The sequence below is a fragment of the Ovis aries genome, chromosome 15 (assembly GCF_016772045.2).
Source record: "Ovis aries strain OAR_USU_Benz2616 breed Rambouillet chromosome 15, ARS-UI_Ramb_v3.0, whole genome shotgun sequence".
Lineage (NCBI taxonomy): Eukaryota > Metazoa > Chordata > Mammalia > Artiodactyla > Bovidae > Ovis > Ovis aries.
This window is the reverse complement of record NC_056068.1, coordinates 59,849,111-59,921,199: the sequence shown is the minus strand read 5'-3', so window position 1 is coordinate 59,921,199 and position 72,089 is coordinate 59,849,111. Positions and strand designations below refer to the sequence as shown.

Here is a 72,089-nt window from a genome sequence, read left to right as displayed (position 1 = left end):
ACAGACCTTGGCATTAATACACTTTAACGGAACCTGGGCTCTGCGTCCCTCAAATCAATCCCGAAGTTTTTCTCTAACTCTTTCTGGTCAAAGGACATGAACAGCATTATAACTGAGGGAGACCCTTTTTAATCTTTCCTTTTTTTTTTTTTTTAAAATTCATGGAATGAACAGGCTGAAGAACTTCCTTTGATTCCAGTGAACCAGAGAGAGGAATAATTTTGTGACCTGTAAAATACATGGGAACTCTGTAGTCTGAACTGACTGCAGAATTTGGTGCTGGCTGTTTAGAATTCAGTTATGAATGCTGGGAAAGAATTTGGCTTTCCATGCACCTGGCTGGGTCCTGCCCTCACTGGATTCTCTGAGGCAGAAGACTCATCACTTATTTATCATTCATTTGTTAGATTTATTAAAAGTAAATAGGATCCCTGACAGCTGCTGGGCTCACATAACCTGGAACTAGGGCCTTGAGAATACATGCTGCTCTCATAAACATCTCATAGAATCTGATCTCACCCAAAGGCGAAGCAGCATGGAATAATGGAATCTGCCAGGAGGGAGGGCATTCCTGAAGTTCCCAGGATGGCAAATGTCCCATCTCCAATTCTCTAAGATTCATTACTAGATTCTTCCTCTGGCCATGGGAGGCAATGGTGACGGTCGAAGGCAAAGATGCTTCAAACACAGATGCGAGATTATTAGGTATCTTATTCATCTCTGAATCTGACTATGCCTGGTGTCCCGAGTGGCAAACCCCATTTAATTCATGACTTACCTCTTTCTAACTGTGTGGCATTAAGTGGACCAAGCTCTTTGATCTGTCTGTGTCCTGTCTGGAGGGTGTGGGGGGCCTTGGGGGGGAAGAATACTAGAAAAAATCTTTCGCAGAGTTGTTGCAAGATTAAATGAGATATCATGTGTAAAATCTTTAGCTCATTGAGGACACAGAGTAAATGTCAATGAATGGTAGTTCTAATTATCATCTTCTTTGAATCTTTTGCACTTAGACATTGGGTGTTTGGTAAATGGTAAGTTCAGTGAATGGGTTCATTCTCTGATTCAACTATTTCTGTGTCTCCTACGAGCCAGGTATTGTTCTGCAGTGACAGACAGGCACATCCTGTGACTTTATGGAGTTTACCATTTGCAGTACTCTTGCCTGGAAAGTCCCATGGATGGAGGAGCCTGGTGGGCTGCAGTCCTTGGGGTCGTGAAGAGTCGGACACGACTGAGTGACTTCACTTTCACTTTTCACTTTCATGCATTGGAGAAGGAAATGGCAACCCACTCCAGCGTTCTTGCCTGGAGAATCCCAGGGACAGGGGAGCCTGGTGGGTGCCATCTATGGGGTCGCACAGAGTCGGACACGACTGAAATGACTTAGCAGCAGCAGCAGCAGCAATAGAGGCAATAAATAAGTACATGAGTGAATGACTAAATTACCTAAAATGTAATTTCAGATACTGCCAGGTGGAGCTAGTGGTAAAGAACCTAACCGTCAATGCAGGAGACATAAGAAATGCAGGTTCGATTCCTGGATTGGGAAGATCCGCTGGAGGAGGGCATGCAACCCGCTCCAGTATTCTTGCCTGGGGAATCCCATGGACAGAGGAGACTGGAGGGCTGGAGTCCATGGGGTTGCAAAGAGTAAGGCACGACTGAAGCAACTCAGTATGCATGCATGAAAGAAATTAAGCAAGATAGGAGATAGGACTTCTCTGGCGGTCCAGTGGTTAAGGCTTTGCCTTCCAATGTCAGGAGGGCAGTTTTTCAATTCCTTATCAGGAGCTGAGATCCCACATGCCATGGACAAAAAACCAAAATATAAAACAGAAGCAATATTGTAGCAAATTCAATAAGACTTAAAAATGGTCCCCGTTGAAAATATCTTAAAAAAAAAGAAAAAGAAAAGGGAATACAAAATGACTTTGTATATGGGAATAAGAGTGTGTGTAAAAGAGAGAGAAAGAGAGACGGACAGAGCAGTGAGGTGATGTTGAGGAGACAAGTGACAGAATAAATGGACAGAGATTTCTTCAGATTTCTTCTAATGCACCTTGCTCAGCTTGTTTTAACTCCTCTGACCATGTTGTAGCTCAGTAACTCCTTTCTTGAGAAGTCTAACTTTTTGTGCTAGAGTTTCTTACTGTATAGTGAGGTAACTCCTAATATCTAACTAAATAAACCAAATAATAAATAATAACTCCATGCACTGGTCATAGCAAACACCCTCTTCCAACAACACAAGAGAAGACTCTACACATGGACATCACCAGATGGTCAACACCGAAATCAGATTGAGTATATTCTTTGCAGCCAAAGATGGAGAAGCTCTATACAGTCAACAAAAACAAGACCAGGAGCTGACTGTGGCTCAGATCATGAACTCCTTATTGCCAAATTCAGACTTAAATTGAGGAAAGTAGGGAAAACCGCTAGACCATTCAGGTATGACCTAAATCAAATCCCTTATGATTATACAGTGGAAGTGAGAAATAGATTTAAGGGTCTAGATCTGATAGATAAGAGTGCCTGATGAACTATGGACTGAGGTTCGTGACATTGCACAGGAGACAGGGATCAAGACCATCCCCATGGAAAAGAAAGGCAAAAAAGCAAAATGGCTGTCTGGGGAGGCCTTACAAATAGCTGTGAAAAGAAGAGAGGCGAAAAGCCAAGGAGAAAAGGAAAGATATAAGCATCTGAATGCAGAGTTCCAAAGAATAGCAAGAAGAGATAAGAAAGCCTTCCTCAGCAATCAATGCAAAGAAATAGAGGAAAACAACAGAATGGGAAAGACTAGAGATCTGTTCAAGAAAATTAGAGATACCAAGGGAACATTTCATGCAAAGATGGGCTCAATAAAGGACAGAAATGGTCTGGACCTAACAGAAGCAAAAGATATTAAGAAGAGGTGGCAAGAATACATGGGAGAACTGTACAAAAAAGATCTTCATGACCCAGATAATCATGATGATGGGATCACTAATCTAGAGCCAGACATCTTGGAATGTGAAGTCAAGTGGGCCTTATGAACAAAGCTAGTGGAGGTGATGGAATTCCAGTTGAGCTGTTTCAAATCCTGAAAGATGATGCTGTGAAAGTGCTGCACTCAATATGCCAGCAACTTTGGAAAACTCAGCAGTGGCCACAGGACTGGAAAAGGTCAGTTTTCATTCCAATCCTAAAGAAAGGCAATGCCAAAGAATGCTCAAACTACCGCACAATTCCACTCATCTCACATGCTAGTAAAGTAATGCTCAAAATTCTCCAAGCCAGACTTCAGCAATACGTGAACCGTGAACTCCCTGATGTTCAAGCTGGTTTTAGAAAAGGCAGAGGAATCAGAGATCAAATTGCCAACATCCGCTGGATCATGGAAAAGCAAGAGAGTTCCAGAAAAACATCTACTTCTGCTTTATTGACTATGCCAAAGCCTTTCACTGTGTGGATCACAATAAACTGTGGAACATTCTGAAAAAGATGGGAATACCAGACCACCTACCCTGCCTCTTGAGAAATCTGTATGCAGGTCAGAAAGCAACAGTATGACTCAGAAAGATGTTATGGGGAGGGAGGAAGGAGGGGGGTTCATGTTTGGGAAAGCATGTAAGAATTAAAGATTTTAAATTTTAAAAAATAAAAAACTAAAAAAAAATAAAAAATTAAAAAAAAAAAAGAACTGGACATGGAACAACAGACTGGTTCCAAATAGGAAAAGGAGTATGTCAAGGCTGTATATTGTCACCCTGCTTATTTAATTTATATGCAGAGTACATCATGAGAAACGCTGGACTGGAAGAAACACAAGCTGGAATCAAGATTGCCAGGAGAAATATCAATCACCTCAGATATGCAGATGACACCACCGTTATGGCAGAAAGTGAAGAGGAACTAAAAAGCCTCTTGATGAAAGTGAAAGAGGAGAGTGAAAAAATTGGCTTAAAGCTCAACATTCAGAAAACGAAGATCATGGCATCTGGTCCCATCACTTCATGGGAAATAGATGGGGAAACAGTAGAAAGAGTGTCAGACTTTATTTTTCTGGGCTCCAAAATCACTGCAGATGGTGACTGCAGCCATGAAATTAAAAGACGCTTACTCCTTGGAAGAAAAGTTATGACCAACCTAGATAGCATATTGAAAAGCAGAGACATTACTTTGCTGACTAAGGTCCATCTAGCCAAGGCTATGGTTTTTCCTGTGGTCATGTACAAATGTGAGAGTTGGACTGTGAAGAAGGCTGAGTGCCAAAGAATTGACGCATTTGAACTGTGGTGTTGGAGAAGACTCTTGAGAGTCCCTTGGACTACAAGGAGATCCAACCAGTCCATTCTGAAGGAGATCAACCCTGGGATTTCTTTGGAAGGAATGATGCTAAAGCTGAAACTCCAGTACTTTGGCCGCCTCATGCGAAGAGTTGACTCATTGGAAAAGACTCTGATGCTGGGAGAGATTTGGGGTAGGAGGAGAAGGGGACGACCCAGGATGAGATGGCTGGATGGCATCATGGACTCAATGGACGTGAGCCTGAGTGAGCTCCGGGAGATGGTGATGGACAGGGAGGCCTGGCGTGCTGCAATTCATGGGGTCGCAAAGAGTCGGACACGACTGAGCGACTGAACTGAACTGAACTGAACTGACCTCCATATGCCAAGCATCCTTTTTTCCTCAAGTACTGCCCACCCCAAACCAGGACTTCACCTCAAAAATGAACAGTATGATTTGAAAATTTTCCTACAACATTTTCACTTGAGGGAATCAGGAAAATGCCTCTCTTTTCGTCTCTGACTTCTGTACCTCCAGCTTGCCTTCTGGATGAGGATAGCTACGTATTCAAGATGTCTGGAAGCTGAAGGGAGCCTTTGCTTTCTATTTGGCTCTCTGAAGTGTTACACAACTAGCCTGCCATACTGAATTATTTTCAGCGGTAGAAATTCTTCAGTGTCCCATCTCAGGCCAGGCTTTAATTTGAAAGTAATAACATTTGGGCAAAGCTCAGATGCACTAAGTTGCTGCCGAGGGCTTGGTGGGTTTTGAGGTAATTGGTTTTACTCAGTTGCTGATGCTTCACTTGGACAAATGAGAAATCAAACTCCAGCTCAGTTTGCAGAAAAGCCCACGTCAGCAGTTTAGTCTACTACTATTTCAGAGCTTGTTATGTTATTGGCAATAAAATGAAACTAATATACTGTTAATTAATATTGCATCCTACAGCTAATTTATCACATTATTAATCAGAGTGATAAAGCCAAGGAAAATGTGGTTCACCTTTAGTGTCTTTTCATCTCTTTTACACAAATACATGTTTTGGTCAACACTGCCAAGTATTTGGTTGTTCCTGGATGCGTGTATTCTATTTTCAAACAGTAACTTGCCCCTCAGGAATATTTTATTTAGCAAGACAGGACTTAAAGTGAAAGGGTAACCATTTCTGATCGTAACCTTGGCTTTGTGCTTCTAGTAATTATCCTTTAATTGCATTACCCTATTTGAAATAGAGTTGTAATTGGAAAAAAACAATTTGACATTCCCTGATGCTTACTCTGACATGCACTATTTGCTTTTTATTCAAATGTAAATTTTCTCCATAATACTATCAAAGAAAGAAAAAAAATTAAGCAAAATTGAAATGTCAGTAGCAATTTCTGACATGCAGGCAGTGTCATTTACTGGCGCTTGTCTGGAAGGCAAGACTTTTGGTTCAGATGCAAAAAAAAATTAGCAAGCTCTGAGGAGAGGGAGAGATGGATGGCAGCAACACCATCCCTCTGGGATTCGTGTCCACTTTGCACAAAGGCTTCATAATACCCAACAAATTACAAGCTATAATTTTGGGATAAATAGTGTTTTTTTTTTTTTTTGCTGCTTTATAATGAAAAAATTTCTTTTCTTAAAAATGGAAAGATAATAAACTTAACTTTAGGCTTACTTTATCTTGGGCATCTGGGAGGTGTAATTTTAATTTGTCGTATGTAATATCTATTGGGCAGATAAAGTGTGGGCCGGATCTCTTGATTTATTTCTAATGAGTAGAATATGGCATTACAATGTGCTGAGGCTTCTGCTTTGGGCTTCTCTGTCTTGCTGTCTCCTGAGCTCACTGTGAGGGAAGCCAGCTGCCATGTTGCGACCTGCCCTCTGGAGAGGTCATGTGGTGACTCAAGAGGGTCTCTGACCAACAGCCAGCTAGGAACTGAGGTACTCACCCAATAGCCCATGAAGAATCAAATCCTGTCAAAGGTTTGGAAGTGAATCATCCCTCAGCTGAACTTTCAGATGAGCCTGTGGCCCCAGTTGGCATTTGATTGTACTCTCAGGAGAGACTTTAAGCCAGCTAGGTGGCAACTGGATTCCCGCAGAAGCTGTGAGGTAATAAATGTTTGTTTTTTTAAGCTGCTTTTGACTCATTGGAAAAGACTCTGATGCTGGGAGGGATTGGGAGCAGGAGGAGAAGGGGACGACTGAGGATGAGATGGCTGGATGGCATCACGGACTTGATGGACGTGAGTCTGAGTGAACTCCGGGAGATGGTGATGGACAGGGAGGCCTGGCGTGCTGCGATTCATGGGGTCGCAAAGAGTCGGACACGACTGAGCGACTGAACTGAACTGACTGAAGTTTCAGGATAATTTGTTATGTAGCTATATATAACCAATGCAGGGCAGGCGAAAATGGTTATTAGCAAATAATTATGGATATGTTTGGCACACTTGATTTTTTTTAATCGTTAAAATATCTGTTAGCTGGAAATAAAATAATGGATACAGGAATAGTCAGAAAAGTTCTAAGTACTGTACATATATGAAATGATTAGTATTAAAAGCTTCTGTAGCTTGGACAAAAACTCTCAGTCCAATATCTCAGTGAAGGATTCATGGTGTACTGGATTGAACCTGGATTCCAATCCAGACTTTCTCACTCACTGGCTATAGACTTTGAGAAAGCCACTTAAGCTCCATCAGCTTTTGATAAATCCATAGGACTGAGAGGAAGGGAAATAGGACAATAAGTGATCAATGAGAGCAGCCTAAGATTGTGGATATAGTATTGGGACTTTTTGGTCAAAAGTGACAGAAATCCAACTTGAAATAGATTTTGGCAATAAGGAGTTCAGGATCGGAGCCACAGTCAGCTCCCGGTCTTGTTTTCGCTGACAGTATAGAGCTTCTTCTTCTTTGCTGCAAAGAATATAATCAATATGATTTCAGTATTGACCATCTGGTGATGTCCATGTGTAGAGTCTTCTCTTGTGTTGTTGGAAGAGGGGTATTTGTTATGACCAGTGCGTTCTTTTGGCAAAACTCTGTTAACCTTTGACCTGCTTCATTTTGTACTCCAAGGCCAAATTTGCCTGTTACTCCAGGTATCTCTTGACTTCCTCCTTTTGTATTTCAGTCCTCTATAATAAAAAGGGCATCCTTTTGGAGTGTTAGTTCTAGAAGGTCTTATAGGTCTTCATAGAACCGTTCAACTTCAGCTTCTTCGCATTACTGGTTGGGGCATAGACTTGGATTACTGTGATATTGAATGGTTTGCCTTGGAAATGAACAGAGATCATTCTGTCATTTTTGAGATTTCATCCAAGTACTGCATTTTGGACTCTTTTGTTGACCATGATGGCTATTCCATTTCTTCTAAAGGATTCCTGCCCACAGTAGTAGATATAATGGTCATCTGAGTTAAATTCACCCATTCCAGTCCATTTTAGTTCGCTGATTCCTAGAATGTCGACGTTCACTCTTACCATTTCCTGTTTGACCACTTCCAATTTGCCTTGATTCATGGACCTAACATTTCAGGTTCCTATGTAATAGTGCTGTTTACAGCATCGGTCTTTACTGCCATCACATCCACAACTGGGTGTTGTTTTTGCTTTGGCTCCACCTCTTCATTCTTTCTGGGGTTATTTCTCCACTGATCTCCAGTAACATATTGGGCACCTACCAACCTGGGAAGTTCCTGTTTCAGTATCCTATCATTTTGCCTTTTCATACTGTTCATAGGGTTCTCAAGGCAAGAATACTGAAGTGGTTTGCCATTCCCTTCTCTAGTGGACCATGTTTTGTCAGAACTCTCCACCATGACCCTTCCATCTTGGGTGCCCCTACATGGCATGGCTCATAGTTTCATTGAGTTAGACAAGGAGGTGGTCCATGTGATCAGTTTGGTTAGTTTCTGTGATTGTGGTTTTCATCCTGTCTGCCACAAGAGGCATATGGAAGCTTCCTGATGGGAGAGACTGACTGAGGGGGAAACTGGGCCTTGTTCTGATAAGCGGGGCAGTGCTCAGTAAATCTTTAATCCAGTTTTCTGTTGATGGATAGGGCTGTGTTCCCTCCCTCTTGTTTGACCTGAGGCCAAACTATGGTGGAGATAATGAAGATAATGGCCACATCCTTCAAAAGGTCCCATGCAGGTACTGCTGCACTCAGGGCCCCCAACCCTGCAACAGGCCACTGTTGACCCACACCTCCACCAGAGACTCCTGGACACTCACGGACAACAGCTGAAGATATTAAGAAGAGGCGGCAAGAATACACAGAATTGTACAAAAAAGATCTTCATGACCCAGATAACCACAATGGTGTGATCACTCACCTAGAGTCAGACATCCTGGAATGTGAAGTCAAGTGGGCCTTAGGGTGCATCACTTCGAACAAAGCTAGTGGAGGTGATGGAATTCCAATGGAGCTATTTCAAGTCCTGAAAGATGATGCTGTGAAAGTGCTGCACTCAATATGCCAGCAAATTTGGAAAACTCAGCAGTGGCCACAGGACTAGAAAAGGTCAGTTTTCATTCCAATCCTAAAGAAAGGTAATACCAAAGAATGTTCAAACTAACACACAATTGCACTCATCTTACACGCTAGCAAAGTAATACTAAAAATTCTCCAAGTCAGGCTTCAACAGTACGTGAACTGTGAACTTCCAGATGTTCAAGCTGGATTTAGAGGAACCAGAGATCAAATTGCCAGCATCTGTTAGATTATCAAAAAAGCAAGAGAGTTCCAGAAAAACATCAACTTCTGCTTTATTGACTATGCCAATGCCTTTGACTGTGTGGATCACAATAAACTGTGGAACATTCTGAAAGAGATGGGAATACCAGACCACCTGACCTGCCTCCTGAGAAACCTGTATGTAGGTCAAGAAGCAACAGTTAGAACTGAACATGGAACAGACTGGTTCCAAATCAGGAAGGGAATATGTCAAGGCTGTATATTGTCACCCTGCTTATTTAACTTATATGCAGAGTACATCATGCAAAATGCCAGGCTGGATGAAGCACAAGCTGGAATCAAGATTGCTGGGAGAAATATCAATAACCTCAGATATGCAGATGACACCACCCTTATGGCAGAAAGTGAAGAAGAACTAAAGAACCTCTTGATGAAAGTGAAAGAGGAGAGTGAAAAAGTTGGCTTAAAACTCAACATTCAGAAAACTAAGGTGATGGCATCTGGTCCCATCACTTCATGGGAAATAGATGGGGAAACAGTGGAAACAGTGGCTGACTTTATTTTCTTGGGCTCCAAAATCACTGCAGATGGTGATTGCAGCCATGAAATTAAAAGATGCTTGCTCCTTGGAAGAAAAGCTATGACCAACCTAGACAGCATATTACAAAGTACAGACATTACTTTGCTGACAAATGTCCATCTAGTCAAAGCTATGGTTTTTCCAGTAGTCATGTAAGGATGTGAGAGTTGGACTATAAAGAGAGCTGAGCGCCAGAGAATTGATGCTTTCGAACTGTGATGTTGGAGAAGACTCTTGAGAGTCCCTTGGACTGCAAGGAGATCCAACCAGTCCATCCTAAAGGAAATCAGTCCTGAATATTGATTGGAAGGACTGATGCTAAAGCTGAAACTCCAATACTTTGGCCACCTGATGCGAAGAACTGACTCATTTGAAAAGACCCTGATGCTGGGAAAGATTGAAGGCAGGAGGAGAACAGGATGACAGAGGATGAGATGGTCCGATGGCATCACCGACTTGATGGACATGTTTGAGTAAGCTCCAGGAGTTGGTTATGGACAGGGAAGCCTGGCATGCTGCAGTCTATGGAGTAGCAAAGAGTCAAACACGACTGAATGACTGAACTGAACTGAACTGAGGATCAACTTTAGGCTTAGAAGATTGATCTTTGGTTTGGTTTGGCTTTTACTAGGTTTCCAACAGAATGTGATTGTAATTTTGCTTCACCAAAGAGTCTACTTTTAAGGGTATTTGTGTATCAGGGTAAGCGGGAAAAAAAATCAGCTGACTCCTCTGAGTCCCGCCTAACAGTTTGCAAGTCTTCATCTTCTGTTCTAAGTGTCTAGAAGAGGGTTTTGTTGTTTGTTTTTGTTTTTATTATTATTATTATTTTTATTTAGAAACACTGAACAAGTTTTTGCTCAAATGGGTGTGGACTCTCAGTAAATATTTGTCTTAATTGTATCAAAAATAAAACACTTAAAAACCACCATTTGAACATCGAGTTCTCTCTCCATATGGGTCTGCCACCATGAGTACCTCCACCTGCCTGCGCCCCAGCCTGCAGCGCTGGAGGGGGTCTGGGGGGCCCACCTGACCTCAGCCGCTGAGTCCTGGCAGGGCCACCCCTGGGCAGGGCCCCCCACGTGATGGCCTCCCAGCAGGAGCAGGCAACACAGTAATCCACCTTAAGGACCCTTGTTCTGAGACGGCTCCATGATACTCGATACTCAGCAGCAGGCAGCAAACTCCACAAACAAGGGCTCCTGAGTCCAGGCTCTCATAAGCTTGGCCTTGTCGTCTGCCTGATCGAGGTCGACCATCAGCTGTCTGAGGTACGGGTTGAGCAGTAAGCTCCTCAGTGCTAAATTCTTTAAATCCTGCAAAGACACTCGGTCCTCTTCCTCATCACTATTGAGAAAATCAGCCAGAGTCGTCATCATCATCTTCGTTTTCCACAGGCTTTTTAGTTTTTGCAGTAAGAGCTGATCTTATTTTTTTCTTGACAGGACCAGTTGCAGGCTTGCGCTGCTCTTTGTGCTTCCGGAAGCAGGGCAAGGAGCAGTAGGGCACGTGGCAGGCAGGGCAGTGGTATTTGGGTTTTTCCAAAAAGACAACCCAGAAGGCGGTACCGCAGCTGAGCAACGCCTTGGTCTTTCCTGGGACGCGCCCCCCGCCTGTGCACCAGCCCCGGGCCCCCGAGCCCCACATGCACCTGTTTTTTTTTTTTTTTTAAATTTCAGGTGGTGTCTCACATATCTCTGTAGTCTGAATTTTGCAGCTATGACCTTAATGATGTTACAGGAGGTCAAACCTTTGCATGACCCTGAGAGCAGTCATCTCCTTAAATTGTTTCTTTTGGCACCTGACTTGCCTCACCCTAGTAGTGGCCCTGTGTCATTTCCTTTGGTCCCATCAACTGAATCAATAGCACCACAGTCTTCCTTGCAGGCAGAACAGAGAGCTGCGTCATCTGAGAGTTCTAAGAATCCCATGAGGTTCCCTTGGACTACACTCTCTTCCTCAGTGGCCTGTATCAATATTCCAAAGTCTAAGCATTGGATCACTTTCTAAGGCAGGAAGTTATTTGGAAAAGTGTACAGGATTTGGAAGAAAAAAAATACAAGTTGAAATTCAGGTTCTGGCAGAAAATAACTGAGGGAACTAGGGAAAGTCAATTAATTGATCCGGCCTAAATTTTCTGTAAAATGAGGAAGACAAGTGTGCCCTGACTTTCTGCATATGTTATGGGGTTCAAGTAAAATACTGATGGAAAAATTATTTTGAAACCTGAAAAGCAGTATGTTAGTGCTGACTGGTTATTAAGGGTTAATACACAGTTCTCTCTTCAGCAATAATGATGTTATCTGTTCAACCCTTAGGCCATTGAGAAGAAGGGAAATAGAGTAAGCTCACATTGATGAGCACCAGTGTGAGAGCACGGGTTTATGTATCTGGACTCTTTGATCAAAAGTGAAAGAAATCTAATTCAAAATAGTTTAGGAAAAAGACGAAGGAACTTTCTGAAAGGCATCACATTTAACTTAGAGTAGAATAAGGGTGGAGTTCATCCTCCGGGAAAGTTGGAAAAGGGATTCAAGTTCAACCAGGACCTCATTTTCTCCCAGGGAGCATTCTTCTCTCCCCTATAGACTGTCTCCTCCATATCCTGGGATCCTGGCTGCCTGATGCTCCCAGGATTCAAATCCCATCGCTCCCACCAGAAGAGGCTGATCCTCTCCTTAGTTTTGGATTCTATATATTCCAGGGAAGGTTGCTGATTGTCTTGGCGGATGTCAGAGGCCCACCCCTGGGCCAACTGAGGCCAGGGAGGCAGAATCCCCAGGGGACACATCCCAATGACCTTGCCCTGGGGTGTGGAAACACCTGGAAGTGGCCTTCCAAACGCCCTCTGTGATTAGGCCCTGACCGAGTGGCTGGGCTGCTGCGCACACCAGTTTAGGGTGTGCAGTGTGCTGTGGCCAGTAGCCCCAATGCCTGGGGGGAAAACTAAATCCAGGCCACTGCACGGGAGCACATCAGTTCTGAAGGAAACGCGGTCCTAATGAGAGGGAGTGGGAGAGGTTTCCATTGGGAGACAGGCTCTGTCCATGCCAGAGAAGCCTTCCAGTCAGAGCCTCTGAGGGCACGGCCCTGCACTGGGAAGGGTGACCATTCCATCCTCTTGCAGGCAGGAACCCCTCCTCCTTTCATGTTGATGGAATGGAACGGGAAACTCAGCTCATATGAACAGGAAAAATGCAAAAGCCACAAACGAGGAGTTCTCTCTTTAGACTATGAAGAATTAATGGTCCTTCCCAATATTGTCAGGGGCATATTTCAAACTGGACTGTAAATGCAGACTCCAGTCGCTGTCATGACCTATTGGCCGGATGTTTAGCTGGCACTAAAGCCACTCCATCCCTCCTGTCGAATGCTGTTGGGTTAACCTTTCTCAAACCCACATGCTCTAAACCCCTCTTCACTGCCTGCCACTCCTCATCTGGGCACCCAAGACCTCCCATCCTGTGGCCCCAGCCCCTTTCCAGGTTCATCTCCTGTTTCCCCTCTAGACTAGAAACACAGACCTTTGTTGCTCCCAAATATGTCCAACCAAGTCTCACCTCCAAGCCTGACCATGGGCTATTTCCGCTGCCTGGAATGCGTTGCCTTTTCCAGCCTTCCCGATTTGTCCTTTATGAAGCCTTTCCCCACAACCCCAAGTAGATATGAACTCATGGTTTATATTCCCTTACAGAACTCACCACACTCCATCTCAAGTAATATTTGCACTTGTTATGTTGCATTTTTTTTCAGGTGAAAAGATCCTTGAAAGGAGGTGAAAAAAAATGATAAATACATAAATTTCTTACTATGTGCAGGTACTGCTATGCATTTAGTGTTATTTAATCCTCAAAACAACTCTTTTAACAGAGAGGTTTAGCAACTTGCCCAAGGTCACACAGCCAAACAAGGATTCAAACCCATGTCGTGTGCCTGCCTGAGTACACGCTCCTGATAACTATGACACCCCTGCTTGTGGCAGCAGAGACACGTTTACTCTGAAGCCAACAAATTCCTTTCCAAGGGAATGTATTCAATTTATAATTTAGTGATTTTTTTTCCTTAAAGAGACCCTCAAGATTGTACTAACTTCAAGTTCTATAAAACTAGGTAGAAATACAATGTCTTGTTCGTTTGAAATTCTCTTAAATCTTGCTTAGTAATGATTGTCACACCATCATAGTGATGATGGTTCCAAGCCTTACACGGAGCATTTACAAGGCATTTTCAGCCATCTCACTGGATCCTTACAAAAACCTAAAAATTAGGTGCGGCCGTTGAAACTTTGTAAACAGATGACAAAACTGACCTCGGAGACACTAAGTAATTTTGTCTAAAGCCACCCAGCTATAAATGATGGAGCCAGAGCTGAAGCTCAAGGCTTCTGATCCCATCTGTCAAGATCCCTTCATTTAGGTCTTTGCTGCCTGTGGGTTCTGAGAGCCTTTCAATCACTTAGCAGATGGTGGTCCTCCCACCCCCCCCCGCCTCACGCACACCCATTTGAAGAGCACTCCATCACATCCAACAATTATCTAAATTGAAGTTGTCCATCCTGCCTTTTAAATTCTTCTCCAGATAATGAACCTTTTCAACCAATAGGGCGCTTGATGTTAATCACACAGAGAAATGCAAACTTGATCTATTCGCCTTCAAATAGGTAGAGCCTAAAAGGTACAGGAATTGCATTTACGTTCCAAGCCCTAATCTTGATAATTTCTTTAGGGAAACTTCTTCAACTGCCTGTCTTCAAGAGACTTTTAAAGCTCTCAAGCAATTGCTAAGTGATCCTAGAAATACATTTGCCTGTAGCTAGAGATTTTTGATAAGTAGCCTATAATTTATCACTGTATTACAGAAAGCCTGGAGAAAGCCTTCTATATTATGCTGAAGCCTTCAGCTTTCACAGCTGATATGTAAGCATATTCCCAAACTAGAGGTGCCCTGGATCATTTTTTAATGGCTAAACACGGACCCTAGAAATATCATCACTGTATGTTCAGTTGTTCCCAAGGACGTGACAGCTCTGAACATCACACATACCTGTATGCATGCTAAGTCGCTTCAGTTGTGTCTCTTTGCGACCCCATGGACTATATAGCCCGCCACATTCCTCTGTCCATGGGGATTCTTCAGGCAAGAGTACTGGAGTAGGCTGCCACGCCCTCCTCCAGGGGATCTTCCCCACCCAGGGACTGAATCCATGTCTCTTATGTCTCCTGTGTTGGCAGGAGGGTTCTTTACTGCTAGCACCACCTGGGAAGCTCTATCATACAGGGAAATGTTTTCACCTGCAGGCCCATGTCTTCTCCAGACTTAAGCAGTCGTGGAAAAGAGGTAAACAGAGGCAGAAGCCAAGAACTCAGTCTCTGGATTTAGGCCAGCCTGGGTGTGACCCGTCTCTCCCAGCTCCACTTCTTACCAGCTGGGTGGCCTATGTACATTGCTTATTTTGCTCATTGATTCAACAACTACTTGCTGAGCACTTAATAAATGACAGTGAGTGCTGTAGGTATTGAGACAATGGAATGAACGAAACTATCTCAGGGAGCTGGAGTTTCCATTTGCAAAACAGAAATAACTGGAGCACCTAGCTCACAAGGCTGGTTAGGGATGATAAGTCAGCCTGGGGCTGGCTCAGACTTACTCTATTTAAAAAACAATAAAACAGTCTTTAACCTTGATTCTAGACTTTTAAAACATTCAGGATTGTTTGTTTATATTTTGAGCCACTCCAAACCCTGCTTTTCATAAAATTTTCGAGGGATTTCCCTTAATGGGGAATGTAGGAGAAAGAGTTTCTAGAGCCTTGAGGCAGGAATTCCCTGGTGGTCCAGTGGTTAGAATTTCATGCTTTCATTGCCCAGGATCTGAGTTTAATTCCTGGTCAGGGAACTAATATTGGTGAAGAAAATAGTCAATTAAATCTCCATCTATACAAGGCAAATATTCATATATTATTTATCCCAAGATTTTTAATCATTTGCTTCTTTTTCCTTTCTCCCTGAATTAGGATTGGACTTGAATCACTATTAACTAAGTATTTTTTGGCAATGAGTCAGATGATTCAGGAGACGTATTTGGTGTATACTAATATGCCTTTGCAGCTTCCCTGGTGGATAAGACAGTGAGGAATCTTCCTGCAATGAGGGAGACCTGGGTTCGATCCCAGGGTTGGGAAGATCTCCTGGAGAAGGGAATGGCAACCCACTCCAGTATTCTTGCCTGGAGAATCCCATGGACAGAGGAGCCTGGTGGACTACAGTCCATGGGGTCGCACAGAGTTGGACAGGACTGAGCAACTAACACACACACACAGGGAACTAAGATCCCACAAGTCATGGAGTGTGGCCAAAAAGATGAGCTTTGGGCCATATGGGCGGGAACTATGAGGCAACAGGAGGGTTAAGCACACTTGGTAAACCCAGCCATGGTCAGAACTTGTTCAGGTGGCCTTTGCATAGATATTCTTGGGCTATGCTTAGTCATTCAGTTGCGTCTGACTCTGGAACCTCATAGTCTGTAGCCTGTCAGGCTCCTCTGTCCATGGGGATTCTCCAGGCAAGAATACTCGAGTGGGTTGCCAGGCCCTCCTCCAGGGGATCTTCCCAACCTGGGGATCGAACCCAGGTCGATCCCACGTTGCAGGCGGATTCTTTACTGTCTGAGCTACCAGGAAGGCCTATGCATGGTTTTTGCATAGATATTCTTAGGGGCTCTTCATTTCTAGTTTCATTCAGAAGGGTTTCTGCGGATGCTATTTTTATGTCTGGAGTTTCTGTCTGCCTCAAACACAGTTTAAAAGTTTCAATGAAGCATTTACCTAAATCCCTGATGTTGTGGCTCACATTCATTTCCTTTTCTCTGGCAAGGGTTGAGTCGGATGGCCCAACCAAGAGATCCTCACTCCTGCCTGCGCCTGGCACCTGTGCTCTTCCTTGGGCCTCTCCGTGAAGAACCAGAACCCGAAGACCACGTGCTGGCCCATCCCTCCCTAGTGCATAGACACAGGCGCAGAAGCTCTGTGTCCCTGACAGCCAAGTGGGCGTCTTTTCCTCCCACTCACAAAGAATCACATTTTTCTTCCTTTGTCTTTTTATCAGTGGGAACCCATTTCTCGGTATTGTCTGGGGTCCATTTTCTTGCTCCAAATTTTTGACATGGGGTGAAACACGAAGCAAAATCAAATCTTATGAGATTGTCAATATCAACTATTATTTCCTAAAGGAAGGAAGGAAGGAGAGAAAGAAAGAAGGAAGGAAGGAAAAGGGGAAGCAAGGAAAGAAAGAAAGGAGAAAGAAAGCTTTAAAAAGTCAGGGCTAGAATTAGGTAACTACTCGTCTATTCTGCCACCTAATAATAATTTTTATAGTTGATGGACTGCTTCCTCTTCATCAAGCACTGGGCTAAGCAAAGTTTTACACACATTATCTCATTCAATCATCATAGTAACTGCAAGAAGGCTCACCCAACCCCCACCCCATTCAATTATTTCCATTCTAAGGATGCAAAGACCAAGGGTCAGAGTTCTCAAGAGACTTGCCCAAAGTCCTTTTCCTCCCACCCAAAAGCCATGAGCTAGATAGTGTATCTTTTATGTGACACGGGTGGGTTAAAAATCATTAGCCTCAATGAGTTCGACCATCTTTTTGTCATCATTGTAAGAGTAATAGTATCCAATATAGGAAATCTGAGAATTGTACAACATATGATAAAAAAAAAATTTTTTTTTGGAGTCTCTTTAATTCTGTTTTTCTGCTCTATTCTGCTTTTTAACAAATTTGGAATTGTCCTTCTTATCTTGTTTTGTACCCTGCCTAAAAAAGTAATTAACACAGTGTCATGAGTATTGCCCCAAATCATTAAAAATTCTCCAAAAAAACTTACTTGGTTGCATTATATTGACATAAATATTATATCACTAGTTGTTCAACTGTTTTCTCCTTATTAGAAAATCAGTTCACAAATTTTGTTGCCGTGTGACAAAGATCTTTGTTCACCATTTCTATTTTTAGGCCCCAGTAGCAGCCATGTTTGTCATTTCAGGTGACTTCCCTTTGACAAGAGTCATCATTTACATTTTCTAGTTGTTTAGTCACGATGCCCTCCATAGGCCGATCTATCAGATAGTGGTACCCACTGGGAGCTGACACAGCTCTGCCTGGGGTGTGACTGCACTTCAGTCGTGCCCTATGGACCATAGCTGGCCAGGCTCCTCAGTCCATGGGGATTCTTCAGGCAAGAATACTGGAGTGGGTGGCCAAGCCCTCCTCTAGATCTTCCCTGCCCAAGGCTCGAAACTGCGTCTCTTTCGTCTCTTGCATTGGCAGGTGGATTCTTCACCACTAGAGACTCCTGGAAAGCCCCTTGGGGTGTGAGGGCCCACACCAGAGGCCAACAGCAGGCAGCGTGGCTGGACCTGCAGCTACTGCCTGCTTGGTGCTGCTCTGGGCTCAGCCTGGGCCAGATTTCTAGGGGAAGCCGGGAGAAGCAGAGTGGACAGAGCAGGGAGACTGTGGGTGCTTCCCGCCCCTCTGAGAGCTCACTGCTGCCCCCACGGAGTCAGCTCACCTTGGCACCCATGGCTATCCTCCTCCTCCCTGAGCGGGGGTGGGGAGGGGGCGGTCCTGGTTCTGGACATGCACTTCCTGCAGTCCCCAGGCCTTTGCCTTCCTTCTTCTGCAGCAGACTTCTTACCTACCAAAGAGAAAACAGAGGACAGTGAGGAATAGACTTCCTTTTATTCCTGTTTCCCTTCCTTCATTCCCCAAACCTATCCTTACATGGTCAAACTCCCTTTCCTCACTCAGAGAAGAAAGGAGGGGGCTGACTTCTTTCACTGAAAGCAGGAAGAAGAAAAGAAAGGGGAGGAGGTAGAAACACAGCTATTAGACCACGTTACTAGCTTTATCTCTGGCTTCATGCTTTTTTTAAAGTCTAACTTTTTTTATATTTCAAAACATTTTACTCGACAAGATTTATTGATTGTGTAGGATGTGCCAAGCACTGTACTTAATGCAATGGAGAATGGAAATGACCAAGTCTCATCTTAAAAAAAAAAGTCATAAAACTTTGCTCAGATTGGCTGCTTATTCAAAAATTTAGATTATTGCCTATATTAATTTTCCTAGATACTAGAAATGTCAAGTCACTTACTAATAGAGTTCTAAAAGTCTTAGAAAAAGTCTCTAGCCATTTTTATTTAATTTTTTGCCCCTTTGTGCCAGAGTTTTCTGTTTCTGATTGCCAAATTTAACAAATAAAAACACAGAACACCCCATTAAATTTGAATTTCAGATAACCAATATCTTCTAGCACATTTTATGCAGTAGCTCGAGGTAGCTCCCAAATATTGCATGAAGCATACTTATACTAAAAAGTGATTTGTTGCTTATCCAAAATTCAAATTACTGGGGCTTCCTGTATTCTATCAGGCACCTCTATTTCTATTGAACAAGACACTGTCATTTATTGTGTATCTGTATTAACTAGGCACATTTCATCCTCACAACATCTCTGTCATGTGCTTACCACTGTTCACATTTCACAGGCAAGGAAATTGAGGCCTCTAGGAACAAGTAACTTGTCTGAAGTTACAACACCAGAAAGTGTTAATAGTAAAGTCAGCGTTCAAACAGGTTTGTCTGACACCACAGCTCACGTTCTTTTCCCTGGATTGTTGTTGTTCAGTCTCGAAGCCGTGTCAGACTCTTTGCAACCCCAGGGACTGCAGCATGCCAGGCTTCCCTGTCCTCTATCATCTCCTGGAGTCTGCTCAACTTCATGTCCATTGAGTCCGTGAAGCTATTTAACCATCTCATTCTCTGCTGTCCCCTTCTCCTTTTGGATTTCTTTCTCTGGATTATCTATAATTTAAATATGGACTGGGCCTGGAATGTTCCATTACAATCTGTATTTCAAAAGAATGTTCAATTTCCAGTTGAAAGAACAATTTATATAAAAATGAGGTGGAAAATTTTCTCTTCTCCACATAATATGTTATATATGAAGAAACATTTTTGCCATAAATCAGAAGAAACATTTTTGCCCTAAACCACTTAAGCAAATGGTACCTCAAGGCTACCTTAAGAAATTGTTTTTAAATGTAGACCTTATCCAAAGCAAGTGAACTCTTCACTGTAAGTTTGTAGTAAAACATCGCCCTCTTCTGGACATTCAGACACCACGCAACAGAGACGGATAGAAAGGACTTTTAAAAGTTGAAGCAGACGGTTCAATTATGTATCCAACTACACAATGAAAAGCTGTCGTTATCACTTATCAGGTGTATATCTTACTCTTCAAAGAGACTCCTCAGAACTGAAGCAGAAAGACATTTTGGAACTGGCCAGGTAATAGTTTTCTACCCATCTTTATGAAGGTGGCTGAGTGCTCGGCATGCTGCTGCTGCTGCTAAGTCACTTCAGTCGAGTCCGACTCCGTGAGACCCCATAGACCGCAGCCCACGAGGCTCCTCCGTCCCTGGGATCTTCCAGGCAAGAGTACTGGAGTGGGTTGCTATTGCCTTCTCCGAGTGCTCGGCATTGAAATAGGTAAAATCTTTCATTTCAGGACACATCATAAACACCCTGTAAAAACACCTAAATATAATAATAATCATGATAATACTTAAACTGTAGAAGCAAAAGTTCCAATACATCCTGAACAGTCAGAATTTCACAAGCATAAAATGAATGGAAAAAAATACAGTGAATATAGGTTGGCATTTGCACTTTGGTGTCAAATAGACGGCATTAGGTTCCCTCTCTTCCGTTTATAAGCTATGTGACTTTAGACAACTTATTTTAAGCCTCAGTTTCTTCATCTGTTAAATCATAATTATAAGAGAAGCAACTTAAGTGAAATAAATCAGACAGAGAAAAATAAATTGAGTGAGGTCACTCAGTCGTGTCTGACTCTTTGCGACGCCATGGACTGTAGCCTACCAAGCCCCTCTGTCCATGGGATTTCCCAGGCAATAGTACTGGAGTGGATTGCCATTTCCTTCTCCAAAATACTGCACAGTATCACTTAAATGTGGAATTTTAAAAAATCAAACAGATGTGGAAAAGTGGTTGTCAGGGGCTAGTGCGGAGGACGACGGGGGGAAATGAGGAGAGGTGGATGAAAAGGTACAGACTTTCAGCTATAAGATGAATAAGTTCTGAGGATCTAACGTAAAACATGGTGACCATTGTTAATGACACTATATTGTATAGTTGGGAAAAAAAAACACAAAACAGCAGCTAAGTAGGCCAGGTGGAAAGATGAAATAATACCTAACAGAGATAGCTTACTGCTAAGAATCAGACTCTTATATATGAACTGATATTTTATGATTACTGCCCCTGTTATTAATTGTATAGAATCAGCTGTTTTAAGTTTTGAAGGAGAAAAAGCCAACAATATCAAAGAATAAAATCAGGTTTGGTTTTTTGTGTATCTTTATTTTTAACTACCAAAGCTTTGGCTAATAGCAATGAATTAATACACCAGATATTTCTCTAAATTACCCAAATTTTAGAGCTGTATACTTTTTCAAAGATATTCAGACAAAGATGTTTTAGAACAGAAGCCTCAGAAATATGTGAACCTCTGAAATTCATTGCAAAGACAATCTATACTTTGTTTTTACCTAATTTCAAAACCAAAAAATATGTTAAAAAATACATCAATACAGTAGAATATGAAAGAGGAAGGCATCTAAATATTGCTATCATAAGTGATTAAGAATATTCAATTATCTAAAATACTATCAAATATCAGAAAGTCATTATACATTTAATTTTTTGGCACTATTATCATTGGAAGTGCCATACAGATGACGCTAAACTATACCAAGTTCCCTTTTGTCTGGTGGAACCTCTGCCTCACATTCTGTCTTCCTTCAACCAGAGAGAATTAAATGGCCTATAAGGGCACAAGAGAGGAAGAACTGAGCTGTTAACACTTAAATCTAACTTTGCTAGCAGTGTATTATAAATCACAGATTTGAGGCAATGATATACCTTTAATTGCCTGGCAAGTTAATTAATTCAGACCCAGCTATTAAAATTTTCTATCATTTAACTTAGAATCGCATTCCAACTATGAAGCATGGTATTCCAGAGAGAATGCTTCCATGTAATTTTCAAACACTTAAGAGCCTTAAAAGCAGGTAATACCAACTAAAATACCAGTTATCTTAACTATGTCTCTTATTTTTACTATAGAATTTCAGACCCTACTGGCAAATTACCATAGTTTATGCTACATTTGTCTTTTAAAGGTGGCTGAGTCCGTGAGGACTATAAAGTGAGGAGATTCTGCAAGGATTCAGAAGAGGAATAGAGATGTGGCTGTAGGTCACAGCTGCTTGCTCTCCTTTTTAAATATATATTATATATATTTTCCAAGGGCCTGAGTTTTAAATAGGCTGTTTTACCCTTGAGCTCTGATGGTCTTTATCCTCAGATGAAAAGAGCTAACTCTCCATCTGGTCACCATCTTGCATTCATTAAATGTTCAGTCATGGGCAAAAAGACAAAATGGTTGCCTCGTGAAACTGAAAAGTCCTGGGTTGACTTCAGACATAGCTGGACCCAAGGGCTCCAATCCTGTGTGTCCTGGTCTTTGGCTTCTGTTTTTACCCTTGTTGGTTGCATTCTAAAGGCAGATTCTAGTTAGGTGGTGTCCAGATTAACTACCAGTACATCCAGTCTTAAATCCACAAGCTGAGCAACCCTCATCAAAAAACCCTCTTTTCCTTTAATCCTAGCAAAGTTGATGTTTATTGGCTTTGACTGGCCTTGGTAATCATGTAAGTGTGCACACTCAGTTGTGTCTGACTCTTTTGCGACCCCATAGACTGTAGCGCACCAGGCTCCTCTGTCATTGAAATTTTCCAGGCAAGAATACTGGAGTGGGTTGCCATTTCCTACTCCAGGAGGTCTTCCTTCCAGAGATAGAACCTGAGTCTCTTGCTTCTCCTGCATTGGCAAGTGGATTCTTTACCAACTGCGCCACCTGGGAAGCCCTTGCTAATCCTGTATCCACACTTACAACATTCATTAAGGCTACAGAGGGCAGGAGGAGAAGGGGGTGACAGAGGATGAGATGGTTGGATGGTATCACTGACTCAACGGACATGAGTTTGAGCAAACTCCGGAGACAGTGAGAAACAGGGAAGCCTGTTGCACTGCAGTCCATGGGGTTGCAAAGAGTCAGACGTGACTTAGTGACTGGGCAACAAAGGCTACAGAGACACTGCTCTCTCAAAGGCTGGAGGTGGTGATGCACCCACTCCTGGAATCAAAAAGCAAGGTCTATTCCACCTGAATTCCATGGGCTGAGAGTATAAGGGTAATGGCTCAAAGGCAAATTTCAGTCTAACACTGAAAGGGAGAACTGATACTGGGATTCAAAGCATGTGAGCTTTAACTGGAGCAGTAGAAACAAAATAAAAATGAAGAAAAAAGCCAAAGCAGATTGAAGAATATTCCAAGGAGGAACCAAATGGATTTAATAATATGAACAGGAGAATGGAGTAGAAATTGACTGAGCTTTATAGTCACTGAATCTTCTAAAGCCAGATATAGAGAGAGAAAAGAAAAAAAAAAAAGATTAGTGAAAGTTTTATGTGCTTTAATTTAGAGCTAGGATCTTTCTGGGAACCAATTTAGAATGGGGACAAATTAGGCTGTTATATTAACCAGGGTTCTCCAGAGATCTGGAAACAAGAGAATGTGTATAAACATAAGGTGGGGGGTTAGTCACTAAGTCATGTCCAACTTCTGTGATCCTGTGGACTATAGCCCACCAAGCTCCTCTGTCCATGGGATTTTCCCAGCAAGAATACTAGAGTGGGTTGCCATTTCCTTCTCCAGGGGATCTTCCCAACCCAGGGATCAAACCCAGGTTTCCTGTATCACAGGCAGTTTCTTTACCAACTGAGCCACCAGGGGAAAGAGACATTTTAAGGAACTGGCTCACATGATTATGGGGGCTGGTAAGTCCAAAATCTGCAGGCAGTCTGGGGATCTAGGGGAGATCTGATGTTGTAGTTCAGGTCTGAAGGCAGTGGAGGCAGAATTCCTTCTCCCTTGAGGTACACTGATATTTTTTAAGGCCTTCAACTGATTACATGAGACCCATTCACATTATAGAAGGCGCGAGCCAAGCTGCTTCAGTTGTGTACCACTCTTTACAACCCCATGGACCCTGCCAGGCTCCTCTGTCCATGGAATTCTCCAGGCAAGAATACTGGAGTGGGTTGCCATGCCCTTCTCCAGGAGATCTTCCCAACCCAGGGATCGAACCCGCGTCTTTTATGTCATTGGCAGGTGGGTTCTTTACCAGCATTGCCACCTGGGAAGCCTCAGTTCAAAGTCTATTGATATATATATATTTAAATTGGGGTGTCATTGCTTTACGATGTTGTGTTGGTTTCTGCTGTACAATGACATGAATCAGCTATATGGTTTTGACCAACCTAGACAGCATATTGAAAAGCAGAGACATTACTTTGTCAACAAATGTACATCTAGTCAAGGCTATGGTTTTTCCAGTGGCCATGTATGGATGTGAGAATTGGACTATAAAGAAGGCTCAGCACAGAAGAATTGATGCTTTTGAACTGTGGGGTTGGGGAAGACTCTTTAGAGTCCCTTGGACTGCAAGGAGATCCAACCAGTCCATCCTAAAGGAGATCAGTCCTGAATATTCATTGGAAGGACTGATGCTGAAGCTGAAACTCCAATACTTTGGCCACCTGATGCAAAGAGCTGACTCATTTGAAAAGACCCTGATGCTGGGAAAGACTGAGGGCAGGAGGAGAAGGGGACGACAGAGGATGAGACGGTTGGATGGCATCACCAACTCAATGGACATGGGTTTGGGTGGACTCCAGGAGTTGGTGATGGACAGGGAGGCCTGGCATGCTGCGGTTCATGGGTTGCAAATAGTCGGACACGACTGTGATTGAAGTGACTGATACATATATCCCCTCCCACTTGGACCTCCTTCCCACCATGGCAGTGCATGTAGGTTAATCCCAATCTCCCAATTCATCCCATCCCTGCCCCTCTGTGTCTACATGTCTGTTCTATATGTCTGTCTCTCTATTCCTGTCCTGCAAATAAATCTGTACCATTTTTCTGGATAAAGTTTAATCACATCTAAGAAATACTTTCACAGCAGCATCTAGAGTATAATCTTTGACCAAAAACTGGATGCTATCACCTAGCCAAGTTGACCATATCAGCCCACTTAAATTCTGAGTGATTCTCACACTGAGCCAGAAGGCTTGGCCCCCCAGTGCTCAGGCCAAACCTCAGACCAGTTAAATCAAGCACTACCTGTAAATGAGGCTCAGGTCAAAATATTTTTTGATAGAGCAGTTGTTCTTTGAGCATGGTTTCCGGACCAGTGACTTCAACCTCACCTGCAAACTCTCTACTCCAGATCAAGTCAATCACAGACCATGGATTTATCCCTGGCCCTGCAGTCCATGGTTTTAACAAACCCTCCAAGCGATCCTGATGCATGCTCAAATTTGAGCACCACTGGTCTGGAGTTCTCCAGCAATACAGGCCAAGAGGTAGCTCCTCATTAAGGATCTTAATAATGGTGTTTGTTGCAAGGATACATATGAGAATAAGAAGGTCTTGACCCTATGTGGCCAAGCTGCACTGAGATGGGGTATTTTTAAGTTACAATAGATGGACTTATCTGACAGCAGCTCTGGTGACTGAATGAGGCTTAAGCAGTTGTTGAAAGTGTAGTGTGTACATATAGAACCTTCCTCTTCTATTATAGTGCCTCAGCTATTCTGTCATTTCATCTCTCCTGATACAAACTGAATTTTTCTTCTTTATTTTCTGTTTAAACTCCTGAGAGAAACTGATTGGCTGAGTTAATCATTTTCACCATTTGGGCAGTGTACAAGCTCTGCTGTCCGGTATGAAGACTGGCTTCCCTTGGGTCAGGACCAGAGGAAACAGAATGCAGTATGTTAAACGGCCTCTTCTAAGGCCACTTCCCTTAAAAGGCCTGAGCCCACTAACAGGGGTTGTGGTACGTCACAGTGGAAGGCTTGGTGTTAAGGATGTTTAATCGTCTCTGACTGCTAAATCGATGTGTAATTCTTTGACACAAAAAGACATCAAAGAGAAATTAAATATTTGTTCAACTATACATTTTGAGAATGAGTTGGAAACGTTAACTAAAAACCTTTGGAAATGTTTCCCTTTCAATATTTCCTATAAGAGTCTTCTTGTGGCCTAATTTAGGAACGCCATGAGCCATAATATTTTGGGAAAAAAAATGAATCTTATTTGCATGCACCAGATTGTGGGGCCTGTATCTTATGTAGAAATTCTCTTTGCATAGTCGCATTCCTTAAGCCAGAAATGACTAGAAGCTTGCTGGTATTTTTAAAAAACCTCATGTAATGAAAAGAAAGCTCATGTGATAGTTTTCTCCAAATCATTTCAGATTGGTTCTCTAGGCCAATCTTTTTCTTTTTAGTGCAATTTTGAATTGTGGGCAATAGGAAAAAGATATTATAGCAACAAATAATTGTGATTGAATTACTATGAATTATACCAATTCAAATTTCCCTTGCATGGTTTGGGGTGACTTTTTGTTTTGGCTGCACTGCTTGGCATGAGATCTTAATTCTTCGAGCAGGGATCAATCCCATGCTCCTTGTAGTGGAAGTGTGGAGCCCTAACCCATGGAATGCCAGGAAGTCCTCGTGGTGACTTTTCTTCTTAAGGGGGTGATTTTTTAATTGAACTATGGTTGACTTACAATATGGTATTCATTTCAGGTATACATGTATATTCTTTCAGATTCTTTTCCATCATAGGCTGTTATAAGATATTGAATACTGTTCCCTGTGTTATTAACTGCCTATTTTTTTATATAGTGTTGTGTATCTGTTAATCCCATACTCCTAATTTATCCTAATTTGTCCCCCTCCCCCTCTTAGGTAACAGTAAACTTGTTTTCTGTCTGTAGACACTCTTAATAAACTGATCTCATTTCACAACACTAGCTGAGCTGGAAAAATAAGTCCAATCCAAATCAAAAAGCTAAATAAACTTTGAGAAAGGTATGAGATTGTTACTTAAAAATCTTAAGGATATCATAATTCACTGAACATCCCTGAATCATTTTATCTCTCTTAATGCCAAATTAAATTTGTACTTGACACAGAACCTCGTAGAAACCACTTACATGGTACCAGTATTACCACTATTGGTAACTTTATCTTATGCCACCAAATAACAAAATTTTTTTCAAAATAATATTATTTTTGGCTATGCTGGATCTTCGTTGCTGTGTGTGGGCTTCCTCTAGTTCTGGACGGTACATGGGCTTCTCATTGTGGTGGCTTCTCTTGTTGTGGGTTTCCCTGGTGGCTCAGATGGTAAAGAATCTGCCTGTGTGGATCACAATAAACTGTGGAAAATTCTGAAAAAGATGGGAATACAGACCACCTGACCTGCCTCTTGAGAAATCTGTATGCAGGTCAGGAAGCAACAGTTAGAACTGGACATGGAACAACAGACTGGTTCCAAATAGGAAAAGGAGTACGACAAGGCTGTATACTGTCACCCTGCTTATTTAACTTCTATGCAGAGTACATCATGAGAAATGCTGGACTGGAAGAAACACAGCTGGAATCAAGATTGCCGGGAGAAATATCAGTCACCTCAGATATGCAGATGACACCACCCTTATGGCAGAAAGTAAAGAGGAACTAAAGAGCCTCTTGATGAAAGTGAAAAAGTTGGAGAGTGAAAAAGTTGGCTTAAAGCTCCACATTCAGAAAATGAAGATCATGGCATCTGGTCCCATCACTTCATGAGAAAGATTGGGAAACAGTGTCAGACTTTATTTTGGGGGGCTCCAAAATCACTGCAGATGGTGATTGCAGCCATGAAATTAAAAGACACTTACTCCTTGGAAGAAAAGTTATGACAAACCTAGATAGCATATTCAAAAGCAGAGACATTACTTTGCCGACTAAGGTACGTCTAGCCAAGGCTATGGTTTTCCTGTGGTCATGTATGGATGTGAGAGTTGGACTGTGAAGAAGGCTGAGTGCTGAAGAATTGACGCTTTTGAGCTGTGGTGTTGGAGAAGACTCTTGAGAGTCCCTTGGACTGCAAGGAGATCCAACCAGTCCATTCTGAAGGAGATCAACCCTGGGATTTCTTTGGAAGGAATGAAGCTGAAGCTGAAACTCTGGTACTTTGGCCACCTCATGCGAAGAGTTGACTCATTGGAAAAGACTTTGATGCTGGGAGGGATTGGGGGCAGGAGGAGAAGGGGACGACCGAGGATGAGATGGCTGGATGGCATCACTGACTCAATGGACGTGAGTCTGAGTGAACTCCGGGAGATGGTGATTGACAGGGAGGCCTGGCGTGCTGCGGTTCATGGGGTCGCAAAGAGTTGGACACGACTGAGCGACTGAACTGAACTGAACTGAACTGAAATGCAGGAGACCTGGGTTCGATCCCTGGGTTGGGAAGATCCCCTAGAGAAGGAAATGGCAACCCACTCCAGTATTCTTGCCTGGAGAATTCCACGGAGAGAGAAGCCTGGTGGGCTACAGTCCATGATGTTGCTGAGACGAACATGATTGGATGACCAACACTTCACACTTCACTTCTCTTGTTATGGAGCTCAGGTTCCAGTGGGTGGGCTCTGTAGCTGTGGCTCACAGGCTCCAGAGCACCGGCTTAGTAGTTGTGGCACAGAGGATTAGTGGCACATAGGATCCTCCTGGACCAGGGATTGAACCAGTGTCCCCTGCATTGCAAGAAGGATTCTTAACCACTGGACCACCAGGGAAGCCCACAGATTTAATTTTTTAAATAACTGTGATATTACATGAGGCCCAAATCATAAATGTGTGCTATCAGAATTTAGGATAATTAAAACCAACATTTAATTTGTATTTATCAAATTGTTCAATATAATTGATTGGATGTTGAAAACAAAGGAATAATTAGAGAGTTAAATTTACATTTTGAATTGTTTTAGATCTCCTTTTAAAAGATCAAATTCTTCAATCTTGGTTTTAGATATTAATGAAAAAGTGAAAGTGAAGTTGCTTAGTTGTGTCCAGTTCTTTGCAACCCCATGGACTATAGCCCACCAGGCTTCTCCATCCATGGAATTTTCTAGGCAAGAGTATTGGAGTGGGTTGCCATTCCCTTCTCCAGGGGATCTTCCTGACCCAGGGATCAAACCCGGCTCTCCCGCATTGCGGGCAGATGCTTTACCGTCTGAGCCACCAGGGAATGTTAATAATTAGGTATTAATAAGATATTAATAAGTTCTCTCAATAAGACAAAGATCCCACAACTCTGAGCCGAGGTTTGGTTTTTACTTTATTTCATTACAGTAAAATGTGCCCTTATCTCAAAATGAGCTCTGAAAAGAACTGAGTTAAAAAAAAATCAGCCTGTTTACAGCAAAAATTATGAACCCCAAACTTCTTTTGTATTTTCATGTATTAGCTGTTACAACTGGGAGTGCTGGAAGGTTTTGGCTATTTCAGTGATAGTTGCAAACATTTTATTTGTAATAAGTCCACTTATTCCAAAACCATAGTCTAGGAAGATTACAGCAACTTTGAACAAACTTTTGTTTGGTTGTAGTGATATGAAATGAGAAAACTGAAGTTTCAATCTTTTGTTTCACAAAGAAATTATTCCCTCATGGTTTCAAGGGGGAAAAAATAATAAATTTTAGTTGTGCCACTTCAATGGGGCTGTAATACTTTCAAATTGCATTTAAAGATGGAAAATTACCAACCCAACTGAGTTAACAATCTGTTTTATCTAATAATAAATCTCCTTTATCTTCTAGAAGTTAAATTATCTTGGTAAGATTAGTTAATCTGCCTAACTATGCAGTTACATATAATCTACAAATTGGGGTATATACTCTACAGAAGTCTATTAATCTTTAAGTTTTCAATGAAGTATTTGATGATTTAAAAAAAAAACAGATAAAAGCATTATATTCCCAAGCTTCTCTAACTTTATAAAAATGAAAAGAAATCCAGAAATATCCATGTATATTTTCCTATCCCCACTCATATTCTTAAAAATTTGGTGACCAATGCTGGGCAAGACCTAAGAATGCTAAAAAGCCATTCTACTTTGAGAATTTTCAAAACTATCTCACATCAATGTAATGACCAGTGTTTATATTTTAACTTATAAGTAAAGAGATTAAGCATAAAGTAGTAGCAGAGAGTTTATTTTCATGAAAATACCAGCAGATGTCAGCAAAAACTAAGGCAGTGTCACATGAATCTATGCAAAGATGCTAAGTGATTTCTAACAGCATAATCATAAGAAAATCTCTAATTACGAAAGCTCAATTCATGTAAGACACCTTGGCTTTTTACATTGCTATTTTGGCTTGTAAATAACCTTTTTGGAGGAGGGGAAGGTGGGCCACAGTGGTATCCAGCTTTTTTCAAGGTAGCAAGAGCTCTTTTAAGGAACTGAACTGCTCTGATTTTAAAAAACTCATCCACAACACTACATAACAAACCAAATTACACTTTAGACAGACATTCTCAAAAGAAAAAAATCAAGTGGTTTACAGAAAACACCTATTACCCAGGTACTTCAATAGATGTTCAGGGGTTCAGAATGTGGAATATTTATAAGTGCTCAAATGTATTTTTCTGGGGAGTTCATACCTTTCATCAGCTTTTCACAGGGGTCTATGACCTCCATAAAGTTAAGAACCATGCTAGAACTTACTATAAGTTATATTCTCTGCATTAATACATCATTCTCCATATGTGTGTGTGTAGATATATATATATATATATATAGCTATATATGTATTTCAAAATACATCTGTTAAAAATTACTTAGCTGAACCCATGCCAGGAAAGCAGTTTTAGAATAGACTGTCAGGTTGTAGAACAGACTGTTATATAGAAATAGACGTAATATTTTTAAAAATAGAAGAATCTCATGTATAATATTCCAAAGATAAGAAGCTATTTTCTTATACTTGGAAAAGATAAACGGGAAAAAGATCACTGGAATGTCAGTCATTTTATTCAAATATGTACATGCATTTTTTAAACTGTTTGTGATAAATACTGTGTTAAGACTGATGTTTGTAGTCTTTCATTAACTTTTCAACCAGGACCCATATTTAGCCAAAGTTATGTGTTTATGCACATAACTGTTTATGCAACTTTCATTTTTAAGATTCTAAAATAACTTGCGCTGAACAATAGAGAAGGACCCCAGGCAAGGGAACCCTCTAAGTGCCTGAATTGGGCAGAGCTACAGAGATAGACTGGCTAAAGAGGCCTTCTGATCACCAGCTCTAAGAGGCTCAAAAAAAGTCTGATAGGGCTATAACTCCAGTGGCGGAGGGGTAAGCCAAGGAGCTGCGCCACATTCACACTCAGCTCTCACTGGGGCAGAGCTGCCATAGACAAAAAAAGTCTTGCGTCTATGCACACAGGGTTGCTTTGGTAGTGTGTGACTCTTTGTGACTCTGTAGACTGTAGCCTACTAGGCTTCTCTGGCAGGGACGGGGGGTTCAGGCAAGAATACTGGAGCATATTGGCCCATACTGGTTGCCATACCCTTCTAGAGCACTGTATTTCCTTCCTGCTGGCCTAGCCGCCAATACCCCTGAGTACCTGGAGCTGCCAGAACCCCTCCAACCCAAGCAGCTGCACCACCTCCACACCTGGCCCTCACAGGGGCAAACTCAGGTCCTCCATGGCAGCCTCAGGAGCAAACACCAGTGGACGACCCACTTGCAGAGGTGGAAATAAAACCACAATTGAAACTCAGGGGCAGTGCGGCTAAGGAAGAAGACCCAAAACCTTCCTACCAGCTGTACAAGCTGCAGATTAAATCCACACAATCAACTAGGCAGACTCTGTCTATGGAATATATAAAAGGTCATTGAGAACTCCCACAAAAGAAAACACACTAGCTGTGGACATTGCAGGCAAGAACACACAGGAATAGGACCAGATTAGAATCTGAACTGTCCCCACAGCAGGTCTAAATGTCAGCAATGTTGGAGGGCATCCTAGGGAGGTATGGTGGACTGTGACTCCCAGGGAGGGAAAGGACTTTGACAGCAGTGACTCAAGAAAAACATTTATTATTATTATTTTTTGACTCATTCTGTTGAATCTTTTGGACGTTTTCTCTCCCCACCCTCAACTCTGTTGTAGTTGTCGATTTTATTGGCACTATGAAATGCAATTAAGCTTTTGAGCTTTTTTTTTATCTCAGTCACAAGTTTTATTGTTTTAAACATCTGCCTCTACATTGGACTTTTGTAGTTATGTAGTTTTCCTTTTTTTCCTTAATTTTAATTTTTAAATTTTTACTACATTTATTCCTTTGCTTTTCCTACTGCTCTTTTCCCCTTGCAGTTAATCTTTAATGTATGTAAATCTTCATCTACCTCTATTTAATTTTGCATATCTATTCTTTCTTTTCTTTCTCTCCTTTCCTCTGAACCTATTTGTTAGTTTTATTTTTGTTGCTTTATTCTCCAATTGGCGCTTGGCTTTAGTTTTGTTTTCCAGTTTGTGCTTTAGTTAGTTTTGTTCTTAACTAGTAAATATAATTTTTGATTTCCTTTGTTCGCCAGGTCAATCTACTGTACTGTATTTTTGTTGGACTGTTTTAACATTGCTCATGGGTATATATGTGTATCTTCCATTATTTTAATTATTATTTGCCTGATCTTGTAACTACCATTTGTCTGGGGTTCAGCTTTGGTTTCTTGTTTTTGGATATTTGCTTTAATCTCACTTAATGCCATAACAAACCACTTGTGGAATCTTTGTTCCTGACCAGAGATCGAGCCCCGAGCCTTTGGAGTGGGAGCACTGACTCCAAGACCCTAGACTACCAGAGAACTAACCCTAGGGAGCATCAAACAGTGAGAATTCACACACAGGAAGCCACATGAATACAAGACCTGGTATCACCCAACCACCAGTCACCCCCTGTGCAGATGCCTCATCTAAACAAGAAACAAAACAAAAATACAAACCCAATCATCAGCAGACAGGATCACCACCTCAGCCTTTCCTTCAGAGGAAAAACAAACAAACAAACAAACAAAAACTCATAACAAATCTCACCCTATATGAAGCTCAAACAAGCCATGGGGCCAGCCTCAGGGCAGAAACCAAAAGGAAGAAAGAACTCAGCCTTCTTCAAGGAAAGAATTCAACTTTCCTTGAAGCCTGGGAAAAGGAGACCTCAAACACAATAAGTTAAAAAAAAATAATAATGAAAAGGCAGAGAAATACTACACAAATGAAGGAACAAACTAGAAACACAGAAGTCCAAATAAATGAAGAGGAAATAGGCAAACGACCTGAAAAAGAATTCAGAATGAGAGTAACGATGATCAAACACCTTGAAAGCAAAATGGAGAAAATTCAAGAATCAACTAAAAGAGACCCAGAAGAATTAAAGAATAAACATACAGAGACAAACAACACAACTACTGAAATTAAAAATACTGTAGAAGGAATCAATAGCAGAATATCTGAAGCAGAAGAACGAATCAGTAAGCTGGAAGATAAAGTGGTAGAAATGACTTCTGAAGAGTAGAATAAAGTAAGAATGAAAAGAACTGAGGATAGACTCAGAGAAAACACACCAACATTCGAATTATAGGGGTCCCAGAAGAAGAGAAAAAGAAAGGGTATGAGAAAAATTTTGAAGAGATTATAGTTGAAAACTTCCCCAGCGTTGAAAAGGAAATAGTCAATCAAGTTCAAGAGGCACAAACAGTTCCATACAGCATAAACCCAAGGAGAAACACACCAAGACACACACTAATCAAACTAACAAAGACTAAACACAAAGAAAGAATATTAAAAGCACCAAGGGAGAAGCAACAACATACAAGGGAAACCCCATATGCCTAACAGCTGGTCTTTCAGCAGAAACTCTGCAGGCCAGAAGGGAATGGCAGGATATATTTAAAGTACTGAAAGGGAAAAATCTACAACCAAGATTACCGTACCCAGCAAGGATTTCATTCAAAATTAATGCAGAAATAAAATGCTTTTCAGATAAGCAAAAGTTAAGAGAATTCAGCTCCACCAAACCAGCTTTACAACAGATGTTAAAGGGACTTAAATAGTCAAGAAATACAAAAGAAAAAAGATCTACAAAATCAACCCCAAACAATTAATGGCAATAGGAACATATATATTAATAATTACTTTAAATGTAAATGGATTAAATGCACCAACCAAAAGACACAGACTGGCTGAATGGACAAAACCCATATATATGCTGTCTACAAGAAACCCACTTCAGACCTAAAGACACATTTAGACTGAAAGTGAGAGGATGGAAAAATACATTCTATGCAAATAGAAGCAAAAGAAAGCTGGAGTAGCAATCCTCATATCAGACAAAATAGACCTTAAAATTGTTAAGATTACAAAAGATAAGGAAGGACAGTACATCGAAGAGGAAGACATAACAATTGTAAATATCTAGGCACCCAACATAAGAGCACCTCAATACATAAGACAAATACTAACAGACATAAAAGGAGAAATTGACAGTAACACAACAATAGTAGGAAACTTAACACCCCACTCACACCAATGTACAGATCATCAAAACAGAAAATTATAAGGAAATACAAGTCTTAAATGATACATTAGATGAAATGGATCTCATTGCTATCTTTAGGGTATTCCATCCAAATGCAGAAGAATACACATTCTTCTCAAGTGCACATGGAACATTTAATATTCAATATATTAGATTTTTTTTGAAGAATCAATATTGTGAAAATGACTATACTACCAAATGCAATCTACAGATTTAATGTGATCCCTATCAAATTACCAACAGCATCTTTCACAGAACTAGAACAAAAAATTTCACAATTCATATGGAAACACAAAAGACCCCAAATAGCCAGAGCAGTCTAGAAAAGAAGAATGATCTTGGAGGAATCAACATTCCTGACTTCAGATTATACTACAAAGCTATGGTCATCAAGACAGTATGGTACTGCCACAAAAACAGAAATATAGACAGAAAGCCCAGAAATAAACCCATGCACCTATGGGTAACTTAATTTTGACAAAGGAGGCAAGAATATACAATGGGGCAAAGACAGCCTCTTCAATAAATGGTGCTGGGAAAACTGGACAGCTACATGTAAAAGAATGAAATTAGAACACTTCCTAACACAATATACAAAGATAAACTCAAAATGGATTAAAGACCTAAATTAAAGACCAGAAACTATAAAAACTCTTGGTGGAAAACATAGGCAGAACACTCGATGACATAAATCAAAGCAAAATCCTCTATGATCCACTTCCTAGAGTAATTTAAGTAAAAACAAAAGTAAACAAGTGGGACCTGATTAAACTTAAAAGCTTTTGCATAGCAAAGGAAACTATAAGCAAGGTGAAAAGACAACCCTCAGAATGGGAGGAAATAATAGCAAGTGAAACAACTGACAAAGGATTAATTTCCAAAATATACAAGCAGCTCATACAACTCAATGCCAGAAAAACAAACAACCCAATCAAAAAGTGGGAAAGACCTAAACAGACATTTCTCCAAAGAAGACATACAGATGGCTAACAAACACATTAAAAGATGCTCAACATCGCTCATTACTAGAGAAATGCAAATCAAAACTACAATGAGATATATCACCTCACACTGATCCGAATGGCCATCATCAACAAGTCCACAAACAATAAATGCTGGAGAGGGTATGGAGAAAAGGGAATGCTCTTGCACTGTTGGTGGGAATGTAAATTGAAACAGCCACTATGGAAGATGGTATGGAGATTCCTTAAAAAACTAGGAATAAAACCACCATATGATCCAGCAATCCCTCTCCTAGGCATACACCCTGAGGAAACCAAAACTGAAAAAGTATCCAAAAGAACCCCAAAACTGGACACGTATCCCATTGTTCACTGCAGCACTATTTACAATAGCTAGAACATGGAAGCAATCTAGATGTCCATCAACAGATGAATGGATAAAGAAGTTGTGGTACATACACACAATGGATTATTACCCAGCCATAAAAAGGGACACATTTGAGTCAGTTTTAATGAGGTGGATGAACCTAGAATCTATTATACAGTGAAGTGAGTCAGAAAGATAAGATACTGTATTCTCATGCACATATATGGAATCTAGAAAAATGGTACTGAAGAATTTACTTACAGAGAAACAATAAACTGACAGAGAATAGACTTATGGATATGGGGAGAGGGGAGGAGAGGGTGAGATGTATGGAGAGTAACATGGAAACTTACATTACCATATGTAAAATAGATAGCCAACAGGAATTTGCTGTATGGCCCAGGAAACTCAAACAGGGGCTCTGTATCAACCTAGAGGGGTGGGATGGGGAGGGAGATTCAAAAGGGAGGGGATATATGTATACCTACGGTTGATTCATGTTGAGGTTTGACAGAAAACAAAATTCTGTAAAGCAATTATCCTTCAATAAAAAAATGAATCCAGCATCTGACTTAAGTACGTGAAAGTGTTAGTTGCTCAGTCATGTCAGGCTCTTTGCGACCCCAAGACTGAAGCTTGCCAGGCTCCTCTGTCCATGAAATTATCCAGGCAAGAATACTGGAGTGGGTTGCCATTTCCTTTTCCAGGTGAACTTCCCGTCTCAGGGATCAAACCCATGCCTCCTGCATTACAGGCAGATCTTTACCATCTGAGCCACCAGGGAAGCCCACCATGGATTTAAGTATAGAAAGACAAAATATTCTTTCTGCCAGTGCTCTGTCGAAAACATATTGGTCAAGGAATTGATAAAGTTTATTCCTGATAACTAGGCCAGTGAACAGTTGTAACTTAAAAATGACATTTAATTCCATGGTTGAAAATGGCATTCCATAAAAGTAAAATCAGTCATTTAAAAGATACCAAAAGTATATAGGAGAAAAATAAACTTCTGTTGGTCAATTCAATCAAACTGGCTGTATAAATCTTTCAACAGCTAAAAAGTATTTCAAACTGCTAAAAGGCTAATTTGATTAAATGAAAGTACTATCTTTAGGGAAAATAAAACAAAAACCTAGTTCAGAAAACATGTCTAGACAATAAGATTTTAGACAGATTGATAGGTAGATGTCTTATAATTTATCCTCTATCTCAACCACTGTTTCTCCACCTTTCTTCATTAGTGCTCCATCAGGGAGCTGTTTTTAGTCCTTTTAATCCTAGTCAACATCCTATTAACCACCACAGATAAAATGAATGTGCATGTGCGTGTGCGTGCATGCTCAGTTACGTCCGCCTCTTTGTGACCCCATGGAACGTAGACTGCTAGGCTCCTCAGTGGAATTTTCCCAGGCAAGAATACTGGAGTGGGTTGCCATTTCCTCCTCCAGGGGGTTTTCTCAACCCAGGGACTAAACTTGAGTCTCTTGCGTCTCCTGCATGGGCAGACGGATTCTTTACCATTGCACCACCTGGGAAGCCTAATATAAGGTATATCTGTTTAAATGTTGCATATATATCCATGCTTTACACACAGAAATAGATTTTTGCCACCAAGGACAAATTTTCACCAAGAACACAGTCTAAGTAATGAAAAGTTTACAGTATTAAAACGTTTTTAAAAAGAGTAAGTGAGGAGAAGAAATGATGTATTTTAGCACTTATGGAATTATGGAGTTTATGGAATGGAGATTATTTCTAAAATAGTTCAACTACTCAGATATATCAATTTTAATGAAGTACATACTATTCTCACCTATATGCAGTCTTTGCCTTGCATGGGTGCTAGTGTTAACCAAAATAATCTTAATAATTAATGGAGAGAATTACCATTGTGTGACCTTGAAAAAAATGTCAAACTATTAAAAGGTGTCAGTTATAAAAGAATGAAAAAAATGTAGCTTAGTATACTGTAATTTAAAACACCGGAAACACTGCCAATTAAAGTGCTATTTCATTGTAAAAAACTAATCAAGAATACTCATACTTGCCTTTTTGTTAAGTAACTTATGATACCGGGTAAGCATCTTTTCTATACCACTGCAAATTTTTGTACTTCTATGTGGAAGTTTAGCTTCCACTATGTTATTGTCTGTGTTTTAAATGTTGGGAAGGACCTCTGGAATCTCCTTTAATGTGAAGTTTGTTACCATCATTTCTTCTGGGACATGCTCAGCCTTTTCATCACAACCCTGCTCATTTATGATGCGTCTGCTTGCACTAAGCTCCTCCAGCAGTACATCTAGAGGCTCTAGCATAGCAGCGCTGGCAACATTCCCACAATCAGTTATTTCTTCTGTAACCCCATCTATTCATGTCTCACCTCTAGCTTTATCATTTTCATTTCTTGACTGCAATTTTGTCTCTGTTGGCCGTTTCTGATTACCCGCTTTGTCAGGGAATCAGCCTGAAGGGGTGAGCAGTGTTGGCAGGGGATGATGTAGTCTCTGACGCACAGTACGGAACTACATGTTTGTTTACACCTAAAAAAGATGTCCTTTTCATCATAGGGGACTGGAATGCAAAAGCAGGAAGTCAGGAAACACCTGGAGTAACAGGCAAATTTGGCCTTGGAATGCGGAATGAAGCAGGGCAAAGACTAATAGAGTTTTGCCAAGAAAATGCACTGGTCATAGCAAACACCCTCTGCCAACAACACAAGAGAAGACTCTACACATGGACATCACCAGATGGTCAACACCGAAATCAGATTGATTATGTCCTTTACAGCCAAAGATGGAGAAGCTCTATACAGTCAACAAAAACAAGACCAGGAGCTGACTGTGGCTCAGTTCATGAACTCCTTATTACCAAATTCAGACTCAAACTGAACAAAGTAGAGAAAACTGCTAGACCATTCAGGTATGACCTAAATCAAATCCCTTAGAATTATACAGTGGAAATGAGAAATAGATTTAAGGGCCTAGATCTGATAGACAGAGTGCCTGATGAACTAGGGACTGAGGTTCGTGACATTGTACAGGAGACAGGGATCAAGACCATCCCCATGGAAAAGAAAGGCAAAAAAGCAAAATGGCTGTCTGAGGAGGCCTTACAAATAGCTGTGAAAAGAAGAGAGGTGAAAAGCCAAGGAGAAAAGGAAAGATATAAGCATCTGAATGCAGAGTTCCAAAGAATAGCAAGAAGAGATAAGAAAGCCTTCTTCAGCGATCAATGTAAAGAAATAGAGGAAAACAACAGAATGGGAAAGACTAGAGATCTCTTCAAGAAAATTAGAGATACCAAGGGAACACTTCATGCAAAGATGGTCTCGATAAAGGACAGAAATGGTCTGGACCTAACAGAAGCAGAAGATATTAAGATATTAAGAAGAGGTGGCAAGAATACACAGAACTGTACAAAAAAGTTCTTCATGACCTGGATAATCATGATGGTGTGATCACTCATCTAGAGCCAGACATGGAGTGTGAAGTCAAGTGGGTCTTAGAAAGCATCACTACAAACAAAGCTAGTGGAGGTGATGGAATTCCAGTTGAGCTGTTTCAAATCTTGAAGGATGATGCTGTGAAAGTGCTGCACTGAATATGCCAGGAAATTTGGAAAACTCAGCAGTGGCCACAGGACTGGAAAAGGTCAGTTTTCATTCCAATCCCAAAGAAAGGCAATGCCAAAGAATGCTCAAACTACCGCACAATTCCACTCATCTCACATGCTAGTAATGCTCAAAATTCTCCAAGCCAGACTTCAGCAATACGTGAACCGTGAACTCCCTGATGTTCAAGCTGGTTTTGAAAAGGGAGAGGAACCAGAGATCAAATTGCCAACATCTGCTGGATCATGGAAAAGCAAGAGTTCCAGAAAAACATCTATTTCTGCTTTATTGACTATGCCAAAGCCTTTCACTGTGGGGATCACAATAAACTGTGGAAAATTCTGAAAGAGATGGGAATTCCAGACCACCTGACCTGTCTCCTCAGGAATCTGTATGCAGGTCAGGAAGCAACAGTTAGAACTGGACATGGAACAACAGACTGGTTCCAAATCAGGAAAGGAGTATGTCAAGGTTGTATATTGTCACCCTGCTTATTTAATTTATATGCAGAGTACATCATGAGAAACGTTGGACTGGAAGAAACAGAAGCTGGAATCAAGATTGCTGGGAGAAATATCAATAACTTCAGATATGCAGATGACACCACCCTTATGGCAGAAAGTGAAGAGGAACTAAAAGCCTCTTGATGAAAGTGAAAAAGTTGGAGAGTGAAAAAGTTGGCTTAAAGCTCAACATTCAGAAAACGAAGATCATGGCATCTGGTCCCATCACTTCATGGGAAACAGATGGGGAAACAGTGGAAACAGTGTCAGACTTTATTTTTGGGGGCTCCCAAATCACTGCAGATGGTGATTGCAGCCATGAAATTAAGACGCTTACTCCTTGGAAGAAAAGCTATGACCAACCTAGATGGCATATTCAAAAGCAGAGACATTACTTTGCCGACTAAGGTCCATCTAGTCAAGGCTATGGTTTTTCCTGTGGTCATGTACAGATGTGAGAGTTGGACTGTGAAGAAGGCTGAGCGCTGAAGAATTGATGCTTTTGAACTGTGGTGTTGGAGAAGACTCTTGAGAGTCCCTTGGACTACAAGGAGATCCAACCAGTCCATTCTAAAGGAGATCAGCCCTGGGATTTCTTTGGAAGGAATGAAGCTGAAGCTGAAACTCCTGTACTTTGGCCACCTCATGCAAAGAGTTGACTCATTGGAAAAGACTTTGATGCTGGGAGGGATTGGGGGCAGGAGAAGGGGACGACAGAGGATGAGATGGCTGGATCGCATCACTGACTCGATGGACTTGAGTCTGAGTGAACTCCAGGAGTTGGTGATGGACACGGAGGCCTGGCGTGCTGCGGTTCATGGGGTCGCAAAGAGTCGGACATGACTGAGCTGAACATGTTTATTTCAAGCTTCAGGTTCTTTTATACTTTGACAAAAGCATTAGGTTTTTAGTTTCCCTCACCCAGATTTACTGTACTTGTGATTACATTGTAACTCATGCTACATTTCTGTTTATCTTTCTAAATTCTGTTTGCCCCTAGCATCTTAAGATCACTATCTCCTAAAAAGGCTTCTAGTTATTCTTAATTATTCCTAAACCCTAAACTCAACAAATTTCTTTTGCCATACACATTTCCCTCATAAACAGGTCTCAGACAACAATCCTTCCCATGGCCTCAAGCTGTGGCCTATGTGTTCATTCTGGGACATTCTTTGTAAAGATCCTTGAACAAATGTCAATGGTTACTTTATAGATTATTTTCTGGGCACAACTGTAGGCTTTGTGCTTTCTCATGCTTCTCTCAAGCACCTTAACATTCTTTCCAGCCAACTAGGAAAGAACAAGTCAGAATCACAAAGCCTAACTCCTTCATCCCGGGGCCATGCCTGCGAGATGAGGAGAGGGGGTTGGGGCTATGCTTTCATTTTGTCAGTAATGCCTCATGCAGCTCCCGACATAAAAGGTCACATGGGTGACAAGGAGACAACACAACTATGTGCTTTGCTGTCGGAACAAACTGAGTAATAGATGTGCAGTGACGAATCATTAGCAGGATTTGAGAAGTAATCTGACTAGTCACTGATCTTGAAGTACATGTGTTACATACTGATTTGAGAGCTTAACAGCTAGCAGGAAGTTCGCACTTCATGGAACTACTCACAGCTAACATACCACAGTAACTGAAATTTGAACTGTTGCTGTTAAGGAACTGGTTTATTTAACTGTATCAGTGCCATGGAAATTTATGGACATGGGAGTTGTAAAGAGGACTGTCTATACATTACTTTTTTACATTGACCCAGAAAGGCTTGAACAGCTGACTGCCGAGTAATAGAACAGTTCATCTAAATTTACATCAAATAATTCTTAAGGTACCCAAAAGGCAGTGTTAGTGCACGCTGAATACATATGTGTCATTTGGCAAAACAAACTTTAATATGTATCTTAGAATTATAGAACTTTAGAAATACAGAAAGGGTCACAATCGGACACCACAAATTATCCAGCATGTTTGTTATGAATTATTTCTCCTCCTTCTATTTCAATTTGCTCATACAGCCACTTTCGATCACAGCGGCATTCGGCACCACATTTGGTAGAACCGCAGGCAGGACAAGCATAGAAACAGCCTAAGCAGTCTTCATCGAGGCAGTCACAGAGGTCCATTCCACTGAAAATCAGGAGACCCTGGCTATCGTAGACCTTACTCTTTGCCGGGATCACTTGTCTGTAATACAAAACACAAGGCAAGTTATATACTTCATGCATATTTTATTTCTGAATATTTAGTTGACAATAAGGTAATTAAAAAAACGTAAGGGAGATAAAATGTTTTGGATTGTAGATGAAACTTTGCCAAACTGATACGTGGTTTACCTGACTCAAAGTTACTCTACAAATAACAGTTAACAAACTGCTTGTGAGAAGGCCCTCTCTTGTAAAGGGTTGAGACATATCCAAAGGAATGCAGGCGAAATGTGCCCAAAAATAATATAGTTGCTAAAACTATTTATCCCTTACTGAAAAGAAAAGACTAGGTAATAGTGGTACATTTTACTAGCAACCAATCTCTTTACTGCTTTGTGAACATAGCTTTATTTTTATCACAGTATACCATCCAGCTGTTTTTTATACTGCAATTAATCTGTTTCTTGTTCTTTGTAAGACTAGCAAATCTGGCCTAAAAGCACCTAATGACTCAATGGAAAACCTTCACAGATGGAATAATGGCCTGTGTAAAAAATAATTCTGAATGATTACACTAACATTTGTCAATTTGTATTTTAGAAATGCTCAATTTAAAAAGTCATATTCCAAACAATTTAGCTTTCTTATTACCAAAATTGTTTCTATTTTGCTGTGCTTTGAAGTTCAGTCATGTCTGTCTCTCTGCAACCCAATGGACTGCAGCCCGCCAGGCTCCTCGGTCAATGGGGATTTTCCAGCCAAGAATACTGGAGTGGGTTGCCATGCCCTCCTCCAGGGGATCTTCCCAACCTAGGTAGGGATTGAACCCAGGACTCCTGCATTGCAGGCAGGTTCTTTATTGTCTGAGCCACTAGGGAAGCATAAGTAATCCTTGCTTGAGGACATTCTATATATAAGGACTCTTTCTCTTAGAAAATGCATGCTAAGTCAGTCAGTCATGTCCAGCTCCTTTATCACCCCATGGGCTATAGTCTGCCAGGCTCTGTCCATGGGATTCTCCACGCAAGAATACTGGAGTAGGCTGCCATGCCCTCCTCCAGATCTCCCCAACTCAGGGATCAAACCCATGTCTCCTGTGGTTCCTGCACTGCAGGCAGATTCTTTACCACTGACCCACTAGGGAAGCTCATTTCTGTTTTAGACATTAAAAAATAAAAAACAACCTTGCATTCTCCTAAAACTTATGTTTTAGTTGCCACCTATGGAGCAGACATACAAACAATGTATTAATGCTTTTCAAATAATTATTTTAGTTACAAGAAGTATAGTATGCTTGAATTATTTTAATTACTGTGCCAAAAAGATTATATAAATTCACTTCATTGAGACTTTCTTAGAAACAAAATTTTTAGAGTAGAAGGGAACACCTTAATTTTCTATGAGACCCTTGGGGGTTCTTACTAATTCCAGATTATCAAATTTAAACTATCTAACCAGAAAATTCAAACCTTGTAGGAGAAAGATAGGAAAACAATACAGATGTGAGGCAAGTTAACATATGACTTAAACAGCACATAGTGTACCTGTCTGAACCAGCTGTTGCATTTTTGGTAAGCCTTCTTTTTTCTCTTTTACCAGTTTCTGGAGCAAATTCAGTCTGCTTTCCTGGGTTTGCAAATTGTAATGACCTCAAAGCTTTAGCAGTTCTTCCCTGAATAAAGGTTAACAAATTATTAACTCAAATCTTAATATCAAACCATACACAGATATTTCACTTAACATTAGTCTAGATTATTTCTTAGCCGGGAAGACAGTCTGGAACTTGCAAAAAAGAAAGAAAAAAGTTTTAGTGCCCAAATGTAACAAAATTTAAACTGGGTCTTGGAGCTATGCCTTTGAGGGTATAACAAAGGAAAAGCACCACATATAATTTAAAATTTTAATTATCTTTTAATTTGGTTTATTAATAGAATAGAAAGGAGAAAATTGAGAAAAATATGCCAGCAGCAAGAATTATAAATTGCTTATAAATAGAAAACTTGAGAAGTCCTCCTTTGACATACCAGTCCTTGTTCTACACCAGACAGCTTTATGAAATCTTAAACTGTTCTCATAACGGTTAAATAATCTAAATGTAGGCATGTGAGTAACGAAGAGAGTTATAAGATATTTAATACTTACAATGTAAAAATGTATGCTTTTTGACAGTAGGGGGTCCTAAAATTAGCCTTGACCATAACAAGTAAGAATTCAGAGCTAGATGCTAAGGAAATTCACAAGCATCTTAAAAACCCAGATAAGAATGGGATAGTGCCAAAGTCAAAAGAAAGGCTGAAATAAGAAACAATTATTTCAAGTCACTTCTGAAGTTCCTTTTAGAGCAGCAGTTTTCAAGTCTTTCATAAAAAGGGAATTCATTCTGCTGTATTTCAAACCCTTGCTGGCAGGCATAACCTACTGAGTTACTTCTGTATCAGAAAAAGAGCGAAGATTGTTAAGCTCTGGCAATGCCAGAATGTCTTAGCACTAGGAGCTGCTGCTTCAAAGTCTAGGGAATATTATTCTTTCCCCAAGCCAACACTCTTTACCATATGATCTGGGTTTACACAAATATTTAGAAAACATCATCTATTTTTACCTCCTCAACTTCATATTCACTGCATTCAAGTCTACCCCTTGATATTCTAGTGCAACTGGTTCCACTGTCAGTTCTGGATACCAAAATGCTAGGCTGCTGCTCAAGCCCCAGAGTTGGCCCTCTGCGTCTTTGGATTCAACCAAGCACAGACTGTAATAGTACTGTACTGACTGAAAGCAGTCCACATATAAGTGGACCTGCAGAGTTCAAACCTGTGCTGTTTAAGGGCCAACTGTAATGAACTGATATAAATGATTTCTTTATAATTAAATAAAACCCTACACTGTAGAAGTAATGGAGAAAAAATTGACTCTACATACATCTGAGTCAGGTTTTCTTTTCTGCCGGTCTTCAGAATCAACATCCACACTTCCATTGATTATCTGTGTACATTTTGGACAAAGCTTCCAACCAGGTACAAGCTGTCTTCCAAATTTTGCACTCAGAAAAGTGGCATCATCTAAATCAATTACATGTAAATTTTTCTTGGCTAGTTTTTTGTGTATGTTAAATGGGTCACAACATGACTTCTGCAAATCCTCAAATCTGTCGATGTAAACTTTTGCATGATGGAAGCAAATTGTATTGTTCCCAGAAAGTGTCATTCCAGTTCTCAGTTGAAGTAGAAGCATGTCATTTGATGACAATTCTTGCAAAGTCTTGAAACCTGTATGACGAGTATAATAGGTTTTATGGCACTCATTTGTGGTCCGAAGCTGGACTCCAACTGAACATGGATCCATCATGCTTGATTCAAGTAAATTTCCTTTCTGATTTTCGCCTAGAGATCACTCTCTAGCAGATCACCCTAGAGAAAACATTAAAGAGAGTCAGATGTGTGCTGCAAAAATTTTATCTGGGAAGCTAAAAAAACATTTAAGAAAATTCAAGGCCTGCATAATAAAAAGAAAGCCCTTAGCAAGCAAGGAATAGAAAGACATTTACCAAAAGCCTACAAAAACATGAGAGAACAATCATGGCAAGTGTGACTACAGTAAACATGTCAATTCTACAGGAATTTATCCATAAATTCAGTATGATTCCAGACAAAATGTCACCAGGTATTCCACAAATCCCCCACCACCCAGAATTTAGGAATCTGGTCTATGGAAGAGTAAAGGTTCAAGAAAGCCAAGATAATCTTGAAGGAAATCAAAATAAGACATTTATTTACTATAAAGCTATTATCGTTAGAACAATGTGTGGGATCTCTCAGGTATCACTGTTGGGGTAGAATTATTTACTATTAGATAAAATAAAGGATGCTCAGTTAAATTTGAATTTTAGATAATGCATAAACAATTTAAATTATATCACAAATATTGCTAAAATGTCATTTGTTGCTTATCTGAAGTTAAAATTTAACTGGGTTTCCTCTTATATTTTATTGGCAGCCTCATTTACAGTGCCTTCGCCCTCCCCATCTTCCAGTAAGTAGAGATCTTTCTTTGGTGCCAGTTCCACATTATCTCCCACCTCTTCCATGCTGCTAAAAGAAAGCTGAACTACCGATGAACAAATTACAAGACCTCCTCAGTTAAAAATTAAAGTGCCCTGTCTGAAAGAAGACAAGACCAGTTGCGGTACAAAATGTATTTTTCACACTGCTTAAAGCTCAATGGAATACTGGAACCATTCACTTGAGTGAAACTGTCATGATATAAGTGTACACACCTGAATCAAAGCAGTTTTACATTCAAACATTGCTTTAAAAAACGAAAAAGATTAGCTCAAGAAGCACAAAATTTCAGGCAGTGATTTCAGTGGCTGCTGCCTGCTTTCTAACACCTGCCCCCTCTGGTTACTCCCCCCCTGTAGTAACTCCCAACGTCCTCCCTTCTCTTCCCCTCCCTTAGGCTAAGGTTCCACCATGAGCTCTCAGAATTCGTTTCCAAGCAACTGTTTCTTTTGCTCACTTAGGCCTGTGCTCTGGCAATGTCAACCACAATTAGTATTTTTTTTCCCCTTCAAGTGGTCGTCTAGTAGCCTCATGTTGCTCTCTTCACGTGCAGCATGGTGCTATGTTTGCCAAGGCTTCCCAGGTGGCACGAGTGGTAAAGAACCTGCCCACCAATACAGCAGACGTAAGAGAAATGGGTCATCCTTGGGTTGGGAAGATCCCCTGGAAGAGTGCATGGCAACCCACTCCAGTATTCTTGCCTGGAGAATCCCGTGGACAGACGAGCCTGTCGGGCTACCACCCATCATAGGGTGGTAAAGAGTCAGACACGACTGAAGCGACTGCACAACACAGCACAATGTCTTCCTTAAATACACTGCTATTTATTGTCCATGAACTAGTACCAGCATCAGCGGGGACTGATCAGAAAAAAGAGATCTTGGTAAGGCCCATGCACTCACTGAATTAGAACTGTATTCAAAAAATAAATCCCCAGGTGATACATAAGCACATTACAGTTTGAGACGCACTACTGTAGATAATTCAATTAACAGAACATTCACTAAGCATCTTCTATATTTACAGAGTACATCAAAAAAGAATAAGAAACACACACAGACATGCACTTGCCTTCTAGGAAGTCTGATACTTAAGGGAAGATTATTTGAGAGGGGGAGAGGGAGCTGTAAATTTCAGAAACTAGATTTGGAGAAAAATACCTGGCTTCAGTGGAAAACTGCACTGTTGAGAGTACAACCTTCAGGTTGTCACATTCTGATTATGAGAGCTCTGAGTTTTTCACTGCCTTTTATACCTGACAACTGTATATAACTAACAGCAATGCAGAACAATTCTTGTCCATATTCTGGTAAATTCTGTTAGAGGTACAATTGACTCCCCTGGCCCACTGTGGAAGAAGACAGTTTTGCCTCTACTTGCTCATTTATTTCAATATTCCTGATCAATAAATGTGTCTGGTTCTATCATTTGAACTGGTTATAACATCTTACCAATCCCCTTGTTAATAAGGAAAATAAAAACCAGGTACTACTGATTTTATACCAGTGTCCCAGTCACAATTTTACTTCCTCCCTCTTTTTTAAATGGAAAATAAGTTAAACATAGGAGAAGTTTAATTTCCTCCAGCCAAGTCACTTGGACCAGCACAATACCTAGTATTTCTCACAGAAGGAAAAAAAAATCAGCGTCTTATGGGATTGGATGAAAACCATATAACAAATTAGCCCTAATTGTGATCATTTGGACCTGATTAATTTAGATTGGTTTTCCACTCTCCCCTCCCTACCCTTCTTTCAGGAAAATTTCACTATGGTACAAGTGAGATCGGTCTGTAAGTACTTTCAAACTACACTTAGTGATGTAGAATTATTAATTCCTGAAAGTCAATGAGTATCCTAAGGCCTTCCTATATAAACGTTTCAGTGAATTTTATTTGTACATTTAATTATTTTCCACTTCAAACAGGAAAATGCCTTTTAACAAGTTAAATTTTACCTGAGACCTGCACTCCTGTTTCTAGAAAAGCCTTGCCTAAAGAAACCCTCCTACTCTCTGTATGGCTTCTGTAAGACTCAAGAACATCCCACTGTTTACCTATGACCAGAACAAAGGACCTCCATATCCCCATTGTCTCATTTATAAATTTATGAGTAATTAGCTGAACTGCTTGCTGAAATAATCAACTGGAACAAAACTGGAAAAATAATAGCTAACCATATTTTCAAGTTTCTCTCCTTCCTCTAGGCCCCTGAACTTTGGTATAACCTCAGCCAGAGCCAGCAAAGGATCCCTCCAGAGAAAAAGCTGGCCTCAGGCTAAAACAATCTGGGATCTACAATCAGACCAAGCAGTTCTGTTCCAAGCACTGTTTACTCCTCCCCTAAGAAGCTGGTAAATCTTTTGGTCAGAGAATTCTCTCCACTGCAATAATCTCTTTTCCCCTCTGGCAATAATGCTTTCAATAAAGTCTCTCCCTACTAACTCCGGATTTTATTATTTGACCCTTCCTTTAAAAAGTTCTGCATTCTCAATTTTCTCTTGCTTTAGAATTGCCAATACTTTCCCTCAGTAACTAAACAGAGTATGTTTTGTGATTCTAAGATTAACTTTCAATATTTTTATAGCACTCCCAGAAGAGTTGAGAGAGAAAGAAGTAAATATAGATTTGTTAGACTTCATTCTTCTCTACCTGAGGTAGTAAACACAAGTACTGGATATTTGCTCCTCATATGATGTGAACACTGACAGCTCAGGGAATGTGCCTTTTTAAAAAACTGAGGCACTGACACAACATTATATTAGTTTCAGATGTACAATCAAACAATACAATATTTGTATATATTGCAAAATGATCAACACATTAAGTTTAGTTAATATCTGTCACCACAGTTACAAATTTCTCTCTTTGATGAGAACTTTTAAAGTCTACTCCCTCAGCAACTTTCAAATATGCAGTACAGAATTATTAATTAGTCATCAAGCTGGATGTCACATCCCCACTACTTATTTACAGCTGCAAGTCTGCACCTTTTGACCCCCTTTGCACCCAGCTTGCCCACCCTGACTCTTTGCAATGCAATTTCCAATCTGTTATTTTAATCTACCAGTTTGGTTTTTAAACATTACAATTTAAATTTATCTTTTCTAGATCCCTTGAAGTTTTAAGCATTTTCTCTTGCTATCCATTACCCAACACTAAGGTAGGTAGGTTAGGTGCACTGAAGAAGTGGCCTCAAACAAGGCCACAATGCTAGCACGTTTTCCTAATACCATGAGCTCTAGGACCTGATCACAGGCCTCCTTACAGGGGTTAAAGCAGCACCACCACAATCATCATTACCACTAACGATAGCAGAGGGACACGGGAAATAATTAGGGAACTCATTTTTTTCTTCCCCAAACTATAGGGGAGATATGACAATATGTTCTAATATGCCAGTTTCCCTAATACAGCCTGCGCTTTGTTACCACTCTTCAAGTTAATAGGAAAAAAAAAAAAAAAAAAATCACATTAAGAGGAACTTTAACCAAACAAAAAATTTAAAAGTTGACCTAAAAATACAGTTAAGAATCTTTCCCTTTCATGAAAAATGTCTTTTTTCAGTATAGGGACAATTTATAAGGCATTTTCCCATTTACCTTTTATTTAATTAAAAAAAAAAATTCCATTCACCCCTCCTATGCAAATCAGCAGGTTCAGGTATGGGTGAGTACACTCTTGAGAGTGCACACACACGTCATGCCTCTTGAACTGTCAACTTTTTGTGCCCAGTATCTTCAAATGCTACCTATAGGACACGTGAATGGGTACCAAGAGAAGGGTAAATGGCTAAGTGAAATAGTCTTAAATCTCAAGATCCAGGCACCATAAAGTGAACTTCAGACAATAACACAGCCCACAGCATCATTTAAAATATTCGGGAGGTTCCAGTCAAAGATGACAGTGTAGAAGACCCTGAACTGATCTCTTCACACGAACATGCTGAATTTGCACCTACACACAGATCAATTCCTGCTGAAGAAATACTGAGGGCTGCAGAACAAGTGATAGAAGGATCATACAGAGGACGGGTAAAAGAGACAGAGACATGGTATCTATGGGAAACCCATCCCCAACAAGGGTCTTCAGTAGGGAGGAATGTCACTGAGGAGCCTGTACACAGACTTGCCCATCCTGGGACAGAGCAAAAAAGCAGCTGTTTAACGGGCACCTACACTATCATGAAGGGAAACCATTTACTAACCCTAAAGTGCTGCCAAATGAGCAGAGAACTTCTGAAACTGTATCTGCAGTCTAAGGCGCCAGAGGGAGATGCAGGTTTGATCCCTGGGTCAGGAAGATCCCCTGGAAGAGGGCATGGCAACCCACTCCAGTGTTTTTGTGTGCAGTATCCTATGGACAGAGCAGCCTGGTGGGCTATAGTCCACAGGGTTGCACAGAGTCCAACACAACTGAAGTGACTTAGCACGCATGCTTGTGAATGTATATATATATATATATGTGCACACATATGTCATTATTACATGTCAATATATATGAACCTATGGTAACCACAAACCTACAACAGATACACAAAAAACAGAAAGAAATCCAAAAGTAACACTGAAAAAACAAATCATCAAACCACCAGGGGAAAGACCAAGAGAAGAACCACAAAAACAACTAGAAACAATCAACAAAACAGCAATAGGTACATGGAAAAGGTCAGTTTTCATTCCAATCCCTAAAAAAGGCAATGCCAAAGAATCTTCAAACTGTCGCACAATTGCACTCATCTCAAATGCTAGCAAAGTAATGCTCAAAATTCTCCAAGTCAGGATTCAACAATACATGAACCGTGAACTTCCAGATGTTCAAGTTGGTTTTAGAAAAGGCAGAGGAACCAGAGATCAAATTGCCAACATCTGCTGGATCATTGAAAAAGCAAGAGAGTTCCAGAAAAACATCTATTTCTGCTTTATTGACTATGCCGAAGCCTTTGACTGTGGGGATCACAATGAACTGTGGAAAATTCTGAAAGAGATGGGAATACCAGACCACCTGACCTGCCTCTTGAGAAATCTGTATGCAGGTCAGGAAGCAACAGTTAGAACTGGACATGCAACAACACACTGGTTCCAAATAGGAAAAGGAGTACGTCAAGGCTCTATATTGTCACCCTGCTTCTTTAACTTCTATGCAGAGTACATCATGAGAAGCGCTGGGCTGGAAGAAGCACAAGCTGGAATCAAGATTGCTGGGAGAAATATCAATAACCTCAGATATGCAGATGACACCACCCTTATGGCAGAAAGTGAAGAAGAAATGAAGAGCCTCTTGATGAAAGTGAAAGAAGAGTGGAAAAGTTGGCTCAACATTCAGAAAACTAAGATCATGGCATCTGGTCCCATCACTTCATGATAAACAGGTGGGAAACTGTGAGATACTTTTATTTTCTTGGGCTCCAAAATCACTGCAGATGGTGATTGCAGCCATGAAATTAAAAGATGCTTCCTCCTTGGAAGCGAAGTCATGACCAACCTAGAAAGCATATTAAAAAGTAGAGACATTGTCAACAAAGGTCCGTCTAGTCAAGGCTATGGCTTTTCCAGTAGTCATGTATGGATGTGAGAGTTGGACTATAAAGCAAGCTTGAGCGCCGAAGAATTGATGCTTTTGAACTGTGGTGTTGGAGAAGATTCTTGAGATTCCCTTGGACTGCAAGGAGATCCAACCAGTCCATCCTAAAGGAGATCAGTTCTGAGTGTTCACTGGAAGAACTGATGCTGAAGCTGCAGCTCCAAAACTTTGGCCACCTGATGTGAAGAACTGACTCATTTGAAAAGACCCTGATGCTGGGAAAGATTGAAGGAGGGAGGAGAAGAGGACGGGGACGACAGAGGATGAGATGGTTGGATGGCATCACCGACTCAATAGACATGAGTATGGTAAACTCTGGGAGTTGTTGATGGACAGGGAGGCCTGCTGTGCTGCAGTTCATGGGGTCACAAACTGAACTGAACACATATCTATCAATAATCACTTTAAATGTAAGGAGATTAAATGCACCACATAGCATGGGTGACTGAATTAAAATAAGTCTCATTTATATACTGCACAATGTTTCTCTGGTGGCTCAGGTGGTAACAATTTTGCGTATAATGTGAGAGACCCAGGTTCAATCCATGGGTTTGTAAGATCCTCTGGAGAAGGAAATGGCAACCCACTCCAGTCTTCTTGTCTGGGAAATCCCATGGACAAAGGAGCCTGGCAGGCTATAGTCCAAGGGGTCGCAAAGAGTTGGAGAGGACTAACACTTTATCTCAAGAACGACTAACACTTTGATATACTGCACAGTGTTCATATTTAAACAACTCAGCAAACCTTTCAGGTCTCCAAACTCCATTTGTGATTTGTCTCTACTCCTAGGGTCCTTAAAGGTCAAAGAGAGCAGAATACCTCGAATTCAACAACCAAGAAGAATGAGTAAAGCTCTCTTTTTACCTGAATTCTGGATGTGGTCAAAACTGTCAAGCAGTACTAACTACTCTTGGAGATGAACAGTACTTTAATTTTTTAACAGTACTTCAATTTTTTAAAAACAGATTAATTAACAGTACTTAATACTATTATAATACTATGGAGAAGGAAATGGCAACCTACTCCAGTATTCTTGCCTGGGAAATGCCATGAACAGAGGAGCCTGGCAGGCTACAGTCCATGGGGTTGCATAAGAGTCAGACAAGACTTAGTGACCGAACCACCACCACAATTAACTTAATACTCAATACAGATGTTGGCTAAGTGATTGTGATCTTGAATTGTAAGCTAATGTGTGGAAAACACTCACCTCTTCCTAGAAAACAAAAGTCTGGACACTTAGCATGGCATTATTTGTTCAAATATCACAGATTGCAGGTCAAACTACACTACCTGAAAATTTGTTACATTTTAAGTCTTTATGTTGGGGCTTCCTTGGTGGCTCAGCTGGTAAAAAATCCTCCTGCAATGCAGGAGACCTGGGTTCCACCCCTGGGTTGGGAAGATCCCCGGAAGAAGGCGGACATGACTGCCTGACTCTCATCTTCACTGTTCTCTTTGCTCAGAAGGCCAGGCAATGTTAATTAATCCTTCAAGACAGTGTCCCCATATTCACCTTACTCAAATTCTATTGTTACAGACACTTTTTCCTCTGTTTGAAACTTTGCCTCTATTACTTCTCAGCTGTTGGAAGACAGGAGCTATATGGTGTTATTTTCTGTATCACTTAAGCCCAAATTAGAAGGAAGTTCAGGGACTTCCCTTTTTATAGCACTCATCACAGGCTTTCTTCTTTCCTGTTAGTTTTTTCCAGTATATACTAAGCTCCATGAGGGCCAGGAATCATCTGGGTCCTGTTACAGCTGTAGCCTCTCTACCACTGGCACATAGTAGATAACATCTTTCAAATGAATCCATATTCCTCAAACTGCCAGAATCTCACAAGAAGAAGGCTGAATCGCCCCCAAATCAGTATAACCAGACGCTCAGGTAGGGATGCAACTATCCCTACCTCAATCCTGTGGTCACAAGCACAGTGAGGGCATTCCTCCCACACACCCTTCCCTAGGGGCTTCTTCTCATTAGAGCAGTTAAAAGTCCTTAACACTTTCTTTGTTGTGTTAGTCACATCCAGATTCTTTTGTGACCCTGTGGACTGTAGCTCAACAGACTCCTCTGTCTATGGGATTTTCCAGGCTGACTACTGGAGTGGGTTGCCGTTTTCTTCTCCAAGGGATCCTTCCAACCTAGAGACCAACTCGCATCTCCTGCATTGGCAGGCGGTTTCTGCCAAGCAACACTTTCTTTAGCCTGATTAGAATCCCAACCTCTTTCCTTCCAAAAACTGAGCCTGGGAATACGTACTCCACAATCACGCAACTTAAAAGTTTCATCTTTTATATTTTTCAATAAATGATTCCCCTCTGGGAAGCTAAAAATTTTAGGAATGACAAAGTATGGGAAGCCTTGCTAAGAACAAGATTGTAAAGGTAAAAGTATAGTTTTAAAAAGTGAAAGTCGCTCAGTCGTGTCTCTTTGCGACCCCATTGAGTATACAGCCCATGGAATTCTCCAAGCCAGAATACTGGAGTGGGTAGCCTTTCCCTTCTCCAGGGGATCTTCCCAACCCAGGGATCCAACCGGGGTCTCCTGCATTGCATGCGTAACTATCCTAATTTTCACCAGCTGTTTGAGAACGTTGTAAGCCACCAGATACAGCATATGAGCTCCTATTATGTTCATGCTGCTGCTGCTGCTAAGTCGCCTCAGTCGTGTCCGACTCTGTGAGACCCCATAGACGGGAGCCCACCAGGCTTCCCCGTCCCTGGGATTCTCCAGGCAAGAACACTACCGGGATGGAGAAAAGAAGACTATTCGACTTCCAGCCTCAACCAAACAGCTAGAACTAGGAAGGTTCTGATTTAAAAAATAAAACCCAAAGAGCAGACACATAAGCAGTGGATGGGGTTCTAAGCCACAAAAGCTCTCCTCTAAATAAGACAAACCTTAAGTCAAAGTTAGGAGGGCTCCAGGTCTCCCCAAGAGAGGCGACAACCCGCGGAGTCGACAGGAACCGTGCATGACTTCGACATAAGGGGCCGCAGATCGACCGGAGGAAGAGGGGGTCGCTGCAGGGCCGCAGGCCGCGGAAGGCCCCAAAAACGCAGCTGAAAATTCCCCTCACGTGTCCAACGTGCTACGCCTCCTCTGCTCTGGGACCCTCCCTCAGCCGGCCCGGCCCCCCTCCCACCCAGGAACGAGTCTCCAAGCCCCAGACCCTCCCCTCTATACCTCGAGCGCTCCACGAACCCAGCGCGCACCACACCCGCCGCCTCTGAGAGTGGCCTGGGTACGCGCTTTTCAACACTTCCTGTAGTTTACCACCGAGAGAACGGCGCGGGAGGCTAGAGAGGCTCAGCGCTACCATAAAGAGAAGCCCGAAAGAATCCTAGAGGGGAACCGAGCTTGGCGGCCTCCGGGGCGGAAAGGGCGGGGCAGTATGAATTGGCGAATGATTCAAGGTGAGGCAATAGTTGCTTCAGAAGCTGACGGATTTTTTTTTTTTTTTTCTTTGACATTAGGGAATTGGGCGGTGCCTCGGGTCACCTTTACCAAGATGCAAGTTCCGCTAACTTGAGTTGTGTTCGCGAGTTTCTACGTCTGTGCGTGATGCAGAATCTTTGCACCTCAAGCCTCATAATCCCTGAAGGAGAAGTGAATGAATTCAAAACACCTTAAGAAGGCGCTCTGTCTGAGGTCTCCCATTTTATGATTTACTTCATTCAAGCGAAATATATTCCAAAATGCATCCCCTTTGTTATAAACTATAAGAATGTGTATGCTCACTGGCTCAGTCGTGTCCGACTCCTTGTGACCCCGTGAGCTGTAGCCTGCTGGCGCCTCTGTCCATGGGACTCTTCAGGCGAAAATACTGGAGTGGGTTCCCATTTCTCCTCCAGGGGCTCTTCCTGAACGAAGGATCGAACCCTTATCCCTTCTCTCTTTACCACTAGCCCCACCTGGTAATCCCATTATGAACTAGGAGAATAGCTGTTTATTACTTCGAGTGAAATAGGAGGCCTCCCAGGTGGCGCTAATGGTAAAGAACCCGCCTACTAATGCAGGAGACATAAAAGATGCGGGTTCGATACCTGAGTTAGGAAGATCGCCTGGAAAAGGCATGGCAACCCGCTCGAGTGTTCTTGCCTGGAGAATCCCATGGACAGAGGAGCCTGGAGGGCTGTTGGACACGACTGAAGAGGTGAAGCATGCACGCACAAAATGTGGGAACCAGGAAGACACTTGCAACTTTTCTGAGAAGAACAAAAAGCGTTGTCTTTCTTTTATCCTTATTGTCTGTACCAATTAAGAGCTAATTGTTAAAGCCTGGCTTGGAGACATCTGAGCATTACTTTGCTAGCGTGTGAGATGAGTGCAATTGGGAGGTAGTTTGAACATTTCTTTGGCATTCCCTTTCTTTGGGATTTAAGGGTTCCCTGGTGGTGCAGAGGTTAAAGCGTCTGCCTGCAATTTGGGAGACCTGGGTTTGATCCCTGGGTTGGGAAGATCCCCTGGAGAAGGAAAAGGCAACCCACTCCAGTATTCTTGCCTGGAGAATCCCATGGATGGAGGAGCTTGGTGGGCTACAGTCCATGAGTTGCAAAGAGTCGGACACGACTGAGCGACTTCACTTTCTTTGGGATTGGAATGAAAACGGACCTTTTCCAGTCCTGTGGCCACTGCTGAGTTTTCCAAATTTGCTGGCATATTGAGTGCAGCACTTTCACAGCATCATCTTTTAGGATCTGAAAAAGCTCAACTGGAATTCCATCACCTCCAGTAGCTTTCTAAGGCCCACTTGACTTCGAATTCCAGGATGTCTGGCTCTAGGTGAGTGATCACACCATTGTTGTTATCTGGGTCATGATGATCTTTTTTGGATAGTTCTTCTGTGTGTTCTTGCCACCTCTTAATATCTTCTGCTTCTGTTAGGTTCATACCATTTCTGTCCTTTATTGAGCCCATCTTTGCATGAAATGTTCCCTTGGTATCTCTAATTTTCTTGAAGAGATCTCTAGTCTTTCCCATTCTATTGTTTTCCTCTATTTCTTGGCATTGATCACTGAGGACTGATGCTGAAGCTGAAACTCCAATACTTTGGCCAGCTGATGGGAAGAACTGACTCATTGGAAAAGACAATGATGCTGGAAAAGATTGAAGGCAGGAGGAGAAGGAGAGGACAGAAGATGAGATGGTTGGATGGCATCACCAACTCGATAGACATGAGTTTAAGTAAGTTCCGAGTGTTGGTGATGGACAGGGAAGCCTGGTGTGCTGCAGTCCATGTGGTCGCAGAGAGTTGAGTGACTGAACTGAAGTGAATTTTTAAAGCAGATTTATTCACCTGTAATTTTTGAGAGCCCTCCATCTCTTAGCTGAAGGGGCTAAGCCTTCACATATTTTCAGGTAGGGGTAGGTGGACCCCCGTCCCACCCTGCTCTGCTCCACTAACCAGCCTATAAGGCAAGCACAGAGAAAAAGAGAAAGGGCAAGGCAGTCACAGAGAAAGGTTTATTATAGGAAGAAAGAAGAAAGAGACTGGCCTTAGAGAAAAACCAGTGCCCTCTTTTTAAAGCCAACGCTTCTTATACCCTATTGATGGGAAATTGTGCCCCAGAGGGAGGGGGCCTCAGTTTATCTTTAGCCCACAGCTGGGGTCTTGTGGTCATGTAGTCGAAGGGGTCTCACTGTCAGGGTCATCAGGTAGTCTTGAGAAACTGGTACCAGCAGGGAAAAACAGGATATTGCCATACAGGAAAAACAGAATGCCCACCAGGGCAATGTGGCCAATATGACTTTATTCCTTGTTTGTCAGGTCACCACAATGGGTCATATTTTAACTATATGCTATGAGCCCCTTGTGAACCCTAACACAGCCAAGTGAAAAACTGGGTCAGGGAAATAAGAGCCACAAAAGCCAAAATGTTCTTGATTGTTGTTCTAGTTGCTAAGTCTCGTCCCACTCTTTGGTGACCCCATGGACTCTAGCCCACCAGGCTCCTCTGTCCATGGGATTATCTCAGCGAGAATACTGGAGTGGGTTGCCATTTCCTTTTCCAGGAGATTTTCTGGATCCAGGGATGAAACTCTAAGCTCTTGCCACATTTCCTGTATTACAGGCAGATTTTTTTTTTCTTTATTTTATTTTTTTTACTACTCAGCCACCAGGGAATACCTACTGTCGGTTGTTTCCTGCAGTGAATCTATTGTTCTTCCTAACACCTCCTTAGTTTTCTGAATGTTGAGCTTTAAGCCAACTTTTTCACTCTCCTCTTTCACTTTCATCAAGAGGCTTTTTAGTTCCTCTTCACTTTCTGCCATAAGGGTGGTGTCATCTGCATATCTGAGGTTATTGATAGTTCTCCCGGCAATCTTGATTCCAGCTTGTGCTTCTTCCAGTCCAGCATTTCTCATGATGTACTCTGCATAGAAGTTAAAGAAGCAGGGTGACAATATACAGCCTTGACGTACTCCTTTTCCTATTTGGAACCAGTGTGTTGTTGCATGTCCAGTTCTAACTGTTGCTTTCTGACCTGCATACAGATTTCTCAAAGGCAGGTCAGGTGGTCTGGCATTCCCATCTCTTTCAGAATTTTCCACAGTTTATTGTGGTCCACACAGTCAAAGGCTTTGGCATAGTCAATAAAGCAGAAATAGATGTTTTTCTGGAACTCTCTTGCTTTTTCGATGATCCAGCAGATGTTGGCAATTTGATCTGGTTCCTCTGCCTTTTCTAAAACCAGCTTGAACATCTGGAAATTCATGTTCACGTATTGCTGAAGCCTGGGTGTTCATTGGAGGCACTGATGCTGAATCTGAAACTCCAATACTTTGGCCACCTCATGTGAAGAGTTGACTCATTGGAAAAGACCCTGATGCTGGGAGGGATTGGGGGCAGGAGGAGAAGGGGGCGACAGAGGACGAGATGGTTAGATGGCATCACCGACTTGGTGGACATGAGTTTGAGTAAGGTCCGGGAGTTGGTGATGGACAGGGAGGCCTGGCGTGCTACAATTCGTGGGGTTGCAAAGAGTCAGACACGACTGAGCGACTGAACTGAACTGAACTGAACACCTCCTTACTGCTTTGAAGCTAAGCAGGATTTTGCCACTCCCTGATTTACACCAATTTTGGAAACTAGGAATGGGAGAAAGGCAAGAACAATGGGTAACTTCCTCAATTGTGTCTGTAGGTAAGTAGTTCTTTTAGTAGTTACTTTGCTAAGTAACTTAGCACCTTGCTAAGTTATAATGAGAGAAAAAGGATGAAATTTTATTCCTGTTCTCAAAGAGTTCATAGACTAATGAGACAGAAGGATAAATAGCTAACACCACAACTATAGAAACAAAAGGATATCAACAGGATAAAATGAGAGGTGCTAAAGCAGGAGTATTCTGGAAGGAGATTAAATCCTGAATTAAATATCCAGCAAAAAGCAAGGGGAAAGATTTGGGGTAAACCGACACATTTAGACTGTGGTGCAGGCAAGTGGAAGGGCAGCGTCAGCTGAATTATCAGTTATACAGTGTTCATGTGTTTGCCACATCAGCCTTTGCCACTGATGATATGCTTATGAAGACTGGGGTTAAGGTTACAGCAAGGAGGCCCGCAGGTAGAAAGTGCTTTGGGGTAATGGCACACACCTGCTCTGTTTGTTGTTTAGTTGCTTAGTCATGTCTGACTCTTTGCGACCCTATGGACTGTAGCTTGCCAGGTTCCTCTCTCTGTCCATGGGATTTCCCAGGCAAAAATACTTCTGTAGGTTGTTATTTCCTTCTGCAGGGGTCTTCTTGACCCAGGGATCAAGCCCACGTCTGCTGCATTGGCAGGCAGATCTTTACTACTGAGCGACCGGGAAGCCCAGTAGCAGTGGATACTGTGACTAAAAATGACGTAAGATCATGAATGTAAAATTCATAGCAGTGTGCACCATGGTAAAAAACTGCCGCTCTAATGACACTTTCATTAATAGAAATAGAACCTAAATTGGTTCATTTTGCTAATTGCTATCAATTCTGAAAAGAACTAGTGGGAACAAACTAAACTGCTAGATTATCTGTGTATATGGTTTGCCATGTGCTTTGCATTCTCTAGGCTTCAAGTTCATAGCGGATCACATCCAGGTAACTCTGTGGTTAACCCACTTCCACCGTGTGTGCTCTGTTGGATGAAAGTGAGAGTGAAGTTGCTCAGTCGTTTCCGACTCTTTGCGACCCCATGGACTATATAGCCTACCAGGCTCCTCCATCCGTGGGATTCTCCAGGCAAGAATACTGGAGTGGGTTGCCATTTCCTTCTCCAGGAGATCTTCCCAACACAGGGATCGAACCTGGGTCTCCCGCATTGCAGGCAGACGCTTTACCATCTGCGCCATCGGGGAAGATGCTTGGTCATAACCAGAGCTTACTAATTAGTCTGAGGAGCAGACATGTGTTTTGTTTGCATTTCTTGGATAGCGCATGTATGAGATGATACTAGGTGTTGCCTGTGGATGATTGATTTAGGGGTGACATAGCTGTCATCCTAGAGATGGCATAATTATTCATATCTTTGTTTTCCCATTCCTATTTGACTGTAAATGATGCTCTGTTCCATATTTTTTATTTATTTTAACTTTGGTATGCCTTATAGTTTACTAACTTACTATGTATATTTAACACAATTCTGTCTATGTTTCACAAAGTACATGCTTACTCATATTCTATATATAAAACATTCTAGGAGTTTTGCTTTTATCTTTTAAACTGCTAGTGTACTTAACACTTCTGACTAACACTTTTTCTAACTTTCATCCATCCTTCAGACAACTGCAAGGAATTCAGTATAGCTGGGGGTAGGAAGCTGGCGAGGTAAGTAGAGGAAAGAATACCATTTTTAAGCCACATTAGAGATAACTAGATTTTATCCTGGAGAAAACTAAAACTGTAAGGACTGTGAAGAATAGGGAAGAGATATTGTCCTGGGTGGGGCTTCCTTGGTGATTCAGACAGTAAAGAATCTGCCTGCAGTGGAGACCTGGGTTCAGTCCCTGGGTTGGGAAGATTCCCTAGAGAAGGGAATTGCTATCCACTCCAGTATTCTTGCCTAAAGAATTCCATGGACAGAGGAGGGCTACAGTCCATGGGGTCACAAAGAATCAGGCACAACTGAATAACTAATATGTTCATTTCTTCACTTCACCATCTGGGGTGGGAGGTTCAGGTGGGATCTCTTGCCCTAATAGAGGTGATTAATAGTAAGGACATTGATTAACTAATGCAATGGCTCTGTGGAGTGAGAGGTGATTCCTTTGCCTTCAAGACATTTGGTAATGTCTGGAGACATTTTTGGTTATTCCAACTAGAGGGTGCTATTGATAATCTAATGGGGTGAGGACATGGAAACTGTTAAACACCCTACAGTGCACAAGAAAACCCATCACAGCAAAGAACTACCTGGCTCAAAATTGCAGTGTTGCCAAGATTGAGAAACCCTGAACTAAGGGAATTAAGAAAGCATAGAGAGGATAGAAGTTAAGCAAGCAGATTTGGTTGGGTTTTGTAACAGATATGTATGTATATGTGAGGAGGGTTAGAAGGTAGTATGCAAAAAGAACCACACATTAGGGAAAACATGAAGCATTAATATGAAATGGGCCCCAAGTTTGGGATGAGATGACCTAGCACCCCAAAAAAGATTATGGAATATGAACAAGGATGGATTCTTAGTAATTATTTTCCTCCTCCTCCTCTTCTCCTTTTGTGAGCTTTCGTATTGAATTTTGACATGTCAGACAGGAGTACACAAGACATAGCTTGATGAATTTTTGTATCTGAATAACCACTACCCAGGTCAAGAAATTTCACTATCCCAGAAAATTTTTTTATGCCCCCACCCCTAGTTGTTGTCATATGTTGCCAAAGGAAATAAGCATTCCAAAACTTCTTTTAACACAGACTACTTTTGCCTGTTTTTGGAATTGTATTGAATGTATGCTTTTGTGTCTGTCTTCCATGATACAACATTATATCCATCCCTATTGTGTGTAGCAGTAGTTCTTTGTCATTGTTGAATCATATTTCTGTTACATGAAGGTGAGAAACTTTTATTTTATCCATTTCATGGTAGATGTACATTGGATTGATCTTACCTGTGGCTTTTACAAATGATGCTGCTGTGCACTTTCCGTCTTTTGGTATGCATATATTCTGCACTTTGTGTGAACATGTGTAGTGGCCATATAGTGAAAAGTGGAATTGTGGGATCATAGGCAGTGTGTATGTTCAGTCTGAGTGGATACTGCCCAAGAGTTTTGAAAGTTTTTTGCTGAACCATGCAAAGACACTGGGATTCTTGGCCTCCGGAGGAGAGGAATTCAATCTGGGGCCAGAGACAAGGCTTGATCGCTCAGAGCTTTTGTGTAATAAAGTTTTATTAAAAAGTATAAAGCAGGTAGAGAAAGCTTCTGACATAGGCATCAGAAGGGGGCATAAAGAGCACCCCCTTGCTAGTGTTAGCAATGGAGTTATATGCTCTCCAATGAATCCAAAGAATGTCTGGAGGTTGTAAAGACCTCACCAGACCTACTCCTATAATTTACATTTTAAGATAACAGGATTAGCCAGAAGGTTTAATACAGAGACTGTCCTCAGGCAGGATGCATTATTGTTATATAATCCTTGTAAAGACCAGACCTACTCCCATAATTTACATTTTAAGATAACAGGATTAGCCAGAAGGTTTAATCCAGAGGCTGTTCTCAGGCAGGATACATTATTGTTAAATGCTCCTAAGGAATGTAGAGGAAAAAAAAGTTTGTCCTTTCTTCTTCCTTGAGAATTCCAGACCCCTCTCTCCTTGGGGACCCCTAGACTTCTTATCAACCTGCCTAGGAAATGACTCTCTCAGTTTCCGAAGTGGTTACATCAATTTATACTCCTTCCAACTCCATATTACACTCCTAAACATGTTCCTAGCACTTGGGATTATCAGTTGTTATTGTGGTTTTTCATTTTAGTTATTCTGGAAGCTGCATAAGTACTTTTTTTTTTTAATACTAAGTTGGGGCTTCCCTGATGGCTCAGTGGGTAAAGAATCTACTTGAAATGCAGAAGACCTGGGTTTAATCCCTGGATCAGGAGATCCCCTGAAGGAGGAAATGGCAATCTATTCCAGTATTCTTGCCTGGAAAATCCCATGGACAGAAGAACATGGCGGGCTATAGTCGATGGGGTTGAAAAGAGTCAGACACCACTGAGCACAAGCACTGGTGTGGGGATGGGGGACACTAAGTTGTTTCAGGGTACCACTTGGGGCTCAAGACAACTCTCAGATGACTCTAGAATTAGATGCCTGGTTTAAATCCTAGATCAGCCACTTGTTAGTGGGATAACCTATGGAAGTCACTATAGTAACTTAAGCTTCAACTTCTCATCTGTAAAATAGGGATAATATCATCTGCCTTATATGATTGTGGGAAATATATATATATATATATGTATATATGTATATATGTATGTATGTATGTATATATATATATATATATATATATATATATATATATATATATAACTTCCCTGGTGGCTCAGATGGTAAAGTGTCTGCCTAAAATGTGGGAGACCCAGGTTCAATCCCTGGGTCGGGAAGATCTCCTGGAGTAGGGAATGGCAACCCAATCCAGTATTCTTGCTGGTCAGGAGGGGCGGCCATGAGGAGATAGCCCTCGTCCAAGGTAAGGAGCAGCAGCTGCACTTTGCTGGAGCAGCCGTAAAGAGATACCTCATGTCCAAGGTAAGAAAAACCCAAGTAAGACAGTAGGGGTTGGGAGAGGGCATCAGAGGGCAGACACACTGAAACCATAATCACAGAAAACTAGTCAATCTAATCACATGGATCACAGCCTTATCTAACTCAATGAAACTAAGCCATGCCATGTGGGGCCACCCAAGACGGGCAGGTCATAGTGGAGAGGTCTGACGGAATGTGGTCCACTGGAGAAGGGGATGGCAAACCACTTCAGTATTCTTGCCTTGAGAACCCCATGAACAGTATGAAAAGGCAAAATGATAGGATACTGAAAGGGGAACTCCCTGGGTCTGTAGGTGCCCGATATGCTACTGGAGATCAGTGGAGAAATAACTCCAGAAAGAATGAAGGGATGGAGCCAAAGCAAAAACAATACCCAGCTGTGGATGTGACTGGTGATAGAAGCAAGGTCCAATGATGTAAAGAGCAATATGGCATAGGAACCTGGAATGTCAGGTCCATGAATCAAGGCAAATTGGAAGTGGTCAAACAGGAGATGGCAAGAGTGAACGTCGACATTCTAGGAATCAGCGAACTAAAATGGACTGGAATGGGTGAATTTAACTCAGATGACTATTATATCTACTACTGTGGGCAGGAATCCCTTAGAAGAAATGGAGTAGCCATCATGGTCAACAAAAGAGTCTGAAATGCAGTACTTGGATGCAGCCTCAAAAACGACAGAATGATCTCTGTTCATTTCCAAGGCAAACCACTCAATATCACGGTAATCCAAGCTTATGTCCCAACCAGTAACGCTGAAGAAGCTGAAGTTGAACAGTTCTATGAAGACCTACAAGACCATTTAGAACTAACACCCCCCAAAAGATGTCCTTTTCATTATAGGGGACTGGAATGCAAAAGTAGGAAGTCAAGAAACACCTGGTGGTGGTGGTTTAGTCACTAAGTTGTGTCTGACTCTTGCGATCCTGTGGACTGTAGCCTGCCAGGCTCCTTTGTCCATGGGATTCTCCAGGCAAGAATACTGGAGTGGGCTGCCGTTTCCTTCTCCAGGGCATCTTCCTGACCCAGGAATCGAACCTGGGTCTTCTGCATTGCAGGCAGATGATTACCAACTGAGCTATGAGGGGAGCCCAGAAACACCTGGAGTAACAGGCAAATTTGGCCTTGGAGTATGGAATGAAGCAGGGCAAAGGCTAATAAGGTTTTGCTAAGAAAACGCACTGGTCATAGCAAACACCCTCTTCCAACAATACAAGAGAAGGCTCTACACATGGACATCACCAGATGGTCAACACCGAAATCAGATTGATTATATCCTTTGCAGCCAAAGATGGAGAAGCGCTATACAGTCAGCAAAAACAAGACCGGGAGTGCACTGTGGCTCAGTTCATGAACTCCTTATTGCCAAATTCACACTTAAATTGAAGAAAGTGGGGAAACCACTAGACCATTCAGGTACGACCTAAATCAAATCCCTTATGATTATACAGTGGAAGTGAGAAATAGATTTAAGGGACTAGATCTGATAGACAGAGTGCCTGATGAACTATGGACAGAGGTTTGTAACATTGTACAGGAGACAGGGATCAAAACCATCCCCATGGAAAAGAAATGCAAAAAAGCAAAATGACTGTTTGAGGAGGCCTTACAAACAGCTGTGAAAAAAAAGAGAAGTGAAAAGCAGAGGAGAAAAGGAAAGATATAAGCATGTGAATGCAGAGTTCCAAAGAATAGCAAGGAGAGATAAGAAAGCCTTCCTCAGCAATCAATGCAAAGAAATAGAGGAAAACAACAGAATGCGAAAGACTAGAGACCTCTTCAAGAAAATTAGAGATACCAAGGGAACATTTCATGCAAAGATGGGCTCAATAAGGACAGAAATGGTACGGACCTAACAGAAGCAGAAGATATTAAGAAGAGGTGGCAAGAATACACAGAAGAACTGTACAAAGAAGAGCTTCATGACCCAGATTATCATGATGGTGTGATCATTCACCTAGAGCCAGATATCCTGGAATGTGAAGTCAAGTGGGCCTTAGAAAGCATCACTATGAACAAAGCTAGTGGAGGTAATGAAATTCCAGTTGAGCTATTTCAAATCCTGAAAGATGATGCTGTGAAAGTGCTGCATTCAGCACACCAGGAAATATGGAAAACTCAGCAGTGGCCACAGGACTGGAAAAGGTCAGTTTTCATTCCAATCCCAAAGAAAGGCAAATGCCAAAGAATGCTCAAACTACTGCACAATTGCACTCATCTCAGTAAAGTAATGCTGAAAATTCTCCAAGGCAGGCTTCAGCAGTATGTGAACTGTGAAATTCCAGATGTTCAAGCTGGTTTTAGGAAAGGCAGAGGAACCAGAGATCAAATTGCCAACATCCGCTGGATCATGGAAAAAGCAAGAGAATTCCAGAAAAACATCTATTTCTGCTTTATTGACTATACCAAAGCCTTTGACTGTGTGAATCACAACGAACTGTGGAAAATTCTGAAAGAGATGGGAATACCAGACCACCTGACCTGCCTCTTGAGAAACCTATATGCAGGTCAGGAAGCAACAGTTAGAACTGAACATGGAACAACAGACTGATTCCAAACAGGAAAAGGAGTATGTCAAGGCTGTATATTGTCACCTTGCTTCTTTAACTTATATGCAGAGTACATCATGAGAAACTCTGGGTTGGAAGAAGCATAAGTTGGAATCAAGATTGCCGGGAGAAATATTAATAACCTCAGATATGCAGATGACACCACCCTTATGGCAGAAAGTGAAGAAGAACCAAAAAGCCTCTTGATGAAAGTGAAAGAGGAGAGTGAAAAAGTTGGCTCAAAGCTTAACGTTCAGAAAACGAAGATCGTGCCATCTGGTCCCATCACTTCAGTGGAAATAGATGGGGAAACAGTGGAAACAGTGTCAGACTTTATTTTGGGGGACTCCCAAATCACTGCAGATAGTGATTGCAGCCATGAAATTAAAAGACGCTTACTCCTTGGAAGAAAAGTTATGACCAACCTAGATAGCATATTGAAAAGCAGAGATATTACTTTGCCAACAAAGGTCTGTCTTGTCAAGGCTATGGTTTTTCCAGTGGTCATGTATGGATGTGAGATTTGGACTGCGAAGCAAGCTGAGTGCTGAGGAATTGATGCTTTTGAACTGTGGTGTTGGAGAAGACTCTTGAGAGTCCCTTGGACTGCAAGGAGATCCAACCAGTCTAACTTGAAAGAGATCAGTCCTGGGTGTTCATTGGAAGGACTAATGCTGAAGCGGAAACTCCAGTACTTTGGCTACCTCATGCGGAGAGTTGACTCATTGGAAAAGACCCTGATGCTGGGAGGGATTGAGGGCAGGAGGAGAAGGGGACGACAGAGGATGAGATGGCTGGATGGCATCACCAACTCAATGGATGTAAGTTTGAGTGAACTTCCAGAGTTGGTGATGGACAGGGAGGCCTGGAGTGCTGCAATTCATGGGGTCTGAACTGAAGCCATACAGATATTTAGTTAAGCATCTTGACCTTTAAACTGATTGGTTAAAAGTGACTCTTTTTAAAGGACAGGGGCCAACGAAAAATGTACAGATGAATACTGGTAATGATATAGAACTGCTACAATACCTGCCTTTTTGAGGACTCTTTACCCCTCTCAGTGTCTGTGTTGAGAGCTTTGTTTAGTTCAGTTCAGTCGCTAAGTCGTGTCTGACTCTTTGCGACCCCATGAATTGCAGCACGCCAGGCCTCCCTGTCCATCACCAACTCCCAGAGTTCACCCAAACTCATGTCCTTTGAAAGCTTTGTACTTTCCTTCTATTTAATAAATCCTACTCAATTGCTCCCATGAGTGTTTGCTTGTTCATCATGCAAAAGCTGGGCTGGAAGAAGCACAAGCCAGAATCAAGATTGCCGGGAGAAATATCAATAACCTCAGATATGCAGATGACACCACCCTTATGGCAGAAAGTGAAGAGGAACTGAAGAGCCTCTTGATGAAAGTGAAGAAGAGAGTGAAAAAGCTGGCTTAATACAGCATTCAAAAAACAAAAAGCTCATGGCATTCAGTCCCATTACTTCATGGCAAATAAATGGGAAAACAATGGAATCAGAGAGAGACTTTATTTTGGGGGGCTCCAAAATCACTGCAGATGGTGACTGCAGCCATGAAATTAAAAGATGCTTGCTCTTTGGAAGAAAAGCTATGACCAACCTAGAGAGCATATTAAAAAGCAAAGGCATTGCTTTGCTGACAAACGTCTGTCTAGTCAAAGCTATGGTTTTCCAATAGTCACGTATGGATATGAGAGTTTGACCATAAAGGAAGCTGAGCACCGAAGAATTGATGCTTTTGAACTGTGGTGTTGGGGAAGACTTTTGAGAGTCCCCTGGAATGCAAGGAGATCCAACCAGTGCATCCTAAAGGAAATTAGTCCTGAATATTCATTGGAAGGACCAATTGTGAAGCTGAAACTCCAATACTTTGGCCACCTGATGCAAAGAGCTGACTCATTTGAAAAGACCCTGATGCTGGGAACATTGAAAGCAGAAGGAGAAGGGAACAACAGACAATGAGATGGTTGGATGGTATCACTGACTCAATGGACATGAGTTTGAATAAACTGGGAGTTAGTGATGGACAGGGAGACCTGGCGTGCTGCAGTCCATGGGATTGCAAAGAGTTGGACACAAATAATCGACTGAACTAGATAATTATGTTTGCTACTATTTCTGAACTGCCAATTATGTTGTATATGGAAGCACAGGAGTGGTCAGACCACACGTGTTCTGTCATTCATGACATGTTATGGTTTAGTCTTAAAAGATGCATGTTAAACTGAGAAATAGAGGTGTTATTTGATATTATGTCTCCTGACTTCCATGTCACCACTTTGTACTCTTCTTCGTTGAAACAATGTTTAAGAGTTAACTGACATAAAGAAATGTGACTTAGGGAATTCAACTAATAACTGGACAGTAGAACAGATTGAAAGTGCATTTTTAGCTGCTTCTGATTTTTCTCATTTCAAGCAAAGATTTCAGACTGTTGTGGGGGTGGCGTGGGGAAGGAAATACAGATCTGTTCACAGCTGCTACTCAAAATTCTAGCCATATAACCAGGAGAGCATTTGCCTCAAATTAAAACCCTGGGGCTTTTCATTGCCATCATAATCATTAATATATCAATTAAGATTCATTTGGGTATCCACAGTGTGTTTGGCACTACATCAAGAAGCTGATGGTGACAGGAAAGATTTCAACCATTTTGCTTATATCTGAGAATGACTCTAATGGTGTAAAGAAAAAGCAGAATTCGTTAAAATTTTGTAATTCAACAGCACTTAAAATCATAAAATATTAGAACAAGAAAAATCCAGCAGAACTCAGAACAAACAAACAAAAAAAGATCCAACCGTTCTATAGCATAGCTTCTTCATTTAGAAGTTGATGAAACTGAATTCCAGAAATGGTGATGTTAAAAAACCAATGTAAAAGTGAGAATTAGTAAAGGTTATACAGCCAGCAGAAATAGGGAAAGGCAAGAAGCATACTTAGGTCTTATAACTCAAAATGCAGTGTTTTCCCCATTCTGTCAGGTTGCATCTTGATCTATTAGTGAGGATCATATTCTAAGAAAACAAGAAAATATAATATTACATATACCTCTCTTCTTTTGAACTACTCTCTTGAAAAATTAGGAGTCAAGCTGTTAGCATCTACTTACTCTCTTCTATATTAGCCATTATTTTTGTTTTTGTTGTAAATTTAATTTTTTCACTGAAGTGCAGTTGATTTACAGTATTAGTTTCAGGTATATAGCAAAGTAATTCAGTTGTATACAGATACATATCTATTCTGTTTCAGATAATTAGCCATTATTAATGATAGGGAGAGAGGATACTGATGGCATGAGGGGATGCTTTGGCTTGAGGGGGGCTTATTTAGATGAACAGTAGGAACAATTCTGAATGTTTTTGTGGATTCCATGAGAGAGCCCTTTTTGGGCAGATCTTTGAAGGGCAGTACTACCTGGGAGCCAGCAGAGGGAGAGAAGAACATTGTTTTGACAATTTTCATCAAGTTTCTTCTCACTGTTTTACCTTTTGTTCTTTTTTGCACATTGATAAATTCCTTCACAGTGGTGAGCAAAATACTACTCTTTCCTGTACTTTTAGGAAGAGCAGAGGATGCCTTTGTTGGCAAATTGGAGTTTTTATTTAACTTATTGGCTACCATGTGAACTGGGTTTGAAAGTTCTTAAGCACAGTGAGAGGATTTTTTTTTGGTGTATGTGTCTGCTTTCCTTCAGAATACTGGGTTAATTAAGTGACTTTAAATGTATATAACCAAACGAGTTATATAGATTCTCTGATTTCTAATAATTACTTCAGAAAAATAATAGTTAATGAGGTTTGGAATTATGTCACTGGACTTTGCTATGTAAGAGGATACATGTGTACTGTTTTCAAAGAAAGTTTGAAATTATGACTTTTTATTGCTAGAGTTTTAGAAATAGAATTCATATGTCAGTTCAAGTAGTCAACTACTCATTTTTCCAGAAACATTTCATAAATTTACACATTCATTATTGCTTTTTTTTGTATCCTCGGAGTTTGAAGAATCAAACCGAATATGATACACACTTGTCTTTAAGGAGTTCGTGAGAGACTGACACTCAAATACATCATTGAACATTTTAATGGCAATATTACACAGTTAGACATACATGTAGGGCAATAAGGGTGCATAGACTATAGACATTCAACCCAATAAGGGGGATCTGGAGTGCTTCCTGGAGGAGGATCACCTAAGCTGTCAAAGTGGATGAGTAGGAATGTACTTTATTCAATGTATTCTTTAGTCTGCGCTGTTCTTTTTCCTCAGTTTTTCTAGGTGCTTTCCTCCCACATCCACGTGCTTATGGCAAGAACAGCCTTTCAACTCACTGTTGTGCTGTGTCCCAAGGCCGCAAGTTTTTGTCCATGAGGCCACAGTTGAAATGTGCTGGGCTAATCAGTGTCCCTCCCTAGGAGTTTTCAACATAGGTCTGAGTGAAGCTTGAAAACGGTCAGCTGCTTTGTTTTCTGCCTTTTGGTAGAGGAAAAACAATGACCATCTGAGTTATGCTGACGATGCTCAGGGAGAAGCAGAGAGAAGCTGTGAAGAGAATGCATGTTCTCAGCGTTCATGCCTCTGGTTCTGTTGTTACTTACAGTAGCTATGCAGTCACTTCCCTGTCCTTCTGTTTCATGAGACATCCCAGTCTCCTTATGATACAGTTCTCTTTTTTCTCAGGCTAGTTTGAGCTGGCTTACTTTCCTTTGCATCCATAAGAATCCCAGCTTGTATAAAGAGTTACCAGTGCAGAGAGATGGTGAAGGATGATGGTTCAGGGGCTTTGGGAATAAAGATATAAAAACATAAAAAAGAATGGCATATATACAGAAATAGAAATAGTTCAGTATTAGTGAAACGTATCTTAGCACTTTCTGTCTCTCATTTTAAGAGATAAAGTAGGTTATCTGTCACTTTATGGGGTCTAATTTTACTCTGAAGGCAGTGAAAGACCATAGCATGATTTACACAATGGGTGATGTAGTCAGATTTGTGGTCTAGGTAGATTACTTCAGTTTCTCTAGTGGCTCAGCAGTAAAGAATCCACCTGCCAATGCAGGAAACATGGGTTCAATCCCTGGGTCAGGAAGACCCCCTGGAGAAGGAAATGGCAAACCCCTCACCCCCCCAAATTCTTTGCCTGGGAAATCCCATGGACAGAGGAACCTGGAGGGCTGCAGACCATAGGATCACAAAGAGGTGGACATGACTTAGGGACTAAACAACAGGTCACTCTGGCAGGAGTTTCTTCAACAGTTCTCTCATGTTGCCTGTTTCCTCACCCAGTACCCTAGTGGGTGGGGATGAGACCCAGGAAATATACCCTCACTAACCAGAGCAAACCCTAGGGTCATGACTTTTTATGACTTCATGTAATAGCTATTTAACAGTTTGTTCTTCCATCCATTCTGAAAGTACCACTAGAGCAGGGGCAATGTTTACTTTGTTTATTATGAATTCCCAAGGCCCAACTTAGTATCTGGAGCATGTGACTGTTCAACAAAAATTTGCTAGTGAGTGGGTAAATAAATACTGATGAGGTAGAGGAGATAAGGTCAAGCTATATTTCGGAAGTTGGCAGTCAAGGCTTGATGAGTTTGATGAGGATTTATTATGTATGAAGCAGGAGACTGAGTACTTTGTACACATTACCTTCTTTGAGCTTCACAGCAATCTTCTGTATGATGTGTAGCACACCTTTTCCACTTTTTCAAGTGGGAGAAAAATAAGCTGAAAGAGACTGAGTCCTAGGTTGAATTTATGAAATTCCATCTAATAACATCCAACTATAGATAATAAATCTGGAGCAGGGGCCTGTCCAGTGCTAATCTCTGGGTCACCATGCTGCTGCTGCTAAGTCGCTTTAGTTGTGTCTGACTCTGTGCGACCCCATAGACGGCAGCACACCAGGCTCCCCTGTCCCTGGGATTCTCCAGGCAAGAACACTGGAGTGGGTTGCCATTTCCTTCTCCAATGCATGAAAGTGAAAGGTGAAGATGAAGTTGCTCAGTCGTGTCCGAGTCTTAGCGACCCCATGAACTGTAGCCCACCAGGCTCCTCCATCCATGGGATTTTCCAGGCAAGAGCACTGGGGGGGGGGGTGCCATTGTGCTATACTACTGCAAAGAGATGTGAAGAGAAAGGAAAAGGGGGGAGTCAAGAATGACTCTCAGCTTTTTATCATAGGTAAATGATAGGTAGTCTCCAACTAAAGAAGAGAACACAGGAGTACTTCTACCAATGGAGATGATGGATTTGATTTGGGACACGTACAGCAGGGGTCCCCAACCTTCGGGATCCAATACCTGATGATCTGAGGTAGAGCTGATATGAGAAT

The 72,089-nt window shown here is 41.4% G+C and overlaps 1 protein-coding gene and 1 pseudogene across 2 annotated transcripts; both read right to left on the bottom strand.

Moving 5' to 3' along the window:
- Window positions 1-10,673: 10,673 nt before the first annotated feature.
- Window positions 10,674-11,196, bottom strand: LOC106990487 (zinc finger HIT domain-containing protein 3-like; annotated as a pseudogene).
- A 30,109-nt stretch (window positions 11,197-41,305) lies between these two features.
- ARL14EP (ADP ribosylation factor like GTPase 14 effector protein) lies at window positions 41,306-54,720 on the bottom strand. 2 transcript variants are annotated; one of them, XM_004016364.6, is made up of 4 exons: window positions 54,344-54,720; window positions 44,718-45,205; window positions 43,343-43,470; window positions 41,306-41,838 (listed from the first exon to the last, which is right to left on the bottom strand). In XM_004016364.6, the coding sequence occupies exons 2-4, from the start codon at window positions 45,141-45,143 to the stop codon at window positions 41,610-41,612; spliced, it is 783 nt and encodes a 260-aa protein (XP_004016413.1). In that variant the 5' UTR covers window positions 45,144-45,205; window positions 54,344-54,720; the 3' UTR covers window positions 41,306-41,609. The 2 variants fall into 2 exon arrangements, with proteins under 2 accessions (XP_004016413.1, XP_011951530.1); XM_012096140.5 differs by having other exon boundaries at window positions 54,630-54,720.
- Window positions 54,721-72,089: the final 17,369 nt, after the last annotated feature.

Bases quoted from the DNA above. Each gene is read 5' to 3' on its own strand.
- ARL14EP (XM_004016364.6), bottom strand. From the start codon at position 45,143: ATGATGGATCCATGTTCAGTTGGAGTCCAGCTTCGGACCACAAATGAG. The intron at 43,471-44,717 runs GTATGTAGAGTC...ACCTTTATTCAG, and splicing joins AAAGAAAACCTGACTCAGAT to GGAAGAACTGCTAAAGCTTT. The intron at 41,839-43,342 runs GTACACTATGTG...TTTGTATTACAG, and splicing joins GCAACAGCTGGTTCAGACAG to ACAAGTGATCCCGGCAAAGA.